This window comes from Thalassophryne amazonica, chromosome 1, assembly GCF_902500255.1.
Source record: "Thalassophryne amazonica chromosome 1, fThaAma1.1, whole genome shotgun sequence".
Taxonomy (NCBI): domain Eukaryota; kingdom Metazoa; phylum Chordata; class Actinopteri; order Batrachoidiformes; family Batrachoididae; genus Thalassophryne; species Thalassophryne amazonica.
Window position 1 is genome coordinate 171,406,592 of NC_047103.1, and position 72,089 is coordinate 171,478,680.

The 72,089-nt window shown below is 43.1% G+C and overlaps 2 protein-coding genes across 2 annotated transcripts; both read left to right on the forward strand.

Annotated features, from left to right (window-relative positions):
- Positions 1-10,262: 10,262 nt before the first annotated feature.
- Positions 10,263-50,823, forward strand: LOC117519771 (prolactin receptor-like). The gene is made up of 8 exons (XM_034181048.1): positions 10,263-10,410; positions 41,579-41,714; positions 41,847-42,016; positions 42,191-42,369; positions 44,099-44,252; positions 48,687-48,768; positions 50,016-50,085; positions 50,214-50,823. Exons 1-8 carry the CDS (start codon positions 10,263-10,265, stop codon positions 50,814-50,816), a joined length of 1,542 nt encoding a protein of 513 aa, XP_034036939.1. The 3' UTR covers positions 50,817-50,823.
- A 2,389-nt stretch (positions 50,824-53,212) lies between these two features.
- Positions 53,213-65,429, forward strand: dusp27 (dual specificity phosphatase 27). Its single transcript, XM_034179380.1, has 6 exons — positions 53,213-53,297; positions 56,671-56,811; positions 57,060-57,178; positions 59,071-59,302; positions 59,431-59,648; positions 62,424-65,429. The coding sequence occupies exons 2-6, from the start codon at positions 56,693-56,695 to the stop codon at positions 65,165-65,167; spliced, it is 3,432 nt and encodes a 1,143-aa protein (XP_034035271.1). The 5' UTR covers positions 53,213-53,297; positions 56,671-56,692; the 3' UTR covers positions 65,168-65,429.
- The last annotated feature ends 6,660 nt before the right edge of the window (positions 65,430-72,089 follow it).

Sequence of the window (72,089 nt, forward strand, 5' to 3'; positions counted from 1 at the left end):
AGAGCTTCGCCTATTGGCTCAGCTCCCTTTTCGTCACAACAGGACGGTAGAGCGAATGCAACAACGCCCCTGCTGTGCCGATTCTCCAGCCAATCTCACACTCCATTGTCCCCTCACTTGTGAACAAGACCCTGAGGTACTTGAACTCCTTCACTTCAGGACAGACCTTGTCCTCTACCCAGTGTAGGCAATCCATCAGTTTCCTGCTGAGAACCATGGGCTCAGATTTAGAGGTGCTGATCCTCATCCCAGCCGCTTCACACTCGGCTGTGAACGGATCCAATGAGTGTTGGAGATCACATGTCAATGAAGCCAACAGGACCACCTCATCTGCAAAAAGCAGTGATGAGACCCTGAGCCCACCAAACTGGAAGCTCTCCTCCCCCGGACTACGCCTCGATATCCTATCCATGAATATCACAAACAAGACTGGTGACAAGGCTCAGCCCTGGCTGAGGCCAACCCCCACCGGAAATGAGTCTGACTTAATCAATCAATCAATCAATCAATTTTTTTATATAGCGCCAAATCACAACAAACAGTTGCCCCAAGGCGCTTTATATTGTAAGGCAAGGCCATACAATAATTATGTAAAACCCCAACGGTCAAAACGACCCCCTGTGAGCAAGCACTTGGCTACAGTGGGAAGGAAAAACTCCCTTTTAACAGGAAGAAACCTCCAGCAGAACCAGGCTCAGGGAGGGGCAGTCTTCTGCTGGGACTGGTTGGGGCTGAGGGAGAGAACCAGGAAAAAGACATGCTGTGGAGGGGAGCAGAGATCGATCACTAATGATTAAATGCAGAGTGGTGCATACAGAGCAAAAAGAGAAAGAAACAGTGCATCATGGGAACCCCCCAGCAGTCTAAGTCTATAGCAGCATAACTAAGGGATGGTTCAGGGTCACCTGATCCAGCCCTAACTATAAGCTTTAGCAAAAAGGAAAGTTTTAAGCCTAATCTTAAAAGTAGAGAGGGTGTCTGTCTCCCTGATCTGAATTGGGAGCTGGTTCCACAGAGAGGAGCCTGAAAGCTGAAGGCTCTGCCTCCCATTCTACTCTTACAAACCCTAGGAACTACAAGTAAGCCTGCAGTCTGAGAGCGAAGCGCTCTATTGGGGTGATATGGTACTACGAGGTCCCTAAGATAAGATGGGACCTGATTATTCAAAACCTTATAAGTAAGAAGAAGAATTTTAAATTCTATTCTAGAATTAACAGGAAGCCAATGAAGAGAGGCCAATATGGGTGAGATATGCTCTCTCCTTCTAGTCCCCGTCAGTACTCTAGCTGCAGCATTTTGAATTAACTGAAGGCTTTTTAGGGAACTTTTAGGACAACCTGATAATAATGAATTACAATAGTCCAGCCTAGAGGAAATAAATGCATGAATTAGTTTTTCAGCATCACTCTGAGACAAGACCTTTCTGATTTTAGAGATATTGCGTAAATGCAAAAAAAGCAGTCCTACATATTTGTTTAATATGCGCTTTGAATGACATATCCTGATCAAAAATGACTCCAAGATTTCTCACAGTATTACTAGAGGTCAGGGTAATGCCATCCAGAGTAAGGATCTGGTTAGACACCATGTTTCTAAGATTTGTGGGCCAAGTACAATAACTTCAGTTTTATCTGAGTTTAAAGCAGGAAATTAGAGGTCATCCATGTCTTTATGTCTGTAAGACAATCCTGCAGTTTAGCTAATTGGTGTGTGTCCTCTGGCTTCATGGATAGATAAAGCTGGGTATCATCTGTGTAACAATGAAAATTTAAGCAATACCGTCTAATAATACTGCCTAAGGGAAGCATGTATAAAGTGAATAAAATTGGTCCTAGCACAGAACCTTGTGGAACTCCATAATTAACTTTAGTCTGTGAAGAAGATTCCCCATTTACATGAACAAATTGTAATCTATTAGACAAATATGATTCAAACCACCGCAGCGCAGTGCCTTTAATACGTATGGCATGCTCTAATCTCTGTAATAAAATTTTATGGTCAACAGTATCAAAAGCAGCACGAGGTCTAACAGAACAAGCACAGAGATGAGTCCACTGTCTGAGGCCATAAGAAGATCATTTGTAATCTTCACTAATGCTGTTTCTGTACTATGATGAATTCTAAAACCTGACTGAAACTCTTCAAATAGACCATTCCTCTGCAGATGATCAGTTAGCTGTTTTACAACTACCCTTTCAAGAATTTTTGAGAGAAAAGGAAGGTTGGAGATTGGCCTATAATTCGCTAAGATAGCTGGGTCAAGTGATGGCTTTTTAAGTAATGGTTTAATTACTGCCACCTTAAAAGCCTGTGGTACATAGCCAACTAACAAAGATAGATTGATCATATTTAAGATCGAAGCATTAAATAATGGTAGGGCTTCCTTGAGCAGCCTGGTAGGAATGGGGTCTAATAAACATGTTGATGGTTTGGATGAAGTAACTAATGAAAATAACTCAGACAGAACAATCGGAGGGAAAGAGTCTAACCAAATACCGGCATCATGAAAGCAGCCAAAGATAACGATACGTCTTTGGATGGTTATGAGTAATTTTTTCTCTATAGTTAAAATTTTGTTAGCAAAGAAAGTCATGAAGTCATTACTAGTTAAAGTTAATGGAATACTCAGCTCAATAGAGCTCTGACTCTTTGTCAGCCTGGCTACAGTGCTGAAAAGAAACCTGGGGTTGTTCTTATTTTCTTCAATTAGTGATGAGTAGAAGATGTCCTAGCTTTACGGAGGGCTTTTTTTATAGAGCAACAGACTCCTTTTTCCAGGCTAAGTGAAGATCTTCTAAATTAGTGAGACGCCATTTCCTCTCCAACTTACGGGTTATCTGCTTTAAGCTACGAGTTTGTGAGTTATACCACGGAGTCAGGCACTTCTGATTTAAAGCTCTCTTTTTCAGAGGAGCTACAGCATCCAAAGTTGTCTTCAATGAGGATGTAAAACTATTGACGAGATACTCTATCTCCCTTACAGAGTTTAGGTAGCTACTCTGCATCTGTGTTGGTATATGGCATTAGAGAACATAAAGAAGGAATCATATCCTTAAACCTAGTTACAGCGCTTTCTGAAAGACTTCTAGTGTAATGAAACTTATTCCCCACTGCTGGGTAGTCCATCAGAGTAATGTAAATGTTATTAAGAATGATCAGACAGAAGGGAGTTTCAGGGAATACTGTTAAGTCCTTCTATTTCCATACCATAAGTCAGAACAAGATCTAAGATATGATTAAAGTGGTGGGTGGACTCATTTACTTTTTGAGCAAAGCCATAGAGTCTAATAATAGATTAAATGCAGTGTTGAGGCTGTCATTCTCAGCATCTGTGGGATGTTAAAATCGCCCACTATAATTATCTTATCTGAGCTAAGCACTAAGTCAGACAAAAGGTCTGAAAATTCACAGAGAAACTCACAGTAACGACCAGGTGGACGATAGATAATAACAAATAAACTGGTTTTTGGGACCTTCCAATTGGATGGACAAGACTAGAGACAAGCTTTCAAATGAATTAAAGCTCTGTCTGGGTTTTTGATTAATTAATAAGCTGGAATGGAAGATTGCTGCTAATCCTCCGCCCCGGCCCGTGCTACGAGCATTCTGACAGTTAGTGTGACTCGGGGGTGTTGATCATTTAAACTAACATATTCATCCTGCTGTAACCAGGTTTCTGTTAGGCAGAATAAATCAATATGTTGATCAATTATTATATCATTTACCAACAGGGACTTAGAAGAGAGAGACCTAATGTTTAATAGACACATTTAACTGTTTTAGTCTGTGGTGCAGTTGAAGGTGCTATATTATTTTTTCTTTTTGAATTTTTATGCTTAAATAGATTTTTGCTGGTTATTGGTAGTCTGGGAGCAGGCCCGTCTCTACGGGGATGGGGTAATGAGGGGATGGCAGGGGGAGAGAAGCTGCAGAAAGGTGTGTAAGACTACAACTCTGCTTCCTGGTCCCAACCCTGGATAGTCACGGTTTGGAGGATTTAAGAAATTGGCCAGATTTCTAGAAATGAGAGCTGCTCCATCCAAAGTGGGATGGATGCCGTCTCTCCTAACAAGACCAGGTTTTCCCCAGAAGCTTGCCAATTATCTATGAAGCCCACCTCCATTTTTTGGACACCACTCAGACAGCCAGCAATTAAGGAGAACATGCGGCTAAACATGTCACTCCCGGTCCGATTGGGGAGGGGCCCAGAGAAAACTACAGGAGTCGGACATTGTTTTTGCAAAGTTACACACCGATTAATGTTAATTTTAGTGACCTCCGATTGGCGTAACCGGGTGTCATTACTTGCCGACGTGAATTACAATTCTTACCAAATTTACGCTTAGCCTTAGCCAGCAGTTTCAAATTCCTTCCATGTCGCTGCTCTGGCCCCCGGAAGACAATTGACTATGGTTGCTGGTGTCGCTAACTTCACATTTCTCAAAACAAAGTCGCCAATAACCAGAGTTTGATCCTCGGCGGGTGTGTCGTCGAGTGGAGAAAAACGGTTAGAGATGTGAACGGGTTGGCAGTGTACACGGGGCTTCTGTTTAGGGCTACGCTTCCTCCTCACAGTCACCCAGTCTGCCTGCTTTCCCGGCTGCTCGGGATCTGCCAGGGGGTAACTAACGGCGGCTAAGCTACCTTGGTCCGCACCAACTATAGGGGCCCGGCTAGCTGTAGAATTTTCCACGGTGCGGAGCCGAGTCTCCAATTCGCCCAGCCTGGCCTCCAAAGCTACGAATAAGCTACACTTATTACAAGTACCATTACTGCTAAAGGAGGCCGAGAGAATAACTAAACATTTCACACCCAGAGCAGAAACGTGCGGGAGAGACAGGAGAAGCCGCCATGCTAAATCGGCCTAAGAGCTAGTAGCTACGCTAAGCTAGCGGATTCCTAAAAACACGCAAAGTGAATAATGTGTAAATATTAGAGGTGATTCAGCAGAAGGAGTGCTTTAGTTAAGGCACGTAAAGATTACACTGGGAAACAAATCGTAATCTAGATAACTAGATCAATCTAACTGCGCAGATTAAACAGCTAACAGATACAGAAAAACACCGCTGTGCTCCGGAACAGGAAGTGATACAATACCGCAGTGAGAGCCAACCACCAGTAGAGGCTGGTGGTTGGCTCTGCCAAGCACCAGAACACAGCTCTCGCTTTGTGACTACAGAGATTGGATGGCCCTGAGAAGGGACCCCCTCACTCCATACTCCCACAGCACCTCCACAGTATCTCCTGGGGTACCCGATCATACGCCTTCTCCAAGTCCCCAAAACACATGTAGACTGGATGGGCATACTCCCAGGAACCCTCCAGGATCCTTGTGACAGTAAAGAGCTGGTCGGTTGTTCCATGACCAGGATGGAACCCCCATTGTTCTTCTTCAGTCAGAGGTTCGACTATCGGCCGACCCTCCTTTCCAACACACTGGAGTAGACTTTACCAGGGAGGCTGAGTACTGTGATGCCCCTGTAGTTGGCACACACTCTCTGGTCCCCCTTTTTAAATATGGGGACCAGACCCACTTTGCCACTCCTTAGGCACTGTCCCAAACCTCACGTAATGTTGAAGAGATGTCTCATCCAAGACAGTCCCTCCACACCATTGCATATGTCTCAGTGAGACTGAATAATAATGATTACATACGTGAAGGGGTGTCTCTGATTTCACTCCTGCTGTGTTCACACACACAAAGAATTATTGTTCCATTGTAAAAGACTGGCCGGTGTCCTGTGTGTAGCAGCTTAGCTTAGCTTATCGCAGTGTGATGCTGTGGGCCTGTAGTACAAACCACAACCACGGTTGGTTCCACGCTTTCGGGAGAGGAAACACATTTTCAGAATTTTCTACCTGGCCACAACAAAAGGACATGAATAAAATCTGTGGTTAGATCCCTCATGTTTTGAAGACCATTCTCACACTGTGCTGGGCTTCACTTCTTTTTGTATGAGTCACAGGATATATAATAAAAAACTCTACTCAAAATATTATCTATGTAAAATCTTTTCACCTAATAAGCAACACCAGTCATGTGACTACAACCTTGCAAAATACACATTTTAACCTTTTTAATGTATTCACCATCAAAGTCCACAAAAAAAACAGGTTTCACACTGTAAAAACCATTCACTTTAGGAGCATGACCTGAGATGATGTCATCAAAGTTCATATTCCTGACAGATTCATGTTTCTGAGCATTTATCAGCGGCAGGTGAAATCAGGCTAATTTCCATCCATCCATTTTCTTCCGCTTCATCCGAGGTCGGGTCGTGGGGGCAGCAGCTCAAGCAAAGCCGCCCAGACCTCCCAATCCAAAACACACCTCCCCCAGCTCCTCCGGGGGAACCCTGAGGTGTTCCCAAGCCAGCTGTGAGACATAGTCCCTCTTCCCGATGGGACGTGCCTGAAACACCTCTCCAGCGAGGCGTCCAGGGGGCATCCGAAAAAGATGCCCGAGCCATCTCAGCTGGCTCCTTTCGACGTGGAGGAGCAGCGGCTCAACTCCGAGCTCCTCCCAAGTGACTGAACTCCTCACCCTATCTCTAAGGGAGTGCCCAGCCACCCTGCGGAGGAAACTCATCTCGACCGCTTGTACTCGCGATCTTGTTCTTTCGGTCATGAGCCAAATCTCATGACCATAGGTGAGGGTCGGAACGTAGATCGATCGGTAAATTGAGAGCTTTGCCCCCCTACTCAGCTCTCTCTTCACGACGGTCCGATACAGTGACCACATCACTACAGACGCTGCACCGATCCGTCTGTCGATCTCACGCTCCATCCCTTCCTCGCGCGTAAACAAGACCCCGAGATACTTAAACTCCTCCACTTGAGGCAAGAACACTCCACCGACCTGAAGAGGGCAAGGCACCTTTTTCCAGTCGAGAACCATGGCCTCAGATTTGGAGGTGCTGATTTTCATCATGGACGTTTCACACTCGGCTGCAAACCACTCCAGTGCACGCTGGAGGTTCTGATTTAACGGAGCCAACAGAACCACATCATCCGCAAACAGCAGAGACAAGATTCTGTGGTTCCCAAACCAGACCCCTCTACACCTGACTGTTCCTAGAAATTCTGTCCATAAAGATAATGAACAGAACCGGTGACAAAGGGCAGCCCTGGCGGAGGCTGACGTGCACTGGAAACAGGCTTGACTTACTATCGGCAATGCGAACCAAGCTCCTGCTGAGGTTGTACAGGGACCGGATAGCCCTTAACAAAGGTCCCCAGACCCCGTACTCCTGGAGCACTCCCCACAGGGCGCCTAGAGGGACACGGTCGAACGCCTTCTCCAGATCCACAAAACACATGTGGACTGGTTGGGTGAGCTCCCATGAACCCTCGAGCACCCGATGGAGGGTGTAGAGCTGGTCCAATGTGCCTTGACCAGGACGAAAACCACACTGCTCCTCCTGAATCCGAGGTTTGACTATCGGTTGAATTCTCCTCTTCAGTACTCTGGAATAGACCTTACTGGGGAGGAGTGTGATCCCCCTGTAGTTGGAACACACCCTCCGGTCCCCCTTCTTAAACAAAGGGACCACCACCCCAGTCTGCCAATCCAGAGGCACTGTCCCTGACTGCCACACAATGTTGCAGAGACGTGTCAACCAAGACAGTCCCACAACATCCAGAGACTTAAGGTACTCTGGACAGATTTCATCCACCCCAGGAGCCTTGCCCGAGGACCTTTCTGACCACCTCGGGACTTTGGCCTGGGTGATGGATGAGTCCGCCTCTGAGTCCCCAGTGTCTGCTTCCTCTTCAGAAGACGTGACGATGGGATTGAGGAGATCCTCGAAGTATTCCTTCCACCGCTGGACAACATCCCCAGTCAGGGTCAACAGCTCCCCACCTGCACTGTAGACAGTGGTGGTGGAGAGCTGCTTCCACCTCCGGAGGTGTCGGACAGTTTGCCAGAATTTCTTTGAGGCCAACTGATAGTCCTCCTACATGGCCTCCCCAAACTCCTCCTTGAGTTTTTGCCTCTGTGACCTCACAGGCTGCAGCACGCTTGGCCTGCCGGTACCTGTCAGCTGCCTCCGGAGTTCCACCTGCCAACAAAGACAAGTAGGACTCCTTCTTCAGCTTGACGGCATCCCTTACTTCTGGTGTCCACCACCCGGTTCGGGGATTGCCACTGCGACAGGCACCAGAGACCCTGCGATCACAGCTGCGAGCGGCCGCATCAACAATGGAGGTGGAGAACACGGTCCACTCGGACTCCATGTCTCCAACCTCCCCCGCGATCTGGGAGAAGCTCTCCTGGAGGTGGAAGTTGAAGACCTCATTGACAGAGGGTTGCGACAGTCGTTCCCAGTAGACCCTCACAATACATTTGGGCCTGCCAGGTCTGACTGGCTTCCTCCCCTCCCAGCGGATCCAACTCACTACCAGGTGGTGATCGGTCGATCGACCTCCGGCTCAGGGTGTCCTGGTGCCATGTGCACTTATGGACACCCTTGTGCTCGAACATGGTGTTTGTCATGGACAAACTGTGGCTAGCACAGAGGTCCAACAACTGAACACCACTCTGGTTCAGATTGGGGAGGCCATGCTTCCCGAGCACCCCTCTCCAGGTCTCACTGTCGCTGCCCACGTGGGCGTTGAAGTCCCCCAGGAGAACAATGGAGTCCCCATTCGGAGCACTATCTTGTACCCCTCCCAGGCACTCCAAGAAGGTCAGGTACTCTGCACTGCCACTCGGCCCGTAGGCCGAGACAACAGCGAGAGACCTGTCCCCAACCCGAAGGCGTAGAGACGCAACCCTCTCGTTCACCGGGGTGAACCCCAACACATGGCGACTGAGCTGGGGAGCAATGAGCAATGCTACCCCACCTGCCGCCTCTCCCTGTAGGCAACGCCAGAAAAATGGAGCGTCCAGCCCCTCTCCAGGAGTTGGGTACCAGAGCCCAAGCTGTGCTTGGAGGTGAGCCCAACTATCTCTAGTCGGTACATCTCAACCTCCCTCACAAGCTCAGGCTCATTCCCCCCCAGCGAGATGGCATTCCACGTCCCAACAGCCAGAGGCTCGTGAGCGCGGACGGGCCGCCAGGCCACCCAGTCCTCTCTGCAACCAACCCCCATGGCTCCCTCTGCAGTTGGTGAACACACAGCAGGGCGGGCCCACGTCGCTCTTTCAGGCTGGGCCCGGACGGGCCCCGTGGGCTAAGGCCTGACCCCAGGCACTCGCGTGCGAGTCCCAACCCCAGACCTGACCTGACATCTGAACCAAAAAAGTTTGTTGATTTTTTTTTTTTTTAGATTCAGAATCCGTTCTTCACTGTGGTCTTCCATTCTTCACTTTGTTCCTCACAGTGGAAACTGGCAGCTGAAATCTCTGAGATAGGTTTTTGTATCCTTCCCCTAAACCATGATGTGAACAATCTGTTTTCAGGTCATTTGAGAGTTGTTTAGAGGCTCCCATGTTGCCACTCCTTAGAAGAGATGCAAAGAGGGGAAACATTTGCAAATGGACACCTCTAAATACCCTTTCTCATGATTGGATTCACCTGTGTAAGGAGGTCAAGGGTCAATGAGCTTACCAAACCATTTTGTGTTCCAATAATTAGTGCTAAATGTATTAAATCAATAAAATGACAAAGGTGCCCAAATTTATGCACCTGCCTAATTTTGTTTAAATAATTATTGCACACTTTCTGTAAATACTAGAAACTTCATTTCACTTCTCAAATATCAGTGTGTTTGTCTGCTATATGATATATTTAAGTGAAATTTCTGATCCAGACAACCAATGATTTATAAAGGAAAATCATGAAATCATCGGGCGGGCCCAAACCTTTACATACAACTGTTGGTAGCCATAGTTTAAGGGTGGTAATAAATTAAGCAGAGTTCCAGTAATGATTTTAACTGAAATTGCAGGAAATTAATATAAAGTTTGGTGAATAATTGCATTTATTATTTGGCACATTTAGTTGATGTTGTGTTTTCAGACATTTCCTTTGTTCAGAGCTTGTCTGGTTACCAGCGACTGATTCATGGTGAAATCAACCTCCATTTTTCACTGTTGTCAGCTAATATCCCTAATTTCTCCAAAAATATTTGTCCTATCAACTTTCCGCTTTGGCAGCGTTCATCCTTGACCCAAAATACAGAAACGTGCCAAACGGTAAATGTCAAGTGATCAGTATCGAAGCCCCACACACACACACACACAGAGGCCACTTGGCTTTAATATACAGATAAATAACGCCACGGCGGTGACTGACAGGGTCCAAGCAGTTGGAGCCATGAATAACCCGCCCATGGCTAAAACCCTCCTGTCCGCTGCCTCGTCCTCTGTCACCCTGACGTCCGTCCTTCAGCCTCCTCTCAGTCCGTCCTGTTGTCTCTATGACTGCGGTGGTGTTACAGCGCCCCCATCAGGACAAGTCATAGGTCAGTTTTGGTAAACAACTCCACAAAGGGTGATTTTCAAAACAGTACCTTATTGGGAGTTAAGGAGGGTTTAGGTGAATAAGATCCATCAAGTCTAGTTTGGCAGCCAAAACAGGAAAAACCACCAAAGATTTGTTCAATAACTTTAACTGGATTTGGTTTAAACCACTGTACGTTCCACATCTTATGAAGACTGAGGATAAATTGTTGAATGAATAGTTGGGGAGTAAAAAAAAAAGTTTTATCAGAAGTGGGCGGGGCTTAAATGGTTAGATGCAGAACCTGACATAGAATCCAGATTATTTTAGGCCTCCAGGTTCAGATGTATTGCCAAAAACCTATTGGGGTGGTTGCAGCGCCTCCATCAGGTTGATTGAGGTATGAGTTTTTGTGTAAGTTCACTAAGCTTGATTTCCTTCATGAGCTACAGCAATTTTTGTGAAATAAGCCACTCCCACTGAACTTTGGCAGAACTGTGGCAAAACGGAAACAACAAAAATCCATCCAGTACGACTCATGGTTCAGTGGTTGTTATAGCAACGCCATGAGGACAATGATGGTAGTTTTTTGGATGTGTATATTTTGTATATATGTTTGGTGTTGTGTGCATATATTGTTTGTTTGTGTGTGTCTGTGTGTATATATATATTTTTTTTTTGTGTATATATATATATATATATATATATATATATATATATATATATATATATATATATTTGTTGTGTGTATATATTTGTGTGCATATATTGGTTTGTGTGTGTGTGTGTATATATGTTTGAGATGAGATATACTTTATTGATCTCACAGTGCAGAAATTATGTTTACACTCTAGTTGCCTCAGACAGCAATTAGTCCACAATTATTACTTGTTTACTGTAATAATGGCACACATCAGAATTTTAAACAGCACATACACATTGACATTGTTTATGTGCACTAAGTTTGAAGGTGTCCGTTATCCGAATTGAGGCAAGTGGGCGAAGGCCATGCAGCAACCCTGAGATGCGCCGCCGTTGGCTTGGGGGGAGTCACGGGGGCTGCAGCTAAAACTGCACTGACCCCGCTGAAGAGGGAAGGAGTGAGGTGAGCAGACGCCGGAGTGGGGAGTGTTGATGTGGGATAGGAGGGGGTGGGGGAAGGGAATGGAGCATGCTTCAGTCCTGTGAAAAGCAGTTTTATTGCGGCTCTGGGCTTCGATTCTAATTTTTTCCTCCTCTTACTGACCGTCTGCCCCAGCTCTGTTTTATTAGTTATTTAGCATGGGTTTTGTTGGGGAAGTGTCGTGACACGGACCCACAACAGGGGGCGTTAAGAAGGGACAATGGAATAGCCAAAAAGTAACAATTTAATGTTGTGAAGGTGCACAACGTAATACAGACAGATACAAATATGCGTTATATCAATCCGACAAAAGGTGACGTGTGTGGCAGGCTCGAAGATAGGAGACGGTCCGGTGAGAGGAAAGCCGGAACCCACACAAGCCTCACCACCAACGGACCTGAAGAACACCGGAGCCGCCAAGCCCTGCGCCCCAGGTGGCCACTGTCTTCAGCAGTCAGACCCGGTACTGCTGGCAGAAAACAGAAACAGTTCTGGATGAGTGTGAGTTCGCACAATCAGTAATCCCACAGTCTGTGTTCAGTAAGGAGGGAGAACCTCCACCTCCAATCACACACTCGTGCAGCTCCTGTCTAACCACTTATCTGGTTGGGGTGTGAAGCGCAAGCCGTCGCTGATAACACCAAACGCCCAATCCCACAGATAAGGCAATCACCACAGGAAAACGGCCTGCAAAAGAAGTTCAGACTATTACACAAGGTTTTGTTCAGCAGAGAAATTACCTGATTGGTAGTTGATTTCTCAGCGGGGAGGTGGAGTTGCAGTCCCGGCCTTTATGGTGGTGGTGATGCGTGACAGCTGGCGTTGGATAGATGACAGCTGTCACCTCCAGCGGCTCCAACGCCCTCTCGTGCTTGGAGCCCGCACGCCAAGCAGGGCGCCATCTGGTGGTGGTGGGCCAGCAGTACCTCCTCTTCGGCGGCCCACACAGGTTTATTCTGTTCTATTTTGCTTTGCCACTTTGTTTCTTTGCTACTTTTATACTTTAGCCATTGTCCAATTCTGTTCTTGTTTTGTTCAGCCAGTTTGTGTTTTCATTGTTTACCACTGTTTATATTGTTCTTCTCATTTGTTATATATCTGTTGTGTGAATTCCTCTGGAGGAAAACAGTTGGGCAGTTTGACCTTCAGGCTTGATAAGCCTGTAATGTTATGGTTACAGCAGTGAAATCACTTTTTAACAGTTCCACTTGCACAACCAAATCCCAATTATGAATTAAGAATATTCACCGGCCTCTGAAATCTTCAACTTCAATTGCAAGGCACGCATCTGCTCCAAGATGTCATCCAATTTGTGTCTGAGTTCAAGAGTCACTGCAGTCTGAGAATGCACTGCCTTGCCAACCTTGTTAATCATGACGGACAAGCGAGGGGCCGTGGTTCTTGATGCTGCCATCTTGCCAATTTTCCAGTAGATCAGGGCAGCACATAAGCCAAAAGTACCAGCGCTGCTACCATAAGTCCAAAAATGAATAAATCCTCGATGTCCTCAACGGAGAAAGGTGCCAAGCATGCCACATGCCAAGACCCCCAGGAGTCGAGAACATAGCCCGCAGGATACGTTCCATCTGGGCAGGTAGGACCCCCGGAAAGACCAGCTGATCAATTCCATGGTTAATCCAATAGTAGTCCAATAGATCCAGAATCCAATATAATTTGAGGAATTCACAGTCTGGAGAAGTAGGGACTTAAAGGTTAAAAGCAGAGAGCACAGATAAGGAAGAGTGGAGGAGATGCGACCGCCCTCGTCGGAGTCCCAAGAGTTTGTTTGGGTGTGTGTGTATTTTTGTGTGTGTATATTTGTTTGTGTGTGTGTATATTAGTTTGTGTGTGTATATTTGTTTGTGTGTGTGTGGATATATATATATATATATATATATATATATTTGTTTGTTTGTGTGTCTATGTGTGTATAATATATATATTTGTGTGTGTGTGTATATATATTTGTGTGTATATATATTTGTGTGTGTATATATGTGTGTATATATTTGTGTGTGTATATATTTGTGTGTGTATATATTTGTGTGTGTATATTTGTTTGTGTGTGTGTATTTGTGTGTACGTATTTTTGTTTGTGTGTGTGTATGTGTGTGTGTGTGTGTGTGTGTGTGTGTGTGTGTGTGTATGTATGTGTGTATATTTGTGTGTGTATATATTTGTGCATATGTTTGTGTGTGTGTGTGTATATGTTTGTGTGTGTGTGTGTATATATATTTTTTTTGTTTGTGTGTGTATTCTTGTTTGTGTGTGTATATATATTTGCTTGTGTGTGTATATTTGTTTGTGTGTGTGTGGTGTGTGTGTACGTATTTTTGATTTGTGTGTATGTGTGTGTGTGTGTGTGGTGTGTGTATTTTTTTTTACCTTTAATACCTATTGTGCCATAGGTATTAAAGGCACTGCGCTGCGGTGGTTTGAATCATATTTATCTAATAGATTACAATTTTGTTCATGTAAATGGGGAATCTTCTTCACAGACTAAGGTTAATTATGGAGTTCCACAAGGTTCTGTGCTAGGAGCAGTTTTATTCACTTTATATACTATGTTTCCCTTAGCCAGTATTATAGACGGTATTGCTTAAATTTTCATTGTTACGCAGATGATACCCAGCTTTATCTATCCATGAAGCCAGAGGACACACACCAATTAGCTAAATGCAGGATTGTCTTACAGACATAAAGACATGGATGACCTCTAATTTCCTGCTTTTAAATTCAGATAAAACTGAAGTTATTGTACTTGGCCCCACAAATCTTAGAAACATGGTGTCTAACCAGATCCTTACTCTGGATGGCATTACCCTGACCTCTAGTAATACTGTGAGAAATCTTGGAGTCATTTTTGATCAGGATATGTCATTCAAAGCGCATATTAAACAAATATGTAGGACTGCTTTTTTGCATTTACGCAATATCTCTAACAATTAGACAAGGTCGTGTCTCAGAGTGATTGCTGAAAAACTAATTCATGCATTATTTTCTCTAGGCTGGACTATTGTAATTCATTATTATCAGGTTGTCCTAAAAGTTCCTGAAAAGCCTTCAGTAATTCAAAATGCTGCAGCTAGAGTACTAACGGGGACTAGAAGGAGAGAGTATATCTCTCCCATATTGGCCTCTCTTCATTGGCTTCCTGTTAATTCTAGAATAGAATTTAAAATTCTTCTTCTTACTTATAAGATTTTGAATAATCAGATCCCATCTTATCTTAGGGACCTCATAGTACCATATCACCCCAATAGAGCGCTTCGCTCTCAGCCTGCAGGCTTACTTGTAGTTCCTAGGGTTTGTGTTGCTGTGGCCGCTGAGAGGAGGTACTGCTGGCCCACCACACCAGAGGGCACCCCTGCCTGGAGTGCGGGCTCCAGGCACCAGAGGGCGCTGCCGCCTCACAGGAGCATCCGTGGGTGACAGCTGACACTCATCACCTGTGACAGCTGTCACCACTCATCTGCTCTGCCATCGGTATCATCTCCACCTCTTTGCCGAGATATCGTTTACCTGAAAGGTAATATCCTCAGCCTGGCTGCTTGATAGAAAAGCCCTTTTTGGATTTTTTGTGAGTGATAACAGACTTTTTCTCCACAGAGAGGTGGAGGTAGCTCCATGCCGTGCAGATTGTGGGTGCAGTACGCACCCCACGTTTAATGTGTTTTTGTTCCTCGCCCAGCAGTACCAGGTCCGACCGCGGAGGCAGTGGCCACTGGGAGTTCGGGACTTGGCGGCTCCAGTATTCCCGGGGTCTCTGGTGGCGGATGGAGGAAATCGTGTGGTTCCGGTTCTGCTTTGGACAGGCGTCTCCTATCTTCGAGCCTGCCCACATGACACCTTGTAATTGACCTTTGATCTATTGTGTTAATCTGTTGTGTTGTGTTGTGCACGTTCGCAACAGTAAAGTGTTGTTATGTGACCTATTTCCATTGTCCGTTCATTTGCGCCCCCTGTTGTGGGGTCCGTGTACTTACACTTTCCCAACAGTTTGTAAGAGTAGAATGGGAGGCAGAGCCTTCAGCTTTCAGGCTCCTCTCCTGTGGAAACCAGCTCCCAATTCAGATCAGGGAGACAGAACCCTCTCTACTTTTAAGATTAGGCTTAAAACTTTCCTTTTTGCTAAGCTTATAGTTAGGGCTGGATCAGGTGAACCTGAAACCATCCCTTAGTTATGCTGCTATAGACTTAGACTGCTGGGGGGTTCCCATGAGCACTGAGTGTTTCTTTCTCTTTTTGCTCTGTATGCACCACTCTGCATTTAATCATTAGTGATTGATCTCTGCTCCCCTCCACAGCATGTCTTTTTCCTGGTTCTCTCCCTCAGCCCCAACCAGTCCCAGCAGAAGACTGCCCCTCCTGAGCCTGGTTTCTGCTGGAGGTTTCTTCCTGTTAAAAGGGAGTTTTTTCCTTCCCACTGTGCCAAGTGCTTGCTCACAGGGGTTCGTTTTGACTGTTGGTGTTTTTCTGTAATTATTGTATGGCCTTGCCTTACACTATAAAGCGCCCTGGGGCAACTGTTTGTTGTGATTTGGCGCTATATAAATAAAATTGATTTGATTTGATTTGATTTTTTGTTGGTGTGTGTATTCTTGCTTGTGTGTGCATATATATTGCTATGTGCTTTGGTGTGTATATTTGTTGTGTGTGTGTATTTTTGATTGTGTGTGTGTGTGGTGTATATATATATATTATATATTATATATATATATAAGATGTATATAAGATGTGCGGACGGATTCGCACGTCGGCAGGCAGCCGGCGCGGCGTGCCGCCACAGGAAAAACACCTCCGTGTTGATATCCATTTGTAAAAACCAGGCAGCTTTTGATGGCTTCAGTTGAGTATCTGAGAAATTGTTAACAGACTGGACATGTTCCGACTTGTCCTTAAGGTTTCCAATGGAGGTGTTTTTCCTGTGGCGGCGCGCCGCGCCAGCTGCCTGCCAACGCGCCAATCTGTCCGCACATCTTTAATTACAAAATCTCCTTTAACAGTGGAATGTCCGGTAATCTGCTGAACCCGACCTCTTCTGAAAGTTCTCTGTTCTCTCACGACGTCCTGGGTCAACAGAGGCTTAAATTTGGAGGTTTTCAGCTTGAAACAGGATGACGACATCGCCTTGGAGCGCTGCGCGACATCCCGCTCCATGGGAAGTCCTTAAAGCGACAGTAACACTCCATAATCTCTCATCAGCCGTTAAAATTTTCAGCGAAAACCAGCTGAATTCTCGAATGGTGTCCACTTCGATGTGCCTCACAGGGTCTGAAAAAATTTTGATAAAGCAAAGCGCCAGTCTGTCAGGAAGTTGTCAGACAAAGGGATTCCGACGGGAGGGGTGGATCACTCCTCACTCAAAGCCCGCCCACAGGCGAATGACGTAACCGACAGGCGTGAAAAACTTGCATGCCCACGAGGGTTCAAGCTTGTCTGATGTAATCACACGTGATTCAAATCCATATAGTTTTTGAAAAAAATAAAAAGGTCTGATACTTTTCTCACAGACCTCGTATATTTGTGCATGTGTATATATATTTATTTGTTGTGTGTATATTTTGTTTGTGTATGTGTATATATATTTGTTTGTGTATATATTGTGTGTTATATTTGTTTGTGTGTGTATTTTTGTTTGTGTGTCCGTGATATTTTTGTTGTGTATTATTTGTTTGTGTGTGTATTTTTGTTTGTGTGTCCGTGTATATTTTCGCCCACTGAGACACACAAATGTTCACAAACTCTTTCATTTTAATGTTGCAGGTGCGGAATCAGTTTCCTGAAACTTGAATAATACGACCCCTTTAAGAAATATTTAGCAGTTTACATCATTTTTTTATTTATTATTTATTTGTTGTTGATGGCTCGGGGATTGTGGCCGGACTGTTCCACTACATATGTTACGCTTTATATTTCCAGATAAAATAAAAACATTTTCACCACTTTTATGAAAATCAGCTCGTTAATTTTTGTTTGGGATAAAAATAAACGTCAGGTGACGACAAAGAAAATATTTCAGATCACAAAAAAAAAAAACAAAAAAAAAACAGAAAAGCTCAAACTGCTGCTTTTCTGTTTTTTTTTCTTTCGTGTCTTAAAGATGATCTAAACCGATCATCACTCTGCTGATGAAAAACTTTCTTTGTTTCCTCTCAGCAAAGACAAAATAAAGAAAATAAATGGACTGCATTTATATCGATCTTTTCTATCTGCATCAGGCAGGCGCGCAAAACGCTTTAAAATAATGCTCACATTCACCCCAATGTCAGGGTGGCTGCCATACAAGGTGCTCACTACACACCAGGAGCCAGGGGCGTAGTACCAAATTCTGGGCCTCAGGTACTAGCCCCCCCCCCCCCCCCCCCACACACACACACTGTTATTTCTTTTTATTAACACAAACAAATTTCTAATGTGTAGTCAAACCAGTCTAAATCATGTATACCTTAGATCACACCTGGGAATCAGAACCATTTTTAAGTTGGGGGAGCAGTATTGAGTTGGGGGGTCTGGGGGACCAAATTGCACCATTTTCTGGAAAAATGGTTGCAATTTGGTGCATTCCCATCTGTTAAAATGCACAGGAAGGCACCAAATTGCACCATTTTTCCAGAAAATGGTGCAATTTGGTCCCCCAGACCCCCCAACTCAATATAGCTAGCTTTCAAGCTCACCTCTCTTTTCAAAGAATTTGGTTAGCAGCTGCTTTCCCTCATTTAATTTTCTTCCCTGTCCTTTTTTTTCCTCTTCTTTTTGAAATCCGGACTTTGTGTTATGTGTCGGACGCAGCCCGGAGACCGACCAGCGTTTGAAGGACCCAGTATAAAGTAGCAGAGACGGTACAAAGGATAACAGAGTTTAATGAACATAACAGTGCTGTGAAAAAATAAAAGTGCGCGTTCTGGCGTGGTGGTTTTTGCGGTGCGCTCCCAGCAGCGCCAACGGTCGGAGCCAGAACCAATTCGGACCCAAGGACCCCGCGACACCCCCAGGTGGCCGCGACAAACCGAGTCTGTGAAAGAAGGAACCATTATGTGAGTCCACACTCAACACACAGCGAGACCACTCAAAGGTGTACAAACAGCAAACACTTCCTGGCTTAATTGCAAATCAGCTTCCCACCCTGCAGGCATAGAACACCCTGTTCACAAACTCCACTGCAGTGGAAGCTGATTTAAACGACCAACATACAGCTCAATATAATAAGGTGTGAGGGACACCACATTACTGACTGTATAAATGTTAGTCACAAAATGTGACGTACCTCAGGAAGTGTGCTGACGAGCGTGAGACCTCACCCCCTCCTCTTTCACAGACCGTGCATCAAACCTGGACGTTCTCTGCATCCACTGATGATGAGATGGCTCCTGAGACGACGATCTCACCCGTCTGGTCACAAGGTCGAGTCTCTGGCAAATACACACTGTGTACTCCAGTCTTAAATGCCCCATGTTCCAATCCATATAGATGCACCACAGCTGTGAGTCCTGACGAGCCGCAGGTTGATCAGCCTCAGGTGATCAGGGTGAGGTCCTGATAAACTCAGCTACACAGCCACTCAGTCCCAATGCAAGCCACCTGGAAGGAAAAACAAAGACAGGACAGAAAACAGAACAAAAGGCAGCCAGGCCCCCCCCAGCCACACAACACTAAGGAAAGACGTCTTATTTCAGCCTAAACACTAGGGCTGCAACTAACAATTATTTTAGTAAAGATTTATCGGTTTGAGTTTGTAACAAGTTATGTTATATTCTCATCAAAACATACCTGAGTAGCATTTTGTTTTTATTTTGCACATACATACAACCCCTGGCAAAAATGATGGAATCACCGGCCTCGGAGGATGTTCATTCAGTTGTTTAATTTTGTAGAAAAAAGCAGATCACACACATGACACAAAACTAAAGTCATTTCAAATGGCAACTTTCTGGCTTTAAGAAACACTATAAGAATCAGGAAAAAAAATTGTGGCAGTCAGTAACGGTTACTTTTTTAGACCAAGCAGAAGGGAAAAATTATGGAATCATTCAATTCTGAGGAAAAAATTATGGAATCATGAAAAACAAAAGAACACTCCAACACATCACTAGTATTTTGTTGCACCACCTCTGGCTTTTATAACAGCTTGCAGTCTCTGAGTCATGGACTTAATGAGTGACAAACAGTACTCTCATCAATCTGGCTCAACTTTCTCTGATTGCTGTTGCCAGATCAGCTTTGCAGGTTGGAGCCTTGTCATGGACCATTTTCTTCAACTTCCACCAAAGATTTTCAATTGGATTAAGATCCGGACTATTTGCAGGCCATGACATTGACCCTATGGTGTCTTTTTGCAAGGAATGTTTTCACAGTTTTTGCTCTAGGCAAGATCATTATCATCTGAAAAATGATTTCTTCATCCCCAAACATCCCTTCAATTGATGGGATAAGAAAAGTGTCCAAAATATCAACGTAAACTTGTGCATTTATTGATGATGTAATGACAGCCATCTCCCCAGTGCCTTTACCTGACATGCAGCCCCATATCATCAATGACTGTGGAAATTTACATGTTCTCTTCAGGCAGTCATCTTTATAAATCTCATTGGAACGGCACCAAACAAAAGTTTCCAGCATCATCACCTTGCCCAATGCAGATTCGAGATTCATCACTGAATATGACTTTAATCCAGTCATCCACAGTCCACGATTGCTTTTCCTTAGCCCATTGTAACCTTGTTTTTTTCTGTTTAGGTGTTAATGATGGCTTTCGTTTAGCTTTTCTGTATGTAAATCCCATTTCCTTTAGGAGGTTTCTTACAGTTCGGTCACAGACGTTGACTCCAGTTTCCTCCCATTCGTTCCTCATTTGTTTTGTTGTGCATTTTCGATTTTTGAGACATATTGCTTTAAGTTTTCTGTCTTGACGCTTTGATGTCTTCCTTGGTCTACCAGTATGTTTGCCTTTAACAACCTCCCATGTTGTTTGTATTTGGTCCAGAGTTTAGACACAGCTGACTGTGAACAACCAACATCTTTTGCAACATTGTGTGATGATTTACCCTCTTTTAAGAGCTTGATAATCCTCTCCATTGTTTCAATTGACATCTCTCGTGTTGGAGCCATGATTCATGTCAGTCCACTTGGTGCAACAGCTCTCCAAGGTGTGATCACTCCTTTTTAGATGCAGACTAACGAGCAGATCTGATATGATGCAGGTGTTAGTTTTGGGGATGAAAATTTACAGGGTGACTCCATAATTTTTTCCTCAGAATTGAGTGAGTCCATATTTTTTTCCTCTGCTTGGTCTAAAAAAGTAACTGTTACTGACTGCCACAGTCTTTTTTTCCTGATTTCTTATAGTGTTTCTTAAAGCCAGAAAGTTGCCATTTGAAATGACTTTAGTTTTGTGTCATGTCTGTGATCTGCTTTCTTTCTACAAAATTAAACAACTGAATGAACATCCTCCGAGGCCGGTGATTCCATAATTATTGCCAGGCATCACCGACACACCACAAAGAGATTTCCATCAGGTTTAGATGCCTACAGCAACTATCTCATCCACCAACAACATATTACAGCAAGAGTCCACAAACTCTTTTAAAGGCCTGACTAAAGTGTAATATGTTATATTTAAGATATTTTCATGAAAAGACACAAATGTGCAGTTTACTGCATTTTATTTTTTCTTGTAAAAACACAACTAGATGTGGTTGACCGAAACAAATTGTCATTAAACTTAAATAAAACAGGGATGAAGTGGGGTTTAAGAGTCACTAGGTGTTCACAGGAAACGCTTATTTATTTCTATATTTATCTATTTATGTTCCTTGTTAGTTGGTTTTATCTTTTCTGTTGTTTTGTTTTATCACATTCTTTTTGTCTGTTTCTATAAACTGTATTGTACCATTATTAGTTATTATTACTAGTATTGTTGTTGTTGCTATTATTAATATATAAAATTAAAATTAAAAAATTACAATTTGTAATACATTTGACTCTTTTACGACACAAATTCTGAGCCATTAATTATTATACAGAAAATAAATTACACAAACTGTGCTGAGATGCAAACAGCTTAATGCTAATTTTAACATTGAAAAGCCATAGACATGCTAACGTGTTAGCATCGATCCATTTTTAACTTATAAAATACATTTATCAACTTTCAGAAGACCATAACAGGTCAGATTAACATAAAAAAGGTAAACATTACTCACAGACATATGGTCTTTGGGGTTTACCGGGGAAAAATTAAGATAAAGTGAAATAAAACAAAGAACGAACGAAGCAGCAGATCGAAGCACTGCTTCACTGGTTCAAGATTCAAGCAAAGCCGCGCTGCAGAAACGGTTGATTATATGGAAGAAACAAAACTTTGCGGTAAAACAAGTTATTTAGCAAGTAATCGATGACTAAATTAGTTGGCAACTATTTTAATAATCCATTTTAATTGATTAACTTGATTAGTTGTTTCAACTATGCTAAACCCTCATGCTGTCAGATCCCGTGTGTGTGTGTGTGTGTGTGTGTGTGTGTGTGTGGTGTGTGTGTGTGTGTGTGTGTGGTGTGTGTGTGTGTGCAGCGTGCCACCTGTGCGCCCGGACTAAACCATTGTACAAGGGTGCAGGGGTGGAAGGGCCCTCAGAGATCTTTCAATATTATTGTTAGAGCAGAATTATGTTTCGCGACATTTATACATTAATTCTGATTATATTCTTTCACAACGTGAATTGTATGGACATTAATAACATGCAACACAAAAATGTATTTAATGCGTTTTTTTTGTGCCCCATGCTCTGGGTCCTTTACCCTCCCCAGTCCAACGCCCTGCCAGGAGAGAGGAGATTAAGGACTTTGCCCAAAGGCCCTTAGTGATTTTCCAGTCAGGCTGGGATTTGAACCGAAGATCCTCTGGTGTCAAGCCCAACGCTTAACACTAGACCATCACCTCCCAAAGGAGGTGTCCAGTTTGAAAAACGTCCAGTTTTAATCAGCGGACCGATTCTGTCTCCAAAAGTCTTTATTCTCCAGTTCATATTAAATAAATAAATCAGATGTGTGGCTGTAAATTCTGTGAGCTAAATTTCTTCAAGCACAGAAAAGTCAAAGTATGCATTTTAAGGTTTTGTGTGAAATGTGTTTTTATCCAGTGTGTACATTTAAATTTTGTATTTCATATTAAGTCTCTGCAAAGTCCAAAAATATTCATCGGTATGTGAAGAAATTCTCTTTTTGAAAGAAAAATTTTGACCTGAAGCAAGTCATTGTAGATGTCTGTGACATATGTCACAGATATCCATAATCTGGATTCTGCTCTGTGGGACACGCCCACTGAACCGGGGCTAAAGTGTGCTGGTCTGTTTTATATTCTGGGTTAATCCCGTTCAAACCACCAGGAGCCAGAGGATAAGATGTGCCCCCTAGTGGTAGCATTTTAAAATGTATTTGAGGGAACGTATTGCTGTAAAACCCTCAGACGGCAACATTAGTCCCTGTTTTCAGCACCTCTGAGTCGTCACTAGGCAACGTCTGCAGCTAATCAGAATTTAGGTGCCATTGGGCGTGACGGCTTTAAGAGTACAGCCAGCGATCGGGCATGTTGATGGAAGCCAATCACAGCACAAAGAACAAACAAGGCAGTCAGTAAACCGGCCACTGTCTCCTTCATGCCGCTAAACATCCTTCTGCTTCAAGTAACTGCCAATATAATCGCACAATTATCTGATACCGTCGGTTTCTGCTTGAATGTTTTCAGGCCTGCAGTGGAAAATTGATTGTTGTCTGCAAACAGCATGATGTCAAACCGCTGACAATCCTGCCCCCTGCTGGCAGCCCCCAAAAAATCTTAAAGGGCATATTACACTCGAATCAACACTCACTCATCTTCAGCTGCTTACTCCAATTACAGCTTACAGGGGGTGGAGCCTATCCCAGCAGTCATAGGGCATGAGGCGGGGTTCACCCTGGAGAGGATGTCAGTCTGTTACGCGACACATAGAGAAAAACCACACAGACACACCTATGGACAATTATAAAGTCTCCATTTCATTGAACCTGCATGTCAGTGGATGTGGGAGGAAGCCGAAGCACCTGGAGGAATCCCACACAGACACGGGGAGAACACGCAAACTCCACACACAAAGGACACAGAATGCTATCCAAGCCACTGTGCTACCAATAACTGAAAGACTGGGTACCAGCAGCCAAAACCCATTTCAGCCGCTGGTACCTGCGATCTAGTTCTTTCGGTCATGACCCAACCCTCATGGCCATAGGTAGACTAGGAAGGAAGACTGACCAGTAGATCGAGAGCTTCGCCTATTGGCTCAGCTCCCTTTTCGTCACAACAGGACGGTGAGCGAATGCACAACGCCCCTGCTGTGCCGATTCTCCAGCCAACTCACACTCCATTGTCCCCTCACTTGTGAACAAGACCCTGAGGTACTTGAACTCCTTCACTTCAGGACAGACCTTGTCCTCTACCAGTGTAGGCAATCCATCAGTTTCCTGCTGAGAACCATGGGCTCAGATTTAGAGGTGCTGATCCTCATCCCAGCCGCTTCACACTCGGCTGTGAACGGATCCAATGAGTGTTGGAGATCACATGTCAATGAAGCCAACAGGACCACCTCATCTGCAAAAAGCAGTGATGAGACCCTGAGCCCACCAAACTGGAAGCTCTCCTCCCCGGACTACGCCTCGATATCCTATCCATGATATCACAAACAAGACTGGTGACAAGGCTCAGCCTGGCTGAGGCCAACCCCCACCGGAAATGAGTCTGACTTAATCAATCAATCAATCAATCAATTTTTTTATAGCGCCAAATCACAACAAACAGTTGCCCCAAGGCGCTTTATATTGTAAGGCAAGGCCATACAAATTATGTAAAACCCCAACGGTCAAAACGACCCCCTGTGAGCAAGCACTTGGCTACAGTGGGAAGGAAAAACTCCCTTTTAACAGGAGAAACCTCCAGCAGAACCAGGCTCAGGGAGGGGCAGTCTTCTGCTGGGACTGGTTGGGGCTGAGGGAGAGAACCAGGAAAAAGACATGCTGTGGAGGGGAGCAGAGATCGATCACTAATGATTAAATGCAGAGTGGTGCATACAGAGCAAAAAGAGAAAGAAACAGTGCATCATGGGAACCCCCAGCAGTCTAAGTCTATAGCAGCATAACTAAGGATGGTTCAGGGTCACCTGATCCAGCCCTAACTATAAGCTTTAGCAAAAGGAAAGTTTTAAGCCTAATCTTAAAAGTGAGAGGGTGTCTGTCTCCTGATCTGAATTGGGAGCTGGTTCCACAGGAGAGGAGCCTGAAAGCTGAAGGCTCTGCCTCCCATTCTACTCTTACAAACCCTAGGAACTACAAGTAAGCCTGCAGTCTGAGAGCGAAGCGCTCTATGGGGTGATATGGTTACGAGGTCCCTAAGATAAGATGGGACCTGATTATTCAAAACCTTATAAGTAAGAAGAATTTTAAATTCTATTCTAGAATTAACAGGAAGTCAATGAAGAGAGGCCAATATGGGTGAGATATGCTCTCTCGTTCTAGTCCCCGTCAGTACTCTAGCTGCAGCATTTTGAATTAACTGAAGGCTTTTTAGGGAACTTTTAGGACAACCTGATAATAATGAATTACAATAGTCCAGCCTAGAGGAAATAAATGCATGAATTAGTTTTTCAGCATCACTCTGAGACAAGACCTTTCTGATTTTAGAGATATTGCGTAAATGCAAAAAAGCAGTCCTACATATTTGTTTAATATGCGCTTTGAATGACATATCCTGATCAAAAATGACTCCAAGATTTCTCACAGTATTACTAGAGGTCAGGGTAATGCCATCCAGAGTAAGGATCTGGTTAGACACCATGTTTCTAAGATTTGTGGGGCCAAGTACAATAACTTCAGTTTTATCTGAGTTTAAAAGCAGGAAATTAGAGGTCATCCATGTCTTTATGTCTGTAAGACAATCCTGCAGTTTAGCTAATTGGTGTGTGTCCTCTGGCTTCATGGATAGATAAAGCTGGGTATCATCTGTGTAACAATGAAAATTTAAGCAATACCGTCTAATAATACTGCCTAAGGGAAGCATGTATAAAGTGAATAAAATTGGTCCTAGCACAGAACCTTGTGGAACTCCATAATTAACTTTAGTCTGTGAAGAAGATTCCCCATTTACATGAACAAATTGTAATCTATTAGACAAATATGATTCAAACCACCGCGCAGTGCCTTTAATACGTATGGCATGCTCTAATCTCTGTAATAAAATTTTATGGTCAACAGTATCAAAAGCAGCACTGAGGTCTAACAGAACAAGCACAGAGATGAGTCCACTGTCTGAGGCCATAAGAAGATCATTTAATCTTCACTAATGCTGTTTCTGTACTATGATGAATTCTAAAACCTGACTGAAACTCTTCAAATAGACCATTCCTCTGCAGATGATCAGTTAGCTGTTTTACAACTACCCTTTCAAGAATTTTGAGAGAAAAGGAAGGTTGGAGATTGGCCTATAATTAGCTAAGATAGCTGGGTCAAGTGATGGCTTTTTAAGTAATGGTTTAATTACTGCCACCTTAAAAGCCTGTGGTACATAGCCAACTAACAAAGATAGATTGATCATATTTAAGATCGAAGCATTAAATAATGGTAGGGCTTCCTTGAGCAGCCTGGTAGGAATGGGGTCTAATAACAAGTTGATGGTTTGGATGAAGTAACTAATGAAAATAACTCAGACAGAACAATCGGAGGGAAAGAGTCTAACCAAATACCGGCATCACTGAAAGCAGCCAAAGATAACGATACGTCTTTGGGATGGTTATGAGTAATTTTTTCTCTAATAGTTAAATTTTGGTAGCAAAGAAAGTCATGAAGTCATTACTAGTTAAAGTTAATGGAATACTCAGCTCAATAGAGCTCTGACTCTTTGTCAGCCTGGCTACAGTGCTGAAAAGAAACCTGGGGTTGTTCTTATTTTCTTCAATTAGTGATGAGTAGAAAGATGTCCTAGCTTTACGGAGGGCTTTTTTATAGAGCAACAGACTCTTTTTCCAGGCTAAGTGAAGATCTTCTAAATTAGTGAGACGCCATTTCCTCTCCAACTTACGGGTTATCTGCTTTAAGCTATGAGTTTGTGAGTTATACCACGGAGTCAGGCACTTCTGATTTAAAGCTCTCTTTTTCAGAGGAGCTACAGCATCCAAAGTTGTCTTCAATGAGGATGTAAAACTATTGACGAGATACTCTATCTCCCTTACAGAGTTTAGGTAGCTACTCTGCACTGTGTTGGTATATGGCATTAGAGAACATAAAGAAGGAATCATATCCTTAAACCTAGTTACAGCGCTTTCTGAAAGACTTCTAGTGTAATGAAACTTATTCCCACTGCTGGGTAGTCCATCAGAGTAAATGTAAATGTTATTAAGAATGATCAGACAGAAGGGAGTTTTCAGGGAATACTGTTAAGTCTTCTATTTCCATACCATAAGTCAGAACAAGATCTAAGATATGATTAAAGTGGTGGGTGGACTCATTTACTTTTTGAGCAAAGCCAATAGAGTCTAATAATAGATTAAATGCAGTGTTGAGGCTGTCATTCTCAGCATCTGTGTGGATGTTAAAATCGCCCACTATAATTATCTTATCTGAGCTAAGCACTAAGTCAGACAAAAGGTCTGAAAATTCACAGAGAAACTCACAGTAACGACCAGGTGGACGTAGATAATAACAAATAAAACTGGTTTTTGGGACTTCCAATTTGGATGGACAAGACTAAGAGACAAGCTTTCAAATGAATTAAAGCTCTGTCTGGGTTTTTGATTAATTAATAAGCTGGAATGGAAGATTGCTGCTAATCCTCCCCCCGGCCCGTGCTACGAGCATTCTGACAGTTAGTGTGACTCGGGGGTGTTGACTCATTTAAACTAACATATTCATCCTGCTGTAACCAGGTTTCTGTTAGGCAGAATAAATCAATATGTTGATCAATTATTATATCATTTACCAACAGGGACTTAGAAGAGAGAGACCTAATGTTTAATAGACCACATTTAACTGTTTTAGTCTGTGGTGCAGTTGAAGGTGCTATATTATTTTTTCTTTTTGAATTTTTATGCTTAAATAGATTTTGCTGGGTTATTGGTAGTCTGGGAGCAGGCACCGTCTCTACGGGGATGGGGTAATGAGGGGATGGCAGGGGGAGAGAAGCTGCAGAAGGTGTGTAAGACTACAACTCTGCTTCCTGGTCCCAACCCTGATAGTCACCGGTTTGGAGGATTTAGAAAATTGGCCAGATTTCTAGAAATGAGAGCTGCTCCATCCAAAGTGGGATGGATGCCGTCTCTCCTAACAAGACCAGGTTTCCCCAGAAGCTTGCAATTATCTATGAAGCCCACCTCATTTTTTGGACACCACTCAGACAGCCAGCAATTCAAGGAGAACATGCGGCTAAAACATGTCACTCCCGGTCCGATTGGGGAGGGGCCCAGAGAAAACTACAGAGTCGGACATTGTTTTTTGCAAAGTTACACACCGATTTAATGTTAATTTTAGTGACCCTCCGATTGGCGTAACCGGGTGTCATTACTGCCGACGTGAATTACAATCTTACCAAATTTACGCTTAGCCTTAGCCAGCAGTTTCAAATTTCCTTCAATGTCGCCTGCTCTGGCCCCCGGAAGACAATTGACTATGGTTGCTGGTGTCGCTAACTTCACATTTCTCAAAACAAAGTCGCCAATAACCAGAGTTTGATCCTCGGCGGGTGTGTCGTCGAGTGGAGAAAAACGGTTAGAGATGTGAACGGGTTGGCAGTGTACACGGGCTTCTGTTTAGGGCTACGCTTCCTCCCACAGTCACCCAGTCTGCCTGCTTTCCCGGCTGCTCGGGATCTGCCAGGGGGTAACTAACGGCGGCTAAGCTACCTTGGTCCGCACCAACTATAGGGGCCCGGCTAGCTGTAGAATTTTCCACGGTGCGGAGCCGAGTCTCCAATTCGCCCAGCCTGGCCTCCAAAGCTACGAATAAGCTACACTTATTACAAGTACCATTACTGCTAAAGGAGGCCGAGGAATAACTAAACATTTCACACCCAGAGCAGAAAAGTGCGGGAGAGACAGGAGAAGCCGCCATGCTAAATCGGCTAAGAGCTAGTAGCTACGCTAAGCTAGCGGATTCCTAAAAACACGCAAAGTGAATAATGTGTAATAATTTAGAGGTGATTCAGCAGAAGGAGTGCTTTAGTTAAGGCACGTAAAGATTACACTGGGAAACAAATCGTAATCTAGATAACTAGATCAATCTAACTGCGCAGATTAAACAGCTAACAGATACAGAAAAACACCGCTGTGCTCCGGAACAGGAAGTGATACAATACCGCAGTGAGAGCCAACCACCAGTAGAGGCTGGTGGTTGGCTCTGCCAAGCACCAGAACACAGCTCTCGCTTTGTGACTACAGAGATTGGATGGCCCTGAGAAGGGACCCCCTCACTCCATACTCCCACAGCACCTCCACAGTATCCTCCTGGGGTACCCGATCATACGCCTTCTCCAAGTCCCCAAAACACATGTAGACCTGGATGGGCATACTCCCAGGAACCCTCCAGGATCCTTGTGACAGTAAAGAGCTGGTCGGTGTTCCATGACCAGGATTGAACCCCCATTGTTCTTCTTCAGTCAGAGGTTCGACTATCGGCCGACCCTCCTTTCCAACACACTGGAGTAGACTTTACCAGGGAGGGCTGAGTACTGTGGATGCCCCTGTAGTTGGCACACACCTCTCTGGTCCCCCTTTTTAAATATGGGGACCACCACCCACTTTGCCACTCCTTAGGCACTGTCCCAAACCTCAACGTAATGTTGAAGAGATGTCTCATCCAAGACAGTCCCTCCACACCATTGCATATGTCTCAGTGAGACTGAATAATAATGATTACATACGTGAAGGGGTGTCTCTGATTTCACTCCTGCTGTGTTCACACACACAAAGAATTATTGTTCCATTGTAAAAGACTGGCCGGTGTCCTGTGTGTAGCAGCTTAGCTTAGCTTATCGCAGTGTGATGCTGTGGGCCTGTAGTACAACCACAACCACGGTTGGTTCCACGCTTTCGGGAGAGGAAACACATTTTCAGAATTTTCCTCCTGGCCACACAAAAGGAATGAATAAATCTGTGGTTAGATCCCTCATGTTTTGAAGACCATTCTCACACTGTGCTGGGCTTCACTTCTTTTTGTATGAGTCACAGGATATATAATAAAAAACTCTACTCAAAATATTATCTATGTAAAATCTTTTCACCTAATAAGCAACACCAGTCATGTGACTACAACCTTGCAAAATACACATTTTAACCTTTTTAATGTATTCACCATCAAAGTCCACAAAAAAACAGGTTTCACACTGTAAAACCCATTCACTTTAGGAGCATGACCTGAGATGATGTCATCAAGTTCATATTCCTGACAGATTCATGTTCTGAGCATTTATCAGCGGCAGGTGAAATCAGGCTAATTTCCATCCATCCATTTTCTTCCGCTCATCCGAGGTCGGGTCGTGGGGGCAGCAGCTCAAGCAAAGCCGCCCAGACCTCCCAATCCAAACACACCTCCCCAGCTCCTCCGGGGAACCCTGAGGTGTTCCCAAGCCAGCTGTGAGACATAGTCCCTCTTCCGATGGGACGTGCCTGAAACACCTCTCCAGCGAGGCGTTCCAGGGGGCATCCGAAAAGATGCCCGAGCCATCTCAGCTGGCTCCTTCGACGTGGAGGAGCAGCGGCTCAACTCCGAGCTCCTCCCACGTGACTGAACTCCTCACCCTATACTCTAAGGGAGTGCCCAGCCACCCTGCGAGGAAACTCATCTCGACCGCTTGTACTCGCGATCTTGTTCTTTCGGTCTGAGCCAAATCTCATGACCATAGGTGAGGGTCGTGAACGTAGATCGATCGGTAATTGAGAGCTTGCCCCCCTACTCAGCTCTCTCTTCACGACGGTCCGATACAGTGACCACATCACTACAGACGCTGCACCGATCCGTCTGTTCGATCTCACGCTCCATCCCTTCCTCGCGCGTAAACAAGACCCCGAGATACTTAACTCCTCCACTTGAGGCAAGAACACTCCACCGACCTGAAGAGGGCAAGGCACCTTTTTCCAGTCGAGAACCATGGCCTCAGATTTGGAGGTGCTGATTTCATCATGGACGTTTCACACTCGGCCTGCAAAACCCTCCAGTGCACGCTGGGAGGTTCTGATTTAACGGAGCCAACAGAACCACATCATCCGCAAACAGCAGAGACAAGATTCTGTGGTTTCCCAAACCAGACCCCCTCTACACCCTGACTGTTCCTAGAAATTCTGTCCATAAAGATAATGAACAGACCGGTGACAAAGGGCAGCCCTGGCGGAGGCTGACGTGCACTGGAAACAGGCTTGACTTACTATCGGCAATGCGAACCAAGCTCCTGCTGAGGTTGTACAGGGACCGGATAGCCCTTAACAAAGGTCCCCAGACCCCGTACTCCTGGAGCACTCCCCACAGGGCGGCCTAGAGGGACACGGTCGAACGCCTTCTCCAGATCCACAAAACACATGTGGACTGGTTGGGTGAAGCTCCCATGAACCTCGAGCACCCGATGGAGGGTGTAGAGCTGGTCCAATGTGCCTTGACCAGGACGAAAACCACACTGCTCCTCCTGAATCCGAGGTTTGACTATCGGTTGAATTCTCCTCTTCAGTACTCTGGAATAGACCTTACTGGGGAGGAGTGTGATCCCCCTGTAGTTGGAACACACCCTCGCGGTCCCCCCCTTCTTAAACAAAGGGAACCACCACCCAGTCTGCCAATCCAGAGGCACTGTCCCTGACGGCCACACACTGTTGCAGAGACGTGTCAACCAAGACAGTCCCCACAACATCCAGAGACTTAAGGTACTCTGGACAGATTTCATCCACCCCAGGAGCCTTGCCACCGAGGACCTTTCTGACCACCTCGGTGACTTTGGCCTGGGTGATGGATGAGTCCGCTCTGAGTCCCCAGTGTCTGCTTCCTCTTCAGAAGACGTGACTATGGGATTGAGGAGATCCTCGAAGTATTCCTTCCAACCGCTGGACAACATCCCCAGTCAGGGTCAACAGCTCCCCACCTGCACTGTAGACAGTGGTGGTGGAGAGCTCTGCTTCCACCTCCGGAGGTGTCGGACGTTTGCCAGAATTTCTTTGAGGCCAACTGATAGTCCCTCCTACATGGCCTCCCCCAAACTCCTCCTTGAGTTTTTGCCTCTGTGACCTCACAGGCTGCAGCACGCTTGGCCTGCCGGTACCTGTCAGCTGCCTCCGGAGTTCCACCTGCCAACAAAGACAAGTAGGACTCCTTCTTCAGCTTGACGGCATCCCTTACTTCTGGTGTCCACCACCCGGTTCGGGGATTGCCACTGCGACAGGCACCAGAGACCCTGCGATCACAGCTGCGAGCGGCCGCATCAACAATGGAGGTGGAGAACACGGTCCACTCGGACTCCATGTCTCCAACCTCCCCCGCGATCTGGGAGAAGCTCTCCTGGAGGTGGAAGTTGAAGACCTCATTGACAGAGGGTTGCGACAGTCGTTCCCAGTAGACCCTCACAATACATTTGGGCCTGCCAGGTCTGACTGGCTTCCTCCCCTCCCAGCGGATCCAACTCACTACCAGGTGTGATCGGTCGATCGACCTCCGGCTCAGGGTGTCCTGGTGCCATGTGCACTTATGGACACCCTTGTGCTCGAACATGGTGTTGTCATGGACAAACTGTGGCTAGCACAGAGGTCCAACAACTGACACCACTCTGGTTCAGATTGGGGAGGCCATGCTTCCCGAGCACACCCTCTCCAGGTCTCACTGTCGCTGCCCACGTGGGCGTTGAAGTCCCCCAGGAGAACAATGGAGTCCCCATTCGGAGCACTATCTTGTACCCCTCCCAGGCACTCCAAGAAGGTCAGGTACTCTGCACTGCCACTTCGGCCCGTAGGCCGAGACAACAGCGAGAGACCTGTCCCCAACCCGAAGGCGTAGAGACGCAACCCTCTCGTTCACCGGGGTGAACCCCAACACATGGCGACTGAGCTGGGGAGCAATGAGCAATGCTACCCCACCTGCCGCCTCTCCCTGTAGGCACACGCCAGAAAAATGGAGCGTCCAGCCCCTCTCCAGGAGTTGGGTACCAGAGCCCAAGCTGTGCTTGGAGGTGAGCCCAACTATCTCTAGTCGGTACATCTCAACCTCCCTCACAAGCTCAGGCTCATTCCCCCCCAGCGAGATGGCATTCCACGTCCCAACAGCCAGAGGCTGTGAGCGCGGACCGGGCCGCCAGGCCACCCAGTCCTCTCTGCAACCAACCCCCATGGCTCCCTCTGCAGTTGGTGAACACACAGCAGGGCGGGCCCACGTCGCTCTTTCAGGCTGGGCCCGGCCGGGCCCCGTGGGCTAAGGCCTGACCACCAGGCACTCGCGTGCGAGTCCCAACCCCAGACCTGACCTGACATCTGAAACCAAAAAAGTTTGTTGATTTTTTTTTTTTTTAGATTCAGAATCCGTTCTTCACTGTGGTCTTCCATTTCTTCACTTTGTTCCTCACAGTGGAAACTGGCAGCTGAAATCTCTGAGATAGGTTTTTGTATCCTTCCCCTAAACCATGATGTTGAACAATCTGTTTTCAGGTCATTTGAGAGTTGTTTAGAGGCTCCCATGTTGCCACTCATTAGAAGAGATGCAAAGAGGGGAAACATTTGCAAATGGACACCTTAAATACCCTTTCTCATGATTGGATTCACCTGTGTAAGGAGGTCAAGGGTCAATGAGCTTACCAAACCAATTTTGTGTTCCAATAATTAGTGCTAAATGTATTAAATCAATAAAATGACAAAGGTGCCCAAATTTATGCACCTGCCTAATTTTGTTTAAATAATTATTGCACACTTTCTGTAAATACTAGAAACTTCATTTCACTTCTCAAATATCAGTGTGTTTGTCTGCTATATGATATATTTAAGTGAAATTTCTGATCCAGACAACCAATGATTTATAAAGGAAAATCATGAAAATCATCGGGCGGGCCCAAACCTTTACATACAACTGTTGGTAGCCAATAGTTTAAGGGTGGTAATAAATTAAGCAGAGTTCCAGTAATGATTTTAACTGAAATTGCAGGAAATTAATATAAAGTTTGGTGAATAATTGCATTTATTATTTGGCACATTTAGTTGATGTTGTGTTTTCAGACATTTCCTTTGTTCAGAGCTTGTCTGGTTACCAGCGACTGATTCATGGTGAAATCAACCTCCATTTTTCACTGTTGTCAGCTAATATCCCTAATTTCTCCAAAAATATTTGTCCTATCAACTTTCCGCTTTGGCAGCGTTCATCCTTGACCCAAAATACAGAAACGTGCCAAACGGTAAATGTCAAGTGATCAGTATCGAAGCCCCACACACACACACACACAGAGGCCACTTGGCTTTAATATACAGATAAATAACGCCACGGCGGTGACTGACAGGGTCCAAGCAGTTGGAGCCATGAATAACCCGCCCATGGCTAAACCCTCCTGTCCGCTGCCTCGTCCTCTGTCACCCTGACGTCCGTCCTTCAGCCTCCTCTCAGTCCGTCCTGTTGTCTCTATGACTGCGGTGGTGTTACAGCGCCCCCATCAGGACAAGTCATAGGTCAGTTTTGGTAAACAACTCCACAAAGGTTGATTTCAAAACAGTAACTTATTGGTGAGTTAAGGAGGGTTTAGGTGAATAAGATCCATCAAGTCTAGTTTGGCAGCAAAACAGGAAAAACCACCAAAGATTTGTTCAATAACTTTAACTGGATTTGGTTAAACCACTGTACGTTCCACATCTTATGAAGACTGAGGATAAATTGTTGAATGAATAGTTGGGGAGTAAAAAAAAAAAGTTTTATCAGAAGTGGGCGGGGCTTAAATGGTTAGATGCAGAACCTGACATAGAATCCAGATTATTTTAGGCCTCCAGGTTCAGATGTTATTGCCAAAAACCTATTGGGGTGGTTGCAGCGCCTCCATCAGGTTGATTGAGGTATGAGTTTTTGTGTAAGTTCACTAAGCTTGATTTCCTTCATGAGCTACAGCAATTTTTGTGAAATAAGCCACTCCCACTGAACTTTGGCAGAACTGTGGCAAAACGGAAACAACAAAAATCCATCCAGTACGACTCATGGTTCAGTGGTTGTTATAGCAACGCCATGAGGACAATGATGGTAGTTTTTTGGATGTGTATATTTTTGTATATATATGTTTGTGTGTGTGCATATATTTGTTTGTTTGTGTGTGTATGTGTGTATATATATATTTTTTTTTGTGTATATATATATATATATATATATATATATATATATATATATATATATATATATATTTGTTTGTGTGTATATATTTGTGTGCATATATTGGTTTGTGTGTGTGTGTGTATATATGTTTGAGATGAGATATACTTTATTGATCTCACAGTGCAGAAATTATGTTTACACTCTAGTTGCCTCAGACAGCAATTAGTCCACAATTATTACTTGTTTACTGTAATAATGGCACACATCAGAATTTTAAACAGCACATACACATTTGACATTGTTTATGTGCACTAAGTTTGAAGGTGTCCGTTATCCGAATTGAGGCAAGTGGGCGAAGGCCATGCAGCAACCCTGAGATGCGCCGCCGTTGGCTTGGGGGGAGTCACGGGGGCTGCAGCTAAAACTGCACTGACCCCGCTGAAGAGGGAAGGAGTGAGGTGAGCAGACGCCGGAGTGGGGAGTGTTGATGTGGGATAGGAGGGGGTGGGGGAAGGGAATGGAGCATGCTTCAGTCCTGTGAAAAGCAGTTTATTGCCGGCTCTGGGCTTCGATTCTAATTTTTCCTCCTCTTACTGACCGTCTGCCCCAGCTCTGTTTTATTAGTTATTTAGCATGGGTTTTGTTGGGGAAGTGTCGTGACACGGACCCACAACAGGGGGCGTTAATGAAGGGACAATGGAATAGCCAAAAAGTAACAATTTAATGTTGTGAAGGTGCACAACGTAATACAGACAGATACAAATATGCGTTATATCAATCCGACAAAAAGGTGACGTGTGGCAGGCTCGAAGATAGGAGACGTCCGGTGAGAGGAAAGCCGGAACCCACACAAGCCTCACCACCAACGGACCTGAAGAACACCGGAGCCGCCAAGCCCTGCGCCCCAGGTGGCCACTGTCTTCAGCAGTCAGACCCGGTACTGCTGGCAGAAAACAGAAACAGTTCTGGATGAGTGTGAGTTCGCACAATCAGTAATCCCACAGTCTGTGTTCAGTAAGGAGGGAGAACCTCCACCTCCAATCACACACTCGTGCAGCTCCTGTCTAACCACTTATCTGGTTGGGGTGTGAAGCGAAGCCGTCGCTGATAACACCAAACGCCAATCCCACAGATAAGGCAATCACCACAGGAAAACGGCTGCAAAAGAAGTTCAGACTATTACACAAGGTTTTGTTCAGCAGAGAAAATTACCTGATTGGTAGTTGATTTCTCAGCGGGGAGGTGGAGTTGCAGTCCGGCCTTTATGGTGGTGGTGATGCGTGACAGCTGGCGTTGATAGATGACAGCTGTCACCTCCAGCGGCTCCAACGCCCTCTCGTGCTTGGAGCCCGCACTCCAAGCAGGGCGCCATCTGGTGGTGGTGGGCCAGCAGTACCTCCTCTTCGGCGGCCCACACAGGTTTATTCTGTTCTATTTTGCTTTGCCACTTTGTTTCTTTGCTACTTTTATACTTTAGCCATTGTCCAATTCTGTTCTTGTTTTGTTCAGCCAGTTTGTGTTTTCATTGTTTACCACTTGTTTATATTGTTCTTCTCATTTGTTATATATCTGTTGTGTGAAATTCCTCTGGAGGAAAACAGTTGGGCAGTTTGACCTTCAGGCTTGATAAGCCTGTAATGTTATGGTTACAGCAGTGAAATCACTTTTTAACAGTTCCACTTGCACAACCAAATCCCAATTATGAATTAAGAATATTCACCGGCCTCTGAAATCTTCAACTTCAATTGCAAGGCACGCATCTGCTCCAAGATGTCATCCAATTTGTGTCTGAGTTCAAGAGTCACTGCAGTCTGAGAATGCACTGCCTTGCCAACCTTGTTAATCATGACGGACAAGCGAGGGGCCGTGGTTCTTGATGCTGCCATCTTGCCAATTTTCCAGTAGATCAGGGCAGCACATAAGCCAAAAGTACCAGCGCTGCTACCATAAGTCCAAAAATGAATAAATCCTCGATGTCCTCAACGGAGAAAGGTGCCAAGCATGCCACATGCCAAGACCCCCAGGAGTCGAGAACATAGCCCGCAGGATACGTTCCATCTGGGCAGGTAGGACCCCCGGAAAGACCAGCTGATCAATTCCATGGTTAATCCAATAGTAGTCCAATAGATCCAGAATCCAATATAATTTGAGGAATTCACAGTCTGGAGAAGTAGGGACTTAAAGGTTAAAAGCAGAGAGCACAGATAAGGAAGAGTGGAGGAGATGCGACCGCCCTCGTCGGAGTCCCAAGAGTTTGTTTGGGTGTGTGTGTATTTTTGTGTGTGTATATTTGTTTGTGTGTGTGTATATTAGTTTGTGTGTGTATATTTGTTTGTGTGTGTGTGTATATATATATATATATATATATATATATTTGTTTGTTTGTGTGTCTATGTGTGTATATATATATATATATTTGTTTGTGTGTGTATATATATTTGTGTGTGTATATATATTTGTTTGTGTATGTATATATATATATATATATATTTGTGTGTATATTTGTTTGTGTGTGTGTGTATATATATTTGTGTGTGTATATTTGTTTGTGTGTGTGTATTTGTGTGTACGTATTTTTGTTTGTGTGTGTGTATGTGTGTGTGTGTGTGTGTGTGTGTGTGTGTGTGTGTATGTATGTGTGTATATTTGTGTGTGTATATATATTTGTGCATATGTTTGTGTGTGCATTTGTGTGTATATTTGTTTGTGTGTGTGTGTGTGTATATATATATTTTTTTTTGTTTGTGTGTGTATTCTTGTTTGTGTGTGTATATATATTTGCTTGTGTGTGTATATTTGTTTGTGTGTGTGTGTGTGTGTGTGTACGTATTTTTGATTTTGTGTGTATGTGTGTGTGTGTGTGTGTGTGTGTATTTTTTTTTTACCTTTAATACCTATTGTGCCATAGGTATTAAAGGCACTGCGCTGCGGTGGTTTGAATCATATTTATCTAATAGATTACAATTTGTTCATGTAAATGGGGAATCTTCTTCACAGACTAAGGTTAATTATGGAGTTCCACAAGGTTCTGTGCTAGGAGCAGTTTTATTCACTTTATATACTATGTTTCCCTTAGCCAGTATTATTAGACGGTATTGCTTAAATTTTCATTGTTACGCAGATGATACCCAGCTTTATCTATCCATGAAGCCAGAGGACACACACCAATTAGCTAAACTGCAGGATTGTCTTACAGACATAAAGACATGGATGACCTCTAATTTCCTGCTTTTAAATTCAGATAAAACTGAAGTTATTGTACTTGGCCCCACAAATCTTAGAAACATGGTGTCTAACCAGATCCTTACTCTGGATGGCATTACCCTGACCTCTAGTAATACTGTGAGAAATCTTGGAGTCATTTTTGATCAGGATATGTCATTCAAAGCGCATATTAAACAAATATGTAGGACTGCTTTTTTTGCATTTACGCAATATCTCTAAAATTAGAAAGGTCGTGTCTCAGAGTGATGCTGAAAAACTAATTCATGCATTTATTTTCTCTAGGCTGGACTATTGTAATTCATTATTATCAGGTTGTCCTAAAAGTTCCCTGAAAAGCCTTCAGTTAATTCAAAATGCTGCAGCTAGAGTACTAACGGGGACTAGAAGGAGAGAGTATATCTCTCCCATATTGGCCTCTCTTCATTGGCTTCCTGTTAATTCTAGAATAGAATTTAAAATTCTTCTTCTTACTTATAAGATTTTGAATAATCAGATCCCATCTTATCTTAGGGACCTCATAGTACCATATCACCCCAATAGAGCGCTTCGCTCTCAGCCTGCAGGCTTACTTGTAGTTCCTAGGGTTTGTGTTGTGTGGGCCGCTGAAGAGGAGGTACTGCTGGCCCACCACCACCAGAGGGCACCCTGCCTGGAGTGCGGGCTCCAGGCACCAGAGGGCGCTGCCGCCTCACAGGAGCAGCCGGGGTGACAGCTGACACTCATCACCTGTGACAGCTGTCACCACTCATCTGATCTGCATCGGTATATCATCTCCACCTCTTTGCCGAGATATCGTTCTACCTGAAAGGTAATATCCTCAGCCTGACTGCTTGATAGAAAGCCCTTTTTGTGATTTTTGTGAGTGATAACAGACTTTTTCTCCAACGAGAGGTGGAGGTAGCTTCCCTGCCGTGCAGATTGCTGGGTGCAGACGCACCCACGTTTAATTGTGTTTTTGTTCCTCGCCAGCAGTACCAGGTCCGACACGCGGAGGCAGTGGCCACCTGGGAGTTCGGGACTTGGCGGCTCCAGTATTCCCGGGGTCTGGTGGCGGAGGAAATCGTGTGGTTCCGGTTCTGCTTTGGACAGGCGTCTCCTATCTTCGAGCCTGCCCACATGACACCTTGTAATTTGACCTTTGATCTATTGTGTAATCTGTTGTGTTTGTTGTGCACGTTCGCAACAGTAAAGTGTTGTTATTTGACCTATTCCATTGTCCGTTCATTTGCGCCCCCTGTTGTGGGTCCGTGTACTTACACTTTCCCAACAGTTTGTAAGAGTAGAATGGGAGGCAGAGCCTTCAGCTTTCAGGCTCCTCTCCTGTGGAACCAGCTCCCAATTCAGATCAGGGAGACAGACACCCTCTCTACTTTTAAGATTAGGCTTAAAACTTTCCTTTTTGCTAAAGCTTATAGTTAGGGCTGGATCAGGTGACCCTGAACCATCCCTTAGTTATGCTGCTATAGACTTAGACTGCTGGGGGGTTCCCATGATGCACTGAGTGTTTCTTTCTCTTTTTGCTCTGTATGCACCACTCTGCATTTAATCATTAGTGATTGATCTCTGCTCCCCTCCACAGCATGTCTTTTTCCTGGTTCTCTCCCTCAGCCCCAACCAGTCCCAGCAGAAGACTGCCCCTCCCTGAGCCTGGTTCTGCTGGAGGTTTCTTCCTGTTAAAAGGGAGTTTTTCCTTCCCACTGTTGCCAAGTGCTTGCTCACAGGGGGTCGTTTTGACTGTTGGTGTTTTTCTGTAATTATTGTATGGCCTTGCCTTACAATATAAAGCGCCCTGGGGCAACTGTTTGTTGTGATTTGGCGCTATATAAATAAAATTGATTTGATTTGATTTGATTTTTTTGTTTGTGTGTGTATTCTTGCTTGTGTGTGCATATATATTTGCTATGTGCTTGTGTGTGTATATTTGTTTGTGTGTGTGTATTTTTGATTGTGTGTGTGTGTGTGTATATATATATATATATATATATATATATATAAGATGTATATAAGATGTGCGGACGGATTCGCACGTCGGCAGGCAGCCGGCGCGGCGTGCCGCCACAGGAAAAACACCTCCGTGTTGATATCCATTTGTAAAAACCAGGCAGCTTTTGATGGCTTTCAGTTGAGTATCTGAGAAATTGTTTAACAGCTGGACATGTTCCGACTTGTCCTTAAGGTTTCCAATGGAGGTGTTTTTCCTGTGGCGGCGCGCCGCGCCAGCTGCCTGCCAACGCGCCAATCTGTCCGCACATCTTTCATTACAAAATCTCCTTTAACAGTGGAATGTCCGGATAATCTGCTGAACCCGACCTCTTCTGAAAGTTCTCTGTTCTCTCACGACGTCCTGGGTCAACAGAGGCTTAAATTTGGAGGTTTTCAGCTTGAAACAGGATGACGACATCGCCTTGGAGCGCTGCGCGACATCCCGCTCCATGGGAAGTCCTTAAAGCGACAGTAACACTCCATAATCTCTCATCAGCCGTTAAAATTTTCAGCGAAAACCAGCTGAATTTCTCGAATGGTGTCCACTTCGATGTGCCTCACAGGTTCTGAAAAAATTTTGATAAAGCAAAGCGCCAGTCTGTCAGGAAGTTGTCAGACAAAGGGATTCCGACGGGAGGGGTGGATCACTCCTCACTCAAAGCCCGCCCACAGGCGAATGACGTAACCGACAGGCGTGAAAAAACTTGCATGCCCACGAGGGTTCAAGCTTGTCTGATGTAATCACACGTGATTCAAATCCATATAGTTTTTGAAAAAAATAAAAAGGTCTGATACTTTTCTCACAGACCTCGTATATTTGTGCATGTGTATATATATTTATTTGTTTGTGTGTATATATTTTGTTTGTGTATGTGTATATATATTTGTTTGTGTGTATATATTTGTGTGTTATATTTGTTTGTGTGTGTATTTTTGTTTGTGTGTCCGTGTATATTTTTGTTTGTGTATATATTTGTTTGTGTGTGTATTTTTGTTTGTGTGTCCGTGTATATTTTTGTTTGTGTGTATATTTGTTTGTGTGTGTGTATTCTTGTTTGTGTGTGTGTATATATTTGTTTGTGCGTGCATATTTTTGTTTGTGTGTGTATATTTGTTTGTGCGTGCGTATTTTTGTTTGTGTGTGTTATATTTGTTTGTGTGTGTATTTTTGTTTGTGTGTCCGTGTATATTTTTGTTTGTGTGTGTATATTTGTTTGTGCGTGCGTATTTCTGTTTGTGTGTATATATTTGTTTGTGCGTGCGTATTTTTGTTTGTGTGTGTATATTTGTTTGTGTGTGTATATATATTTGTTTGTGTGTGTATATATTTGTTTGTGTGTATTTTTGTTTGTGTGTGTATATATTTGTTTGTGTGTGTATGTTTGTGTGTGTATATATATTTGTTTGTGTGTGTATATATTTGTTTGTGTGTCTGTATATATTTGTTTGTGTGTATATTTTTGTTTGTGTGTGTGTGTGTTTGTTGCTAAAAAGCTTGGTGACCTGCAGTAAACCCGTCATTATTCGCCGCTGCCGCGTTCTGTTTCAGAGGTTACCGTGACAACGAGACCTCACATCTACTACTGCCGCTCACCCAGCATGGAGGACTTCACCTGCTGGTGGCATCCGCTTGCCAATGCCACGGGGGATGTCACCTACATCCTGACCTACTCCAAAGAGTGCGTAGAGTCCTGAAACACATCTGGAACCAGGACGGGAACCACAGTTTGGTCCCCAGCACCAAAACACAGAAATTCATGTTTGATTCCCACAAACAGCTGAGTTTGGAGTTTTCGTTTTGTCATTTGCAGTCAGGGGCCCAAACGCGAATGTCCAAACTACGTGACCTTTGGCCCCAACAGCTGCCACTTTGACCGTAGTCACACGTCCATCTGGATGATCTACTGCATGAATGTGACCGCTGTCACCGCTGCCACCAGCTACACGTCGCAGCAGCACTGCCTGGACGTGGCTGATATTGGTAAGAACCAATCAGCGTTTTATTTTGAAAGGATGAACAGGAACATCAGTGCTTCACTTTCTCTATGATAAAAAATGATGAAGTGGGTGTAAAAGAGCAGATTTAACATTTTAAAGGAGGCCATTTGAAATATCCCGAGTGTTTACTGACTTTGTTTGTTTGTTTGTTCTTCAGTGCAGACGGAAGCGCCCGTTAATCTCAACTACATCCTGTCTGACGCTGGCGGCGATGAGACAGGCCACAAGGTTCTGCTGTCCTGGACCTACCCCGAACCTTCAGACCTGCAGTACGGCTGGATCACGCTGGTCTACGAGCTCCAGTATCGGCGAGTCATAGAACCCAACAGCTGGAAGGTACAAGAGCCCCAAACCCGTTTTCTACACCCGCTTATTCCAAATATGGGTTATGGCGGGGGTGGAGCCTATCCCAGCAGTCACTGGGCAAGAGGCGGGGTTACACCGGGACAGGACACCGGCGTATCTCACCGCATATTGAATCATTTTGGGTCACAGTTGTCATAGCAGTTATCAGGACATGAGTGGTGTCGTGACACTGTGAGCTTTTCAGAATAAAACATTTCCTGAAGCTTCAGTTACTTCAAATCTTCAAAAAGATTCAACGGTTAAAAGAAAATAAATAAATAACAATGAGAGGTCCAGAGGAAGGTTTGCACAGAGACAAACAGGGCATGGTGGCTCAGGTGAGTGTGGACAGGTAAGGCTCATAGGTGGATTTCAAAATAAAACAGGAAGCTGACAGACTGTTAATTGTTTTTGTAACTATTTTCTTGCTCTGATGATAGAACTGGGGTTTGAGGTTCAGGACAGCAACAAAAAACATGTTTTTATTCTGAAGCTAGTCATCATCATTAAACCACTAATGAGTAAAAACGTATGTCACATTAACATGCTGGCGAGCACCGTCCTTAAAATTAGACTTAGATACTTTTTATTGTCATTCAGTTTTTAACAAATGTGCACAGAATGAAATGTTGCATTGTGCTCAGGACAATTAAAACATCTAAAAATACAATATTTAAGAGAAAAAATATATATATATATTCAGCTGAGAGCTGCTTGCACCCCTGCTTAAATGTGTTCATCACCGGCCCCCGTAGTTCGCCATGACACTGCACTGATCGGCTGACAAAAGCATACAAGTAAGTTTATAAGGATGTTGTTTGTAATAACTTTGTGATTACATTCACCCCACATTTCACCCCATGTTTCAGTTCAACTCAGTTTGATTAACTCAGTTTATGTAGTAATGTGTCAAATGTGCTTCATTGCATCAGTCACGCTTTTTATTAAACCCATGTTGTGTAGACCTTATTTCTAGCATGAAAAACTTTCATTTACTGCTAACAGGTTGAAACATTCAGATTTACTATCGGCTGATTTATCGGCTATCGGCAAATCAGCCGATTTATCGATTATCGGCATTTTTTTTCATCCAAATATTGTTATCGGCATCGGCCTCAAGAAATCCATATTGGTCGGGCTCTAATATATATATATATATATATATATATATATATATATATATATATATATATATATATATATATATATATATATATATATTTTTTTTTTTTTTTCAGGGTATAATATTTAAAAGAAGGTGCAATAAATAGTAAAGTGACCTGTGGAGTTGACAGTAGTGCAAAAAAATAAAAACAAATTCAAGTAATTAGAAGGTAGAGACACGAGCAGCATGTTTTCCCTGGAAGTTCAGCGGCCTGGTGACCTCTGTGATGGGGTGTGAGGCGTCACTGATAATCCTCCTGGCTCGGGACGTGCAGCACTTGAGTGCGATGTCCTGGATGGAAGGAAGAGATGCCCCAGTCATTTATGATCCTCCTTCTCTGGATCCAGGATCACTGTAAACTATCTGACAGTATGTGAGAGACAGATTTCTTTAGGTGGACTCAATTTATGAGATGTTTAAGATCTGCCTCAGATATGTTCCTTTGATCTATTTGGTTAATGTTGTTGCTTTATGACATCACACGTCCTGTGTGATGTCTGACTGTCCTCCTATTTCTGGGTTTCCCGCCATTAACGGTATTGCTGTGATCCTCAGGTGAAAGAGGGTCTGCGTGAGCCCCACGTAGAGCTGCTGGGTCTCCCCGCCGGCGACTACGTGGTCCGTGTCCGGTGCCGGTCTCATAACTACGGCCTGTGGAGCCACTGGAGCATCGCGCTGCTCATGAGCATCCCGGGCGAGCCGGCTGCAGGTTCCCTGAAAACCACAGACACTCACCAGCTCATAGTGCTGATCATCATTAATCACAGTTATTTATTTCATAATTCACAGTTTTTGTTAAATATATAAATGAAACATCATTGCTTCATCTAAAAAAACACATCAGCATCTGAAGACAGTCAGTTAGTTAGTTAGTTAATGATTAACTATAACTGTTAACCAGTTTAAGTCTTTGTAATCATTTAAATTCTAAAATAATAATAATAATTATAATAATAATCTCATTTAAAAAAATGATTGTGTGGGGTCTCAGGTTAAGGAATTTTACATTTTTTTAGTGTTGCTCCTGTTTTAAAAATAAAACTATAACTTAACTTGTTTACAATATGTTTTAACTGGTTTCAATGTGTTTTAACTGGTGTAAAATATGTTTTAATTGGTTTTAACTGATTTAAAACGTGTTAATGGTGTAAAATAAGTTTTAACTGGTTTCAAATGTGTTTAACTGATTTAAAATGTGTGTTAATGGTGTAAAGCATGTTTTAACTGGTTAAAATCTGTTTTAAATGTTGTAAAACATGTTTTAACTGGTGTAAACTGTTTTAACTGGTTATAAACATGCTGTGTTTTCACTGGTGTAAAGTATGTTTTAATTGGTTTTAACTGATTTAAAATGTGTGTTAATGGTGTAAAATAAGTTTTAACTGGTTTCAAATGTGTTTAACTGATTTAAAATGTGTGTTAATGGTGTAAAGCATGTTTTAACTGGTTAAAATCTGTTTTAAATGTTGTAAAACATGTTTTAACTGGTTTAAACTGTTTTAACTGGTTATAAACATGCTGTGTTTTCACTGGTGTAAAGTATGTTTTAATTGGTTTTAACTGATTTAAAACGTGTGTTAATGGTGTAAAATAAGTTTTAACTGGTTTCAAATGTGTTTAACTGATTTAAAATGTGTTAATGGTGTAAAGCATGTTTTAACTGGTTAAACTCTGTTTTAAATGTTGTAAAACATGTTTTAACTGGTTTAAACTGTTTTAACTGGTTATAAACATGCTGTGTTTTTTAACTGTTTTAAACATGTTTTAACTGGTTTAAACACGTTTTAACTGGATTTAAATATGTTTTAACAGGTTTAAAATGTGTTTTAACTGGTTTAACCCTCTGGAGTCGAATGATGCACCCTTGCATAAAAAACCACATGACCTAATTAAGTGGACGTAACAATCTGCTGCACTCTGAGGCTCCCTTTAAATGTGTGTTGTGTGTGGAGACTTCAACCGTTATAGAACTTTTTAAATTTTGTTAATAGGCCTAGTTTAACTTGACTTATCAGTATTTTTTACGCCATACGTTTTCATGAATATTATTGTCATTTTTCGGTGTGCGTTTATGTACACACACGCAACCAAAAGGATCATTTCCTTCTCTACTGTAGCTACGACAGCGGTGGGAAGAAATATGACTCCTTCTTCCTCAGTGGTTGACTGGCTCATGAATTTTCCACCAATCAGAAGTCACTAACCCCACATGTGTTCACTAACCTCATGTGTGCCATGATCCCATGATGCACTGTTTCTTTCTCTTTTTGCTCTGTATGCACCACTCTGCATTTAATCATTAGTGATTGATCTCTGCTCCCCTCCACAGCATGTCTTTTTCCTGGTTCTCTCCCTCAGCCCCAACCAGTCCCAGCAGAGGACTGCCCCTCCCTGAGCCTGGTTCTGCTGGAGGTTTCTTCCTGTTAAAAGGGAGTTTTTCCTTCCCACTGTAGCCAAGTGCTTGCTCACAGGGGGTCATTTTGACCGTTGGGGTTTTACATAATTATTGTATGGCCTTGCCTTACAATATAAAGCGCCTTGGGGCAACTGTTTGTTGTGATTTGGCGCTATATAAAAAAATTAATTGATTGATTGATGTGTGTTTGATCACAGCCCACCCACCCCACGTGTGTCTGATTGTGTGGTCGCTTTCTCTTTATTACTGGTGGAAAGCGTGTGTGGTTAGTGTTTTTTTTTTTGTTTGTTTTTTAAAGACGTATTATGAATGGGGAGCAAGCGCTTCAGTTATTTTTTTGAACAGGAGGAAGACGGAGCGCGCAGACACTGTAGATTCTGGATCCACCTAAGTGATCCAGATGAGGATGTAGAAAATGATAGAAAAAAGGGAACAGCAGGTCATGACAAATTGTTTCGAGTCAGGCCTCTTTATGATGACATCCTTAGTGCCTGCCAGGCTTATTACCACCTGAGGAGGGAGCTGGCAGTGGATGAAAGGATGGTGGCAACGACGGCAAAAACTGGAATGACTCAATATTTGAAGGACAAGTCAACAAAATGAGGCATGAAACTTTTTTGTGTTGGCTGTTTCAAGTAATGGCTACACACTCAAGTTCACCATTTACACTGGCAAGACTGTGACCACAAGTGAGCACAGGCTGTGTGAGGTGGTCATGTGGTCATATCCAGTAATATTATAGAAGACATACCTTACTGAATTTTCATGAACCTGATCCAGCCATCCTCACTTGGTACTGGGTACCACATTTACATGGACAATTTTTACATGAGTCCCAAACTGTTCATGGACCTGGCTCACATGAAGTTTGGGTCATGTGGCACATACAGGCAGAACAGACGAGAATGCCCCAGAGGGAGGGCAAATGCTCTCACAAAAATGTGAAAGAGGATCCATAAGATGGATAAGAGAGGGACCTCTGGTGTTTGTAAAGTGGATGGACACACGGGAGGTGTCTGTGTGCTCTGCCATCCATGTGTTTTCAGGTGAGACAGTGCAGAGAAGGGTGAAGGATGGACGCTGGACGGTATAAAAACATGGGTAGAGTCGACCTATCTGACCAGCTCATCCAGTACTACTCCACCCATCAGAAAACTGCACGCTGGTGCAGGACAGTGTTGCTACACTTCCTTGACATTGCAACCACAAATGCATTCATCTTGCATCGTGAGATCAGCAGTGTCAAGCAAGTGCAGCCCAGAACACACAAGGACTTTATGGTGGAGCTGGTGGGTCAAATGTGTGGCACAGACAAAACAGGTGTCCCACAGAACAGGAGCCAGAACCACGTTCCTGTGCCAATTGTGACAGGCACAGATCCTGACCAAAAAGCCACAAAAGGCAGATTGAGGTGCCAATGGCGCCTTCAGGTGGACAACAAGAGGAGTGACACACTGGAAGTATCAGGCCTGCGATGTGCCCCTCTGTGTTGTGTTGGACAGGAATTGTTTTTGTTTTTTTTTGAGTAGCACAAATAATGTGTTGCATCTTATTTTGACATCTGATTGTTTTGTAAATAGTTTAGCATTAACATTTTCTGCACTATTCATTCATTCATTCATTCACTCACTCATCTTCAACCGCTTTTCCGGGTTCAGGTTGTGGAGACCCCAGACTTCCCCTTCCCATGCCACATTGATCACCTCTGACTGGGGGATCCAGAGGCATTGAAATTTACAATTTATATTTACATTTTAAGTTATAAAAATGGTTCATTAAACAAGTTTGTGGTTTTCACAGTAAAAGAAAAAAACTTTTTCTACTTGGATTTTATGTTTTTGTGTGATTTTAGGTTCACTGTGTTAATACAGTCGGTCAGAATGAATGAAAAACTGTAAAGTCACACAGGTGAGGTTGTGCTAAACAAAAAGACACAAAACAAGGCCAGGTAAACACTTTTTAAAGGTAAATTATAAAGGTAAAACCAAAAGTAGTCAAAAACAGCCAATTATACCCAGGACTCCAGAGGGTTAAACTGTGTTTAACCAGTGTGAAGTATGTTTTAACTGGTTTTAAACATGTTTTAACTGGCTTAAAATGTGTTTTAACTGGTGTAAAGTATGTTTTAACTGGTTTTTAAATGAGGTTTAAAACCAATACAACAGTTGATTGACAAGATTATCTACTACTGGTTAAAGGCAGTTTAAGATGTTTTGGAATCACTTTCAAAGATGTTTGAAATGATTTAGGTGTTATTTAAATCCTGTCCAAACAAACATATCTCAAATTAAACAAGATAAGAGTGAATTCTCCCTTTGAGGGTTGGTAAAGTTGTGTGAAGCGCCTTGAGGCAACTTTGTTGTGATTTGTCGTTATATAAATGAAAATCAATTGAATTGAGAAGCTTAAAGAAGCAGAATTTTAATTAATTATAACTGGAATGATTCAAGAACCTGATTATGAAACAAGCCATCAGCTTAATTTCCAGCAGATCACGAGTTCATTTCAGTGTAACAGAAAAACATGTTTTCCACTCCCCCCGTTTTTAAAATAAAAGAATCATCACTACAAATTCATGTTTGAGTTTAATTTTTGTTTGTTCTGCAAATTTAGTACAACATTTCTTTCCAATCAATCACAATGTTCAGTTGGTCATAATAACTTATTTTATTTTGTTAATGTCAAGATGAGGGAAGCTGTCAATCAAAGTACTTCAACTGTTTCCAGGTAAAGTTCTGGTTCTGGTGTCGAGTGTCAGTGTTGTGGTTCCGCTGGTCGCCGTCTTCATAATCGTCCTGCAGCGCAAAAGGTGAGAAACGATGCTAACGTGACATGTAAAGTGGAGGTGTGGGTGGAGCTAGACACTTGTGACATCATGATTTCCTGTGGCTTTGTTTCATCAGCATCAACAACTGTTAGCTAAAATGAGTTTGTTAAAATCACTGACCTGCTAACAGCAGAAAAGATTATTTACTCACAGATTGTTTCAACAAATCAAGTACAACCTGGTTACTTGCTAATCACAGTAAGCTGTTCGCTTAAACTGGGCTAACTAGCTAACTAGCTGTCTGAATTAATTCCTTGCAAAAATCCAGTTTTTTAACTCTTCAAACTGGTTTCATTCCTGATCACAAACTGAATCTGTATTTTGAACATCTTATATGTGTTTTTGAACATACGTGTCACATGCTAACTGTTGCCTGACATGTTAGCGGCACCAAAACGTTTGTGAGTTCACCGTCGATACAAACGGATGTTTGATCAGTGTGAATCACACTCGTCAACTCAGGTGAAAATACGTTAAAATATCTCCACTCCAAGAACACAAAACGTACACAACGAATGTTTAAAAAGTTATTAATCCTTATTAAAGTAAACTTGATGATGATGAATACTTTATTGAGCAAGTTAAAAACATTTATACATTGCGCACATTCATCTTTGAAAATCCGTACATTACTCAAAGGGAGTAGAATGAAGTAAAACTTATATTTTCTACCCCCTTTCACATGTTTTATTTTCGACTACGCAGACAAGAATAAATAAAAATTTTTTGAGATCATATATACCTATATAAACACACACCTTGCATTATACATATCAACATGTATTTACATAAATACACTACCTCTATACACAAATACCCTTATATACACCAATACACACACTAGATTCAATGAGATTTGACAGTATAACACTTTTAACCCACATACATGCACCTATGGGCACCCAGCCCATGCATGCACGCACATTTACCTATATTCGATTAAACTTGATGATATATTAATTTTTTTTTTTCCCACACATCATGGGCAACTCATGTGCATTCATATTTCCTTCAAGGAACAGCAGGAAAAGGGTTGATAATAAAATAAACAATGTTGAAATAAAATTACAGTTTGTTCTTAAAAACAGAATAAATTAATTTATCGCACTTCCATCCTCCATTAAAACCCAAAACGGTGCCTCCACCAGGTTAAAACCCATATTACAACTGGCCACGCCCCTTTACCCAGACTAAAGAGTGCCATTCTACTTTTGGTTTGTTTCCTTCAGAATAAAAGAATGCATCCTGCCGCCAATTCCAAAGCCGAGGATTATGGGTATTGACTCGCTGCTTCTGAAGGTAACGTACGCATGCACACCCACATGCGCACACACACACACACACACACACACACGTTTTTGGCGTCATCCACCTTTCTTTTTTCTGTCTTCTCTTTCCTGTCCTCCTTCTTTGTGTCTCACTCTCAGAAGGGGAAGTTGGATGAAATCAACGATCACTTCTGTAACTTCCACAGCTACAGACCGCCGAGTTTCACTGCCGAGGTCTGGCACCACGTCAGCAGTCGTCCCGTCACACCAAAGCCCGGTGGCGCCTCGTCTGAGCCGACAGATAGGGACGAGGACGTCTCACACATCTCAGCGGCTCCAGATGACGTACATCACTACTTTATAACTCAGGACCCAGCATCATACGTCACAAGTCCCGCCCCCAGCTGCTGTGTCACCGCATCAGTGACCGTGCCGCCCCCAGCGCTGAAGCCAGACTCTGTGTCGTGGACACATCTTGGTGTCCCCACCAGCCGCTCGCTACAGGGTTTCTACACCTGCGTCCAACATCTGAAGGAACTTGCCGAGGTCCAACTGGTGCCATCTTTGCTGCTGTCCTACAGACGGGACGTACCACTTCATCTCAGCAGGCATGAGGAGGAGACAAAGCTCGCCGAGTACACAGCGTGGGAGAAGGCAATGACTGGGCCAGAGGTGCTGAAAGACAGCGGCAAGGCAGGAAGAAGCGACGTAGACCTTCTGCTGCTGCCCGCTAACGAGCTGAACAGTGACACCATGAAGTAACAGCGTCCAAAAACTGTTCTGTCTGCTTCACCAAAGACAAAACACAAGGACGTGTTGAAGCTTTGGTGGAACAGAGTTGCAGCAGAGAAGAAGAACATCTCAACCGTTTAATGCACTGGTGTCCAAATTATTCCAGAAAGGGCCAAGAGGGTGCAGGTCTTCTTTACAGCCACGGACTCCAGCAGACGCCGTGGCCATAAAAAAAAACCTACACTCTCTTGGCCCTTTCTGGAATAATTTGGACACCACTGGTTTAATGAATCAGAAGATTTATTCTCCTCCATGAAAACATAAAAGAAAACGACGTAAAGCATCAACAAATTGTCCAACAGCAGACGTCTTCTGGACCTGCGTCTTCAAAAATGTTGGTCCATCAAATCAAAACCATTAACACAAAACTCTGGCTCCAGTAAATTCTGAATCCTGTGAGGAGAAGCTCCGAAAACTGATTTCTAAATGACAGATGACTGAATTTAAACTGGTTCTGCACAAACGGTTAAACAAGCTACACTGAAAAAAGTGAAACTTGAATCAATAAAAAAACAAAAACTTTAATTTCTTCCACTGACATTTTTCAGTTCTTCTCCATGTTTATTGATAATATGTTTGAAATGTTAAATTGTAAAACACTTTAAGAGAAACTTATCAAATTTGGTGCAACAAATTATGAGTAATTAAAAAAAAAAGTTGGTTCAAGTTTGACTTTTTTCAGTGTGCTGTACATGGAGTTTAACCAGCATATATTACCAGCTGTGAACCACTTGATTTGAACTGGTAATGCTAATGATGTGCAATCCTCAACACGTTCAATAACCAAGTGCTGTTTAGCTGCTTTCAATTGGTTTTAAATTGATTTTTAAATCAAATATTTGTATTTCAAAAAGATTTGGTAAAACACTATAAACCTGTTTTTAAATTAGTGCAGTTTAAACTAACCTGGTTTTGTCTGGTCACCTGAGACCTCTGTGGATTTGGGGTTTTGGTGTCTTCTCTTCCTGGGAGAACCCTCCCATTGTCTTTGTCTCCCTCTGGTGTCTGTGGTTGGGGTTGCACTGTCCTCTGTCGACACACCTGCACTTGATCTGTAATCACACACCTGCTTCATGTCTTGTCTTTGCCGGTCGGTCTGCTGTCCATCCTGCTGGGGTCCTCGTGTTTCTGTCCTTGATTGTGCTTGTCAGTTTTCTGTTTTGTCCATCAGTATTATATTTGTCTTCAAAGCTCTCTCAGAGTTAAGTGATCAAAGGATGCACATTATGCAGCGAGAGCTTTTGATTTTCCATTAGTACCAGGGACCAGACTGGACCGGTTACCAGGTTTCACAGCTAACTGTTTTTTCAGCATTTTGTCTGAAGTAAAACACATCAGGGAGGTTTTATGTTTGATCCTGATTCATTTTGTGTCATTGGGACCTTCCAAACATTCATCAACAGTCCAACAAACGCACCAGATCAAGAAATGCGAGTCCAGCACACAACATCCGGCCACCCCAACCCGGCCCACGGTCTCTGCTGGACCCGGGAAAAAGTCCAGACCTGAACTTCACCTCACTGCCATCCTCCTTCAAGATTAGACACAGTCTCAGTTTTTGGAAGGACTCGTCTAGATTTTAGGGAAACTGTCCGTCCTCCCTGATATGCCTTCAACACATTTTATTCTTACTTTTATTTAGAGCACATTAATTTGCATGAAGACAGCTGATTGGTCCTCATTGAACCTGAGAAGATGATGACACAGGACGTCCACAAAATCTCATGTCCAAGAATTCTCCATTTTTCCTCCCAATTAAACAGACAAATGTCAAGAAAAGCAGCTGCTTCTACATGCAGCCATATTTGTTTTGGTTGATGGGTTTCCCTGTGACATCACTGGGAATTCCCCTCGTCCTGTGACCGCTGACCTCCATCTTCTCTGTCTTGTGTGTTTGATTGTTCTTTATTGTGCTTTATTTTATTTTATTTTATTTTTAGTATGAGAGTGGATGCCCCCTCCCCCCTCAGTCGGGGTTGCTGAGGTTGGTGACCTTTGCTCTGATTTGTTGCTGTGTGTTTGTTAACTCGCCACATGGGGAACAGCGGCCGCTGTGTTTGAATAAAAAACAGGTGCAGAATCGAACCCAAAACCATGTTTTTTTTCTCTCCTGTTCATTGAAACATGTTCACTTAAATTCAGGTGTAATTTTTCTTTTTTTATTTGAATTTAAGTTATTGGTCCTCAGTTCTTCTTCAGGGTTTGAATACACACTCAGGTTCTACAGAAGAAAGGATCCGGATCAAAGGACTCACTTTCAGAACGTTTCCTTGTGGACTCAGACCCGGTGTGGTGTCTCTTTATGAGAGTCGGGCTGGTGTCGGGTGTCAGAGGGCCAGGGGTGGGGTGGGGGGGTTGTCCAGCTTCAGGCCTCAGTGTCAGTCGGACCAGCCGCCATCGCCTTCACGCGACCTCTGGGAAGCGGACACAGCGCCCCCTAGTCACACTGAGGTGAGAAAACAGGCGTGTGTGAGATGAATGACACCTGTCAATCAAAAGATCTGTTCATTTTGAGGCATTTTCTGACTTTGGAGGTCTGACGGTTTTTTTTCTTTTTGGAAGATCAGCTGAAGCCTCAAAGGCAGCTGGAGCCTAAAAATAGACCCTGATGATATCTACAACAACACAACACACACATACATACAACACACATACAACACACACACATACAACAGACACACACATACATACAACAGACACACATACAACACACACACATACAACACATACACACAACAGACACACATACAACACATACACACAACAGACACACACAACACACATACAACAACAGACACACAACACACATACATACAACAGACAACACACACACACACACATACATACAACAGACACACATACAAACACACACATACATACAACAGACACACAACACACATACAACAGACACACATACACACAACAGACACACACACAACACACATACAACACACACACAACACAACAGACACACAACACAACAACAGACACACAACAGACACACACAACAGACACACACACACAACACACATACATACAAACAGACACACATACAACACACACACATACATACAACAGACACACACACACACATACATACAACACACATACAACAGACACACACACACAACACATACAACAGACACACATACAACACACACATACATACAACAGACACACATACAACACACATACATACACACACATACAACACAACACACATACACACACATACACACACACACATACATACAACAGACACACATACAACACATACATACAACACACATACAACAGACACACATACAACACATACACACAACAGACACACACAACAGACACACACACACAACACACATACATACAACAGACACATACAACACACACATACAACAGACACACACACAACACACATACACACAACAGACACATACAACACACACATACAACAGACACACATACAACACATACACACAACAGACACATACAACACATACACACAACAGACACATACAACACATACACACAACACACATACATACAACAGACACACATACAACACATACACACAACAGACACATACAACACATACACACAACACACACACAACAGACACACAACACACATACATACAACAGACATACATACAACAGACACACATACAACAGACACACATACAACACATACACACAACAGACACACACACATACACACAACAGACACACATACAACAGACACACACAACACATACACGCAACAGACACACATACATACAACAGACACACACAACACACACGCAACAGACACACATACAACAGACACACACAACACACATACATACAACACATACACACAACAGACACGCATACACACAACAGACAACACACATACACACAACAGACACACAACACATACATACAACAGACATACATACAACAGACACACATACAACAGACACACACAACACATACATGCAACAGACACACATACAACACACATACATACAACAGACACACACAACACACATACATACAACACATACACACAACAGACACACATACACACAACAGACACACACACAACACATACATACAACAGACACAACACACATACATACAACAGACACACACAACACACACATACACACAACAGACACACACACAACACATACATACAACAGACACAACACACATACATACAACAGACACACACAACACACACATACAACACATACACACAACAGACACACATACACACAACAGACACACACACAACACACATACACACAACACACATACACACAACAGACACACACACACAACAGACATACATACAACAGACACACACAACACATACATGCAACAGACACACATACATACAACAGACACACACATACATACAACAGACACACACACATACATACAACAGACACACACAACACACATACATACAACAGACACACACACATACATACAACAGACACACACAACACACATACATACAACAGACACACATACAACACACATACATACAACAGACACAACACACAGCAACACAAGACGCACACAACCCATACACATACAACACACACACCCACAACATACATACAAACAACAGACACAACACAGCAACACACACATACAATAGACACACAACACACATACAACAACAATGACACACAGCAACACACAACCATATACATACAACAGGCACACAACAACACACAAAACAATACAACACATACAACAGACACAACACATAGCAACACAAGACGCACACAACCCATACACATACAACAACACACACACCCACAACATACATACAACAACAACATAATACACACACAAACAACAAAGGCACACGACACACACATACAACAGACACACACAATGCACACATACACACATTCAACAGACACAACCACACAACACAACAGCACACAACACACTAAAATCTGAGCACTAAGACAAACACACACAGTACTAGTTTTATTCTTATAAATGATGTCAGATGATTTGATCTTTTGATTTAATTTATGCATTTTAAAGCAAGAGCAAAAATGTATAATTCCTATATAAATCAAATGATTAATGAGTTTTTTTAATGAATCATTTCTATATGAATGAAATTATTCTTGGCTTTTACAAATAATTTCTATGTAAATTAAATGATAAATGATTATGATTATATATATAGTTATATATAAATCGAGGGCCGTGTCTACATTTTGACCTGAAGTGTCGCTCCCAAACATTTGACCTTTGTTTCTTGGTAAATTTGAGTTGTTTGAGCGATAAATGCTTCCTGTGAAAATCTCATAAATTGTTTGGGAAAAAAACTATTTATTTCACTATGAAATAAATTTTTAATTTTCCTTTTAACACTTTTATGTCACTACAAATGTTCATCTGTCACAGTAACTTCATAGTTATTTTGGACATTAGAATTTGGAAATTCTTTCCTTTCCTTTAGTCTGTTCTCACCTCCTTTCCTTCCCTCCTTCTTCCTCGTACAGTGTAAATTTCAGCAGTTAATAAGCATTTACTTAACTTCAACATTTTGCGGATTAAACATGACTTATTTCAACCTCACACACATTGTTCATTTTCTTTGCATTTCTTGTCATGATGTCAAAGTTCAAGCTTTTGAAAAATCTTAATGACCTCATTAGCTAACGGGCTAACTGCATTAGCATCCGTAAAGCGGTAAATATTTTCACTTTAAGAGTTGATGTATGTTTCGGCTTGATCAGTAACACAGCAAATATGACAAAAAACTGACTGATTAATTGATTGGTTGATTTGATTTTTGTTGCCACTACCAGAGAAACAAAGTTCTGGGTTGTCATGGCGACGGCCAATCAGATGAGACACAACGGGGACCAGACGGTTCCTGGTGGGGACGAGGACGTCTCGAATGTCAGAGGGATCCAGTCTCGTTACCTCCGCTGTCCGTCCCCCAGCAGGTAGAACCCGAACCAGATCAATGAAAAACACCTTTAAATACGGTGGCCCTGGAGGGCCAAACAACCGCAGTTTGGAAAACAAATGCAGGGAAAGATGGATATAGTTGATCTTTCTTTTTTATCTGTTTTATGGCTTTGCCTTGCAATATGAAGCGCCTTGGGGCAACTGTTTGTTGTGATTTGGCGCTATATAAATGAAATTGATTTGATTTGACTTTCTTTGAATGTCTCCTTTCTGTCTCGTCCAGTTTCTCCGCGTTCTCAGAGTCCAGGTTTTCTCTGATCTCCGGCTCCGATGCCGACAGCATCTTCATGGATCCGATCCACCTGTCGTCCGCCGTCGCCGCCAAAAAGATCATCAGTGAGGGTGAGACGACCAGATACATTCAGTCTGTCTGCATGATCAACTGACAATCGATGAACGTTTTAGGACATTCATATAAAAAAATATATTGTTCATAGTTCTGAAAAGTATAAAATGCTTTTAAACAGTTTTACACGGAGTACAACATGAAGGGGACAAGCGGTTGAAGATGGATGTAACACGAAGGCAAAATCCAAACTTCAAAATGATATCAGGTTTAGAGTGCTTTTAAACGATTTAAAATCATCTTTTAACCATTTAGAACCCAGAACCTGGGATTGTTTCTTTAACAAATAAACAATTAAGAACGGCAACATTACAGATTCCTTTACAGTCAGAATGTGTAAGAATTTAAATGATCCATTTTTCACATTTTTGATCATCCTTGAACTAATCACGTGCACCAAATACGTCCATAACAAACCTCATTTTTGTAGAATTAATTATCAAAGAAATTGTACTTCTGTTTTCTTTTCTTTCTTTTTTTCTAATTTATGACGTAAGTGTTATTCTGCGCAAGAGACATTTTGAGTTTAAGTGATTCTGTCTTTTCTAGGAGGTGCAGGACTTGCAGGTGCCATGAAAAATCTGTTGCTTCAGAGGATCTTTGCTGCTCTGAACCTGTTTCAAACAGGTCCAAAGTGATTAAAATCTGATTTTAAATTTTGTGTTGACTGAAACACAAACACGTTTAATTTTCAGCACTTGTTCATAAAACGCCCAGATCCACATTCAGCATCGTGGTGATGTCACTCAGTCTGTGTGAGTCCCATAATAATAAGGATGATTGAAGGATTCACATTCCAGCTCCTGAAGCAGTGCTTCAGGGTTCTGATCCCACATTAGTGCTTCATTAAAGCTTCGTCTGTGACGACCCCAGAATCTGATTCCTGCATTACTGACTTCTGTCTGTGTCCAGGAGCAGTCAGTCAGAGAGCTGCAAGGCATTCTGGGTAACGAAAAGCCTTTATCTCAGCAGTTAAGGAGTCGAGATGATTAATGTAAGATGACGCGCTCATAATCTCAGTTTTCTCCACATTTCTTCAGCACGTCTCCACAGATGAATTCTTCCTGAAGTGCTCGTGATCCAGCCTGCGTGCACGTGTGCCGAGCGCCACAGCAGCACGGAAACTTCCAAAAGTGAACCTGAACCACATTATACTACACTGCAAGACTTCCAGAAGTGTGCAAAGCATTGCACAATTCCTGAAGTATTCTTCAAATTCCCAGACATTGTTAAAAGTTAAAACTCAACTGAAAGTGATCTGCAAAGTTTCCAGGCAGCTGACAAATCAGTTGTTCTGATTCCAGAAGTGTGCAGGACATATTTGGAAGCAGCAGCTGGTGTCAGAACCTGACAGATGTGCGATTTGGTCAACGTTCCCGTATGGTGCAGAACACACACTGTGCCTCCAGTAACGTGAAAGACTTCTCACTTCACTGAGTTCAAGGTTTGAAATGATCCTGGCTCCGCCCACTTATCCAGATCAGTCCCAAAGCGTTCTTAATCCCAACAATGAGACCCGCCGACGTCAGCAGGTTTTAAACAGTTAAATGTGTGTAAATGTGAAGCCAACGCTGGGATTCAGTGTATGTGGACTTAAATCCTAATCAGACCCGTATAAGATCTGCTGTATGACATCACAATCAACACGCCCACCAGTGTCACTAACCTCCATCAGAGACTTTTTTTGTTGTTATTTTGAATCCCATTTAAATTAGCAATAAATATTGTAAATAAATGTTCTATGATTTAAAGTTTTCTGACTCTGGACTTTGTGGATGAACCCAAACATTTTAGATGTTTAGTTCGAGATGAAAATCAGCGAATCCTCTGATAAAGTTCACACACAGTGAGCATCAGTCATGTGACCTCCACCTGTGTCCCACCTCAGAACTGCCGCCGCGTGGCGTACACGAGGAGTCCGTCTCAGAGTCCATGTTGGAAAGTGCCGAACAGCTGATGGTGGAAGATCTGTACCACCGGGTGAGGGACATGATCGACGACCGCAGCCCGTACAACACGCCGTGCGTGCTGGACATCCAGAGGGCCATGGTGCAGGAGCGCCTGGAGGCTCCCATCAACCCCGTGGATGAGGTGTGGCCCAACATCTTCATCGCTGAGAAGTGAGTGCCCCCGAGTCCAAAACTTGGCGCTTCTACAATTATTTGTTCCGCTGGCTTCCTGTTGGACTTTCAGGCTTCCTGCCCCGTCATGTAAACTTTGAGGTTTTCATGATGGTTTCTTTTTTCAGAACTGTAGCCGTCAATAAGGTTCGTCTGAAGCGGATGGGTGTCACTCACATTCTGAACGCCGCCCACGGCACGGGCGTTTACACCGGACAGTCCTTCTACGCCAACATGAACATCCAGTACGCGGGCATCGAGGTGGACGACTTCCCCGATGCTGACATCTCGCCACATTTCCGTCCAGCTGCTGAATTCTTGGACGAAGCCTTGCTGACGCACAAAGGTGAGAGAAGCTTCAGTGTTTCTTAAAGTAGCGACACATCAAAGCTTCATGAAGCAGCGTTACACATCGATAGGTTTGGACCTGTAACAACACAAACGTTTATATGTGAACTGGCAAAGTACCCGTCCTTGGGATGGTGAAGACAGAGTTTACTAATCGTGAGTCACTGACCCGGGAAAGTGTGCAGCAGTTTACTGAAACAACGTATTCGCTTCCAAAAGAAAGCTTTCAAAGCGTTTTGAAGTAGCAGCTACAACAGACACACTGAGGCCTGATTTAAGAAGCTTAAACTTCATCTTTTTTAAGTCCTAATAATGACTCAATCTGTAGTGTAATGAAAATGGATGTGACTTAATTTTATGAAGTTTTGGTTTGTTTGTTTGTTTATTCCAAGTCAACATAATATATAAACAATATATAAATATATATAAACAATATAAAGTTGTCAATAAAATTAATGTATCACAACACCAGGTGGCAGTAAAAGACATTTGCAGCAGTAACAGCGCCACCTAGTGTATACTGAAGTATGATGGGAATGACAGATTATAATAAATTATGAGAATGCACGAAATTCAAGACAAGACTGGGAAGAAAGTGTAATAAAAACATGCTGACATTTGTTTGCAATAATTAAGAAATAATGCTTTCACAAAACTATACTGTATTTATGCATGGGGGGGAGGGGGGGGGGTTGCGTGACCACTATCATCGGAGTTGAGATGGGGCCCGTAGCACCTGAACCATAACAGCTGGCACAAATGTGATGGCAGATTTGGAATCTGTGGATGTTTTTGCCCTAGAAAACATTTCAGTGACCTACCTTGATGAAATACGGATGAAAAAAAGCAGTGCTCAGTGACAGTACACTGAATGTCAGACATGGAAGTTGAACGGATTCATACTCGCTCGGCGAAAACGCCACCTGGTGGAAATTGGTGGTATGTCACAGATCAGTGGTTCTAATTAACCACAAAATGTGGACAATTAAGGGGATTTGTGAAAGAGACGTGATGTGTGTCCATAACTACAGAGGATGTGTGAAGATCGAGAGCTTAGAGATGATGTGTGAGGTGAGCAGATCCAGAGAACATTGAGGACAAAAAAATGGTACCTCCACGCTTAGTCTATAGATGTAAATCACGGCGGCGTAACCGTGTGCAGTCGTGTGGATGAGAATCAACACCTTTAAATCTGAAGTTAGTGAGTTCAGTTTCGGGGTCTTCTTCATAAAAGAGAGGTGGATTGGGGCAGAGCCAACAGTAACACAAAGTGCAGAAGGACCTGAGCTCTCAGGATGCTGTTGATTACAGCTGTTTCTTCTGGTTGTTAACTTTGGTTAGTGACTGAAAGAAAAGGATCATAGATACAAGAGACAGAATCTACTGGAAAGGACAGGAGGTCGGAGTAGAACCATCCCATCTTTATGTACAAAACAGCTAGATAAGGTGGAGTAAGTCTGATACAGACGCTGAGGTATGTTGGTCCAGGCTTGGACTCTACAACTCCCCCTGGAAGTGGCAACAGTCCATAACAGCCAAGGCTTGTACTGTTTACAGCTGATTGGACTGAGACGATGCAGATGAAGTGTCTTGTCCAAGGACACAGACAGAGAACCTGACCAGGAATCAAACCTGGGTCTACATGTTGGTAGTCAAAGACATCAGGGTACCATGTTTGTTCTGAGAGCACTTTGGGGTCCCCTGGTAGGGGATGTAGACTATGAATGGGGAGAGGACAACCCGACTTAACCTGAGACTCCTGACGAGTGTTTATTTAAACAAAAAAAACCCAGATAGATTAAGGAGCTTTCTTCTCTTCTTCTGTTTTTCTTGTTGTTTAATGCTGACAAATTATACTGTATTTGTTGTCTTTCTGATGCCTGATTCTGTTTTTTTTTCCTCTCAGTTTGAGGTGCAGCTCCATCCAGAGATGGTGTGGTGTCTGTTTCTGAAACCCTCCTGTCCTGCACACTGACAACATTTCCTATATATTCGTTTTGTGAATTGTTTTGTAATTTGTGCCTGTATCATGGCCCAAGCAGAGGGTCACCCCTTTGAGGCTGGTCTGCTTGAGGTTTCTTCCTCATATCATCAGAGGGAGTTTTTCCTTAAGCCTGGTTCACATGGCAGGATAATTAGGCTGATATCGGACCCGATCTTCCCCTACCGACAATCTTAAGGACACCCCGACTATCGTGATGACGCTAAAGATAATCTTATCAGATATTCCTGCTGTGTGTGTGGTGTGTTCAGAGCACTCTGATCTGCTTGGAAGGGTGTCAGGAGCACTCCGATTGCAAATCGGGGATATTCAACATGTTGGATTGTCTTGGCCCGATATCGCAGTGTGTGTTGTGTCCCTCCGACTACAAACGAGCAGCCTGCTGACCACCGTGTGGCTGAACACCACACAGTGTACGAACAACACTGATAGGTCTTTGATTTTCTTTTATCTCCACGTGTGTGGTCTCTCAGGTTTTGGAAACCTACAGATAATTTTAAAATCCTGCCGTGTGAACCAGGCTTTACCACTGTTGCCTGTGTTCTTGCTCTGGGGGTTGGTAAGGTTAGACCTTACTTGTGTGAAGCACCTTGAGGCAACTTTGTTGTGATTTGGTGCTATATAAATGAAAATAAATTGAAAATTGAATTGAAATTGAGCTGAATGGAAAATCTTCATCATGTCCTGCATCAATAAACAACTGAAACTTTGTGTACGTTTTAATCCTTTTGTGGACATTTGACAACATTTCATGTCTGTGTTAATCTTCAGGGAAGGTTCTTGTGGTGTCCATGATGGGCGTCAGCCGCTCTGCTGTCCTGGTGGCAGCATACCTGATGATCTTCCAGAACATGTCCATCATGGAGGCTCTGACCACCATCAGGAAAAAACGTGCCATCAACCCCAATGAAGGCTTCCTGAAACAACTGCGCGAGTTCAACGAGAACCTGATGGAGGAGCGAGAAGATGATGACGAAACTTTGAGCCAGTGCTCCGTTATTGACGCCTGCACACGGGCTCGTATCTTTGGTGAGGATGTCGATGACGAGGACACGGATAAGGAGGAAGAGCAGAGCATGGTGGAGGTGAAAGCCCACTCCATCATGATGGAGGAGGAAGAGGATGGAGGCAGCGTCATGAGCAGCATTGCCTCCTCTGCAGCTGCTGCGGCTCTCCGGAGTGGACAGATTAGAACGCCAAATGGACTGGACAATCAAGAAATGAACAACAGTCAGCAAGAGATTGTCCTCCCTGATGAGGACGGCAGAGAAGACAGGGAAGATGACGAAGGTCTCGACAGTATGATCCATGAGTGGCAGAGGAGAAATGAGAAGTACCAGAGTGAGGAGTGGTGGGACGCTCAGCTGAGGAGCGACACTGAGGATGGAGACTCCATCCTCGGCAACCAGCAAGGAAAGGACAGAGGGAGCCGGGATGCCGACCTAGACAGCATCACCAGTAACGATGTGCAAGCTGTGAAAGAACGGGTAAAACATCGGACCCAACGACCGCCCTCTGAAATGTCATCCACCTCCAGCTACAGCAGTTACGCTGACCTTTGGAAGCAACGTCTGAGGGAGATCGAAGAGCAAGCAACCGCTCGCTACCACAGGAAGAAAGAGGATGATGGCAGCGACAGCAGCGACACAACAGGAGGAGAAGGAGCAAACAAGAAGGTTGATGATGAAGTGGAGAGCATTCTGTCTGACACAAGCTCTTTGTACAACTTCTGCCAGAAGAACAAGGAGAAGATGACACCTCTGGAGCGCTGGCGTGTCAAGAGGATTCAGTTTGGCTGGAACAAGAAAGACCGCGAGGACGGAGAAAAAAGTTCAATCGCAGATATCAACAAAAGCGACGGCAAGGGAGAAGCGAAGACACTGACCTTTCAAGATGTCAACCTGACGGCCTATCAGGCGTGGAAGCTGAGGCAGCAGAAACGCCTTGGGGAGGAGAACACGGATGAGATTTTGGAATTGAGTTGTGGTGAGGACTCTGCAAAGGCAAAGAGGAGGCAGCGGCGCGAGGAGATTCTGGAACGGTCAAAGAAAACTCTGGAGGAGAGTCAGTCCATGTGTGACTGGGACACTGAGAGCTCCGTCAGTGCCGGCACCATACCACTGTCGGCCTTCTGGGCTGGAGCCGGAGTCACTAGTCCAGCGAGTGTCACCAACGATGATACCACGTCTGTGCTGAGCGCCAGATCCTCCGTCATATCGTCAGTTTCACAGGCTCGTAGCGTGAGATCAGCTCAGTCTGCCATCCCGTCTCATCCTGTGCCTCCGGTTCCTCCCATCGTCTCAGTTCCTGCACTCCCGGGTGCTGCAGGTGAACCCATGATCAATCTAGCCAGCATTCAAAACTGGATCGCTAATGTTGTCTCAGAAACGCTCAAACAGAAGCAGAGTGAAATGAGTCTACCTCCACCATCACGCGTTGGGTCAGAGTTAAGCTTTGCATGCACCTCCAGCGTTATTTTAGGGCAGGTCCCGGACGACGATAAGTTCTCAAGACTGAGTGGAGTGTCAAACGCCAGCCGACTGTCCCAGGATCCCATCAGGGCTGCATCCATCCTATCAGGAGATGGGCTGAGCAGCAGGTCCATCCTCAGTGAAGGAGGTAAGAAGAAAACAAAGATCACCACCACCAGCGTCCCCCTGTACAGCCTGTTCCAGGACCAGGTCAACCTGAACAAACTGGACGCCATAGACAAGGAGATCAAATCTGAAATGAGGGACAAGATGGCAACCTATGAGAAGAAGAAGATCCTGGAAGACAATAAGCGAAGCACGCTCTACAAGAAGAAGAAGCCAAAGGAGAATGGAGAGGAGGAGGAGGAGGAAAAGAAGAAGGAGGAGGAATTCCTTCAAGAACAGAAGAAGAAGGATCAGCCTGCGAGGAGCTACGGTCTCTCTGGGTGCCTGAACCTCAACCCGGCTCTGGAGAAAAGCAAGAACACCAGCATCGACAACTGGCTGAAAAGTGTCAGGCCTCCTCCAAGAAAGTCTACTTCCAGCGTCGACCCGTCAGAAGATCCGTATGACGACCTCGATGCCTCTGCCTCTGAATTTGATTTCCCGAACCGCAGGGCTTCCTGTGCTGCTGATGAGGATGACGATTATGAAATTCCGTCCAGATACTGCTTGAGGTTGGACCAGGATCTACTGAGTCAGGAAGCAGACTTGTCCTGTAACGGATTTGCCCGGTCCCAAAGCTACGGCCAAGGATCAGCCATGTTTGAAGGTTACGACGAGGGCGGCGAGGGGACAAAGAGCTGTCAAGACTTCTCTGCCAAGAGGAAGTTTGGGTATCGTTGCCAAAGTGACAGCAGCGAGACAGACGGGAGGAGGAACAGAAGAGCGGAAGCACGTGATGAGAACGAGGAGGATGACATCTCCGCCTTCATCGCCCAGACCCGGCAGAGGGTGCGAGCTCGGGCCGCCGCCGAGGCTTCAGACGACGAGGTGCTCGCTGCATGGCGAGCACAGCTGGAAGCAAAGTCCCAGAGCCAATAAAACCCGCCCAGCACTTCTGAGCGAGTCCACGAAAACGTCAACACAGGCACGTCTTTGTATTGTTGCTTTTTTGTTTTTTGTTTTTTTGTTATGACAATAAATGATCTTAGTGACCTTTCACCTCATGGGTTTTTGATTGACACTTTGGAGAAAGAAATGTTATTTTATGTCTTATAAAGATCTGAAAGAGCAGACGATTGCTGGGGTTCATATATATTTTGACGTTGTGATGTTTTGTCTTTTTTTATCTGTCAATCAGAGTTCAAAGCAAATAAAGAAAATGAGGTCAAAGTTCAGACTCTGGGCTTTAATTTGAGTATAATTACATCCAAATCAGTTACATACTGAAGAACTACAGCAGACTGTGTGTGTGGTCCCTCAGTGTTCAAGGGCCAAAAGTAACTGGACAATGATCTGCTGATCCCGGCCCAACCCTGCTGGATCTGAGACTCTGCTTCAGTCGGAGCATCCTGATCCAGGTCTTCTGCCCCCTCACCTCTCCAGGGCTCCTTTCTTATCCAGAGCTGATCTGAGGAGTCTTGGGATAATTCAGGGGTCCGCGCGTCGGGACGCAGCCGGCGCGGTGCGGCGGCACAGGAAAAACACCTCCGTGTTGATAACCATTTGTAAAATCCAGGCGGCTTTTGATGGCTTTCAGTGGAGTGAGTATATGAGAAATTGTTTAACAGCTGGACATGTTCCAACTTGTCCTTAAGGCTTCCAACAGAGGTGTTTTTCCTGTGGCGGAGCGTCGCAGCGGCTGCGAGCCGACACTGCAATCTGCCCGCACGTCTTTCATTAAAAAAATCTCCTTTAACAGTGGAATATCCAGATAAAATGCTGAAACCGACTTCTTCTGAAACTTCTCTGTTCTCTCACGACGTCCTGGATCAATAGAGCCTGAAATGTGGAGGTTTTCAGCTTGAAACAGGCTGACGACGGCGCCTGAGAGCGCTGCGCGACGTCTTGCTCCGTGGGAAGTCCTTAAAGCAACAGTATCACCTCAAAATCTCTCATCAGCCGTTAAAATTTTCACCGAAAACCAGCTTAATTTTTCGAACCGTGTCCACTTCGATGTGTCTCACAGGTTTAGAAAAAATTTTGATCAAACAAAGCGCAGTCTCTCAGCAACTTCTCAGACAAAGGAATTCCGACGAGGGGCTGGACGACTCCTCCCACAAGGAGTGCTCACAGGCGAATGACGTCACCGACAGGCGTGGAAAAACTCACGCATGCGCACGAGGGTTCAAGCATGTCTGACGTAAAAACATATGAATGAAATCCATATAGTTTTTGAAAAAAATAAAAAGGACCGTTACTTTATGGACAGACCTCGTATGGATGTTTCTCAATGTAACTTTCTGGGTCTCACTGAAAAAGGGACACATCACCTTTACAGCACTTTGAAATGATTAAGTAAATCATCTTTATAACAGCATGCTACCGAAAATAATGCAAAAGCAAATATAATCATAAACAGAACATACCTTTAATTTGATACACACAATACACAGTTCAAAAGCACACAAACATATATTTCAAAAGTATTTGAACATATAGATATCACATAATTAACCTTAGCTATTGATTATATGTTTAATAAGCACTGATAAATATTGATCAGTATGAGCATATGAGTACTATATCCTTCAACAACAACAGGCTCTATTAATATATAAATGATCACTTCCAAACATTAAAACACACTCATAAATAAATGTAACAATATATTCTTGGCTCAATAAAAGATAAAAATTAATACGATGATTCTGAATGGGGAAAAGGCACAAATGGTTAATGCATATTTTAGCACATTTAGGATATATTCCTTCAGGAGCTAAACAGAGTCTGGTCTGAGTGCTACTGGGGTAAGAGACCGCCTGGTTCCACGGGGACCTTCAACTGTAATGTGGTCTTTGGATCCTCCATTCAGATACACTGTCAGAATTTCACCTGAAATGTTCAAAGTCGGTTTTTTTTCCATGTTGCACTTAAAAAAAAAACCCACTTTGTTTTCATGGATTTTTTTCTATTGATGAATTTATTATAATCCAAATTCATTTAAAGCAACATTTCAATGCAATGAGATCTGAACAGTCTCAAACTGTGTTTTAATACTTTTTATCTGAAAAGTACTTCATAAGTATACTCTAAATTTAACTTTGTTGTACTTTTACCTTCCACACTGTGAACAGGTACTATCGATCGAGTTGCTGTCAGTAATGATTATTGATTGGAACCCTGAGAGAACTCAGTCGGTGTTTGCTGCCCTCTGGTGGTCACAGTAGGGCACTGCAATATTATGCAGAACTGCTGTGTCTGAAAGGATCAACAGTTATTGGTTTTGTCCAAATCAGTATTGATTATGTGAGGTATCAGCTGATCCTCTGCAGCACCTTCTGTTGCTCTTTCATCAAGGAAGGAGAGCAGACAATAAAAAAGAATCAAATGAATCAGAAACTCAGATTTAAACTCTGATTAAACTTGTATTTAAGATTACACATTTCGATCCAAATTATTATAAATATTTGAAGATTAAAGTGTATCAGGGCGTGGCACAAACCGGGTAGACACAAATGCAAACTCTCACAGCAGAAGCAGTTAGAATAAGGTTTAATCGTTGTAACAGGCAGGGATTCGGTACACAGGTGGTCCAGCAGGGAACAGACAGACATGAGGCTGAGGCTTGGTCCAACAAACCGGCAGAGGTCAAAAAAACACAACGTGGTGGCAATCCGGTTGCTAAGTGCTGACGTAACGCATCACGTGATAAATCTGTTTCCGGGTCCAAAGACCTACAAGTTTACAATTAAAGTTACGTCTGTTTGATCCTTTTAAGAATTTACAGTTGAAGTTTAGTTTGTGTTTACAGTGTGCACAAACCTCCGTCCAGCCGTTCTCCGCCTCCACCTCCATTAACCGCATTCATCTGTTTCTAAGGTAAGAACACTTAATAAAACTTTTTTCCCTTTTACTTTATATATTTTATTATGCACAGGTAAAATATACATGTGTGTTAATAAAAAATATGTATTACAATAAACAGGACGTTAAAGTGCAAACTTCACTTTCTCCCCGAACGACATGAACAGGAAGCGATCACAGCTCGCAGCAACTCCCACTGAAAATAACAGAGAAATAACCTGAGTGACAGACATTTTTATATAAAACAAACACAGTAACAGCATCTAAAAACCCAGTTAATATATCCAGGAGAGTTTTAGGCACAATATACAAAGAGTTTTATGTTGCGATGTTAATGCTGTTGTCCGTGTGCAGCCTGATCAGAGCATCTCAGTGCAGTTCTCAATGTTAATGACAGCGCGCCTTTTTTGTTTGGAGCGGAAGTTGAAAATCACATGATGCATTACGTCACACTTAACAACCGGATCAGAGGCAGAGACAAAAACATGGTCGAGGACAAACACAAGGTCAAATACCGGCAGGCTGAATACAAGGCAGAACAAGGCAAAGTGTGTGGGCTGGAAAGTGAATAACATTCAACAGTCTGGCAGTGAGCTGTGACACTGTGAGGGCTTAAATAACCGGTGGTGTAATTAGTGGAACAACACACAGGTGTCAGTGAAGGTTCTGGAAAGGGACGTGATCAGGGAAGACAAAGGTAAGTGCAAGAGAGTGAAGGCAGGAAAACACAGAGTGGAGTGATGAAAGAAACAAAGACATGTGAGCAGGTGCAAGAGCGGGAGTGAATGAAAATACAAAGTGGACATAATCAAAGTGTGAGACAGAGACACAGTGGCTGGTGCAGTGATGTGAGAACAAGATAAGATCATGGGCCACACTCCTCCCAGTTTTCAAGAACTCTCTGACAGAGCAACCATTACACAAGTAAAAAACATCTTAATGGACAGCTCACATGTTCTGCACTCAGAGTACACCTCGCTAAACTTGGGTAAGAGATATCGTTTTCCTTTGTGCAAATGTAATCGGTACAAACACTCATTTGTTCCGTTGTCTGTTAAGCTTATTAATGAACAAGCTTAAATTGTACGTATGTCTTAGGACAAATTTTGCACATTTTTCAGTTGTATGGTGAGTGGTAAATGGCTGTGTGGTTTTAGTAAGATATAGTGGGCTGATTATAGTGATTTTTTAAAGGTTATTTTTGGTTATGTTATTTTATTGATGGTGATATTTATTTTTGTGGCTTTTATTGTGCAAAGGCTGGTCCTGTTTTTATTGTCTGTGCAGGTGAGCCCCCTCATGCACCAAACTAAATTTCTCCAAAAGGAGACGATTAATAAATAACTTTGAACAATCAGATGGACGTGAGGGCAAACTGAGGAGAACGAGCTAACACAGAATATAACTGTGAACAGGAACTAGAATCTGGCATGAACATGGGGCTAATCAGAGAACAGTAAGAAAATGAACACAAAGACAAAACTAGACTGGAACTAAGAAATAAACTAAGTAAAACAAAGACTAAGTGCTAACCAAAACCCAAGAGGTCAGCATAACTGATAACACAAATGATATGAACAAAATAAACAAATGATTAACTAATGACCAAAAACAAATTGGTAGAACAAAACTAGAATGGAACTGAACTTATGGCCAAAGTATAAAAGTAAAGAGACAAAGCAAAACAGAACAGAGAATAAACAAACGATGAAAATAAAATAAATCAAAGCTGGAGCAGATGGAAATGAATGAATGAATGAATGAAAACTGTTTATTTAGAACATTTGATACAACAACAATTACAAGAAATGAAAAGAAAGAGGGAAAAATAGTATCAAATCCCTGATCAGGGCCAAAACGTGACAAAGTGTGGATTCACACGTGGACATTATTACGTTTAAAAAAAAAAAATTTTAACGTCGGTTTCATTTTTTAAAGCATTTAAAGTTTACAGTATTTTAGTGTAAATTAACAGGAGAAAATGCTCCAAGTTAAAGCATTTCCAAGCTCCAAGCAGCTCCAAGTGCTCCATATTCTTTTTTTGATACACTTTCTGTGAGGTCCTGTGGACAGAATCGAGCCGAACAGGACATTCTGAAGAGCACTCAGACCACCAATGTCCATCTCTTCATTGATCCCGAACGTTGATCTTAATTGCCCACCTTTGATCCCGTTTGTTCACCTTATTTTCTGATTTGTGATCTTCATCCCTCAACTTTTACCTTGAACTTTGATCCTAGCCTTTTATTCTGATTCCTAACCTTTATTCCCAGTAACTCATCTTTAGCTGTAAGTTTTAATCTCATTTGAACTTTGATCACTCACCTGTGTAGTGCACATGATTTTGTTGCCCTGTTTGTTTGTTGCTGAAGATCAAAGGCAAAGATCGATGCCTTGATCCACATGACCTTTGGTCCTGATCAGTGACCAAGTAATCAAAGGAATGAATATTAGAGCTCAAATATCAAAGGAATCAGGATATTTGTATTTATTTATTATTAAAATATCATTGCATAAAACAGTGACATTATACTGAATAGACAGCAGAAGAAAGTGCAAGAATTTATTTCCACTGTTGTCCACAAGATCAAAGTGTCAGTCCTTTGATGTGAATCTGCACCAAAATTTAATCAGCTCTTAATCATCTTTTGAGATATACATCTGAAAATAAACAAAGAGCTCCGGTGTTCTTAATATCCATAATATACTTTTTTCATCCTCATTGTAGCAAAGCGCAAGTTAGTCCTTATCGTCAAAACAATTAGAAATCATGAATAAACATATGTGGGACTTCTGACACCCAGGGAATTTGACAATTTGAATAATTTCAACTCAAGACACACGGGTTTGTTGCAAATGAGAGAGAAGTGGTTCCCAAATACAAAAAATAATTTATTAACAATAAGATTTCTAATTAAAATGACAATTTTATGAATACTAATTTAAAATACTACTGATCATGAGTCGTGACCACATGAGGGCGCCCTGCAGCACACGCAGCTTTCCATCCACCGGCTCACAGGACGAAATCTTCCAGCAGAGCCTCCTTCCACAGCTCGGTCCAAAATCCTGCATTTTAAACAGATAAATATAAATAAATATTTGAAAGAGGGGCATGTTGGTTGTTCAATACATGACATTAAAAATAAGTTTCATAATCTTTTGACGACGTTTAATGCACGCGTGTCTTAACGTCAGTTACACGCACAGACACAGAAACGGTGTCCAACATAAAAACAAAAAACACGCTGAAGACGTTTATTTAAAAAACAAAACAAACACACGCTATAAAACGTTTATGATCACACCACCGTCAAGATAATCCGATGATTTTCACTCTTTCTTCGGTTCAGTTCGTTCATTTGAGTTTAAAATGTGAACAGTTATAAACTGTACACTCTTGTACTTGTCTGTGACTTTTTCTGTTACCTACTAGCAATAAAATTAAGAAATAATGTTCCATGTTTGTGTGCTTTGGTACCCTTTTCCAAGAGTATCTGAATTCAATTATATTACACCTGATTAACTATTTATACACATTATTTGTAAGTTTTAGCATTTAAAATGAGAAAAAAAACACAAAAACGAACTTGATTTTTTTTCAGTTTTTTTAGTGAAAAATGATTATGTAAAGGAAGTTTGGATTTCACATTTTTAACAGGAAGCTGTACATGTTTTACAATCAAAATAATTAATTTTGTGTGTCTAGAACTCAGAAACAGTGCAAAAGTAAACATTTTGCAAGGTGAAATATGCAAAAAGTAACCAATTTTAAAGTGCAGAACCAAACAATAGGAATAACAACAAAGTGCAAAACATATATAAATATATCAATTATTATCTGTATTATTAAAATGTGCAATAATCACTCATTTGATCACTCATTTTGTGCAAAATTATACAATATGAATAAAACAATAAAGTGTCAAACTACATACAAATATATAACCAAGAATCAAAATTAGATCTAAACTCCATCAGTCAGTGTGGTACTGTT

Coding starts and splice junctions, on each gene's coding strand:
- LOC117519771 (XM_034181048.1), top strand. CDS start 10,263: ATGAATAACCCGCCCATGGCTAAAACCCTCCTGTCCGCTGCCTCGTCC. Junction 10,411..41,578: donor CCCATCAGGACAAGTCATAG/GTCAGTTTTGGT, acceptor TGCCGCGTTCTG/TTTCAGAGGTTACCGTGACA. Junction 42,017..42,190: donor CCTGGACGTGGCTGATATTG/GTAAGAACCAAT, acceptor TTTGTTCTTCAG/TGCAGACGGAAGCGCCCGTT.
- dusp27 (XM_034179380.1), top strand. CDS start 56,693: ATGGCGACGGCCAATCAGATGAGACACAACGGGGACCAGACGGTTCCT. Junction 56,812..57,059: donor CGCTGTCCGTCCCCCAGCAG/GTAGAACCCGAA, acceptor TGTCTCGTCCAG/TTTCTCCGCGTTCTCAGAGT. Junction 59,303..59,430: donor AACATCTTCATCGCTGAGAA/GTGAGTGCCCCC, acceptor TTCTTTTTTCAG/AACTGTAGCCGTCAATAAGG.